Genomic DNA, 72,089 nt, shown 5'->3' on the forward strand with positions numbered 1-72,089 from the left:
TCCCACACTGCTATTTTTTTGAACACACCCCTTTCAACTAATTCAACTAATTGCCCAATTGCACAGCCTTAAGAGCGTGCATATCATGAATGCTGGGTCTCATTTGTTTTCTGACAATCTACTGAACCTACTGGTAACTTGTTTGCCACGTAGCAATAAAAAAATATACGAAAAACCTTGATTATTCTGGTTAGTCACATTGTACTGCTATTATTTTGAACAAGACTGTATATAAAATAAATTTAGTAAAAATAATAATATTCATAAATAAGATACACTGATCAGGTATAACATTATGATCACAGACAGGTGAGATGAATAACACGGTTTATCTTTTCATCGTGACACCCGTTAGTGGGTGGGATATATTAGGCAGCATGTGAACAAAGTTGTCCTTTAAGATGATGTGTAAAAAGAAGGAAAATTATTTGACAAGGGCCAAATTGTGATTTGTTCAGAGGGTTAAGGTATGACATAAATAAAGACATCTGAAACCTGTTGTTACCTTTTGTGAATTAATGATTTTCTTTAAGTCTCATTTGTAGTGATATTTAAAAGGTTATCACTTTAGGATTAGGCAAAGCCAAAACAACAAGCAAAAGTATCACTAACTATACCCTAGACAGACAACTGGGTCAGACTAGGGTCAGACTGCTAACTAGGGTGATTAAACACGGTTTAATCTGTCAAATGATGTGCCATAGACCTTGGATCAGGTTAAATTCATATCAGGTTCAAAGATGCAAGTTGTATTTGTAGTAAAACCAAACCACAATAATGGCAATTGTAACTGTAGTATGGATAGTAATAGCACAGTAAGCCAAACTTACAGTAAGTAATCTGATTGCTGAGTATTGCTGTTGTGTTGAAAATGAAATCAACAAGATATGTGAATCATTTGAAAGTGGCTGCTGTAATTGCAGCTGACCACTAGATGTCACTGGTGGGATTTGTCTTTGAGGCTTTGAAGCTTTGAATCTTTTTATTTGGTACAATCAAGGAAAAGCCTCAAAAGCTTCACAAGACTTCATCTGCTCACCCAAACACAACCATGGGAGCCTATTAACTTAAACAGCACAGTGGTTTCTGTTATTGGGTCGAATTGAGGTCAGATCATATTCACACCTTAAACAAACCGTACCACAGTTAGTTTGGAGCTGAACCGAGACCACCTCTTCATCTGGGTCTCGGTTCGGTTGTTATTGCATAACAAAGAACTTTAGTATTATGTTTCTATTTTTACCCAAAATGAGATGATGTGGAGCATGGAGCATGGAGCAGGGTAACCCTAAACCTAATTCTCATGTACTTTAATATCTGTTTCATAAGTGAGACACAGGAAATCTCTTATATGGATAAATGCATCAGATATCACTACAGCTTGATAACATTCAGATAGAGATGCTCTGACTGATGAAATGTGGAAGACAATAAACACTTAATTGCAATACAACACTAACTGACATTAAAGGGTTAGTTCACCCAAAAATGAAATTTTTTTACCTTCATCACCCTCATGTCGTTCCAAACCCGTGAGACCTCAGTTCATCTTCAGAACTCAGTTTAAGATATTTTAGATTTAGTCCGAGAGCTCTCAGTCCCTCCATTGAAGCTGTGTGTACGGTCTGCTGTCCATGTCCAGAAAGGTAAGAAAAACATCATCAAAGTAGTCCATGTGACATCAGAGGGTCCGTTAGAATTTTTTGAAGCATCGAAAATACATTTTGGTCCAAAAATAGCAAAAACTATGACTTTATTCAGCATTGTCTTCTCTTCTGTGTCTGTTGTGAGAGAGTTCAAAACAAAGCAGTCTGTGATATCGTGAACGAATCATTTGATGTAACCGGATCTTGAACCGGTTCACCAAATCGAACTGAATCGTTTTAAACGGTTCACATCTCTAATACGCATTAATCCACAAATGATTTAAGCCGTTAACTTTTTTAATGTGGCTGACACTCCCTCTGAGTTCAAACAAACAAATATCCCAGAGTAATTCATGCACTCAAACAGTACTGACTGAACTGCTGTGAATAGAGAACTGAAGATGAACACCGAGCCGAGCCAGATAACGAACAACAGACTGACAAAATCTAAAATATCTTAAACTGTGTTCTGAAGATGAATGGAGGTCTTACAGGTTGGAACGAAATGAGGTTGAGTTATTAATTACATCATTTCGATTTTTGGATGAACTAACCCTTTAAGCACTCTCAGAAAACATCCATTATAATCACTGAAGCTGTTAACACTGTGAAATGCATACCTTACCTACATCGTACGATGATGAGAGAATTAATTCACAAGAAATCTGAATTTAGTCAGCGATGCGCCCACTGAACGAAACAAAAAAAACGATGACTTATCTAATGCTTTTTTTTCCTGGCTCAGCGCCAGCCAGCTAACGCAAAATTGAGTTTAGCAGCTAGTGATGTGTGGCACATCATACCTGTGAAATATAAAAATATAAAAAATATTTTTGTCTTTTGTAAGCTGCATTCCAAATCTACTTGGCTCGAAAATCTGAGGGGGCCCGTGCCTCACTTGGTTTGAATGGGCATGGCGCCTCTGAGTACTGTGACAAAAGTATTTGTAATTAGTTAGTTTCCTCCTGTAGTGGAGTCTAGTGGTGTCACAAAAACAGGCCTCTCCCACAATAGTTTGATTGACAGTAGCGTTTCAGCACAGACTGGACTGGTGTCTTACTTTAGCACCGCCCTGAGTGAGCTGTCATCAGTCGCAATTGTTTTAATTCAGGAGCAAATGTAGACAATAATTTTGAAGTGACTGAGGTGTTCTGTTGTTGGATGTAATAGTGAACATAGCAGTCCTTATTTACTCCAGACATCTGAGCCGCAGAATACACAGTAGATTCTGTTTGTTTTTGAAGAGAATGTGTCCCCGATATACATTAATACATCTATGTTTGTGCGAATCATTCCATATCTGCTGATTGGCTTCATCACTCTGTCTCCTCTCCACCAGTAAGCTGGTGTGTGGTGGGCGTTCTGGCACAATATGGCTGCCATCGCATCATCCAAGTGGGTGCTGCACACTGGTGGTGGATGAGGAGATACCCCCTGACAATTTAAAGTGCTTTGAGTGCCTAGAAAAGCGCTATATTAATGTAAAGAATTATTCATGATCCAGCTTCACCAACAGAAAAAGTGAGTGTAAGGTTTTTTTTATGAATCTTTTCAAATTGCCTTTCCTAATAATGTGCTAATTAGCAAGTTTCACTGTGAATGCAGCTAAAGTAAACAGTCCCTTGGAGATTGGCTCCTAAGAGAGGGGCGGGGTCAGCAGAGCTCATTAACATTTAAAGGAAAATGCTACAAAACTGTAGTGCTCTGAAAAGAGCAGTTTGTGACAGGGTAGAAAACGTGTTTTTTACACTACTATTAAGACTTTTCAATCAAACTATTGTATGTTACAGGCTTTTCATTAAGATCCTACAGAATCATATCGGCTTGTGGAAAATTTGCATTCTATGACCCCTTTAATGTTATATACACTGTTCATTTTTCCTATTCATTTATATAAGGTTAGCAAATTCTGCAACTTAACTTAAAAAAAGTAAATGCAGTGTTCTAGAAGTCATGGCACCCCCTGAGGCAGACATGTTTGCTCGCTCCCTACTCTAATGCCATTTTATTTCTTCTTTTTGTTTGCTTCTTGTTTTCTCTGCAGTGCACTAATGTAATGCAGTGCTAACATAAAACAGACAGGCATTTCTGGACATCACCAATTCAGCCAACCATTTTGAGTTGACCTGTTTTATACCTCCGGAACTACAACTCATTACTCACTCTCGCAGCACCACCACCACCACCATCCCCAGGAAGGCCTTGAAGCACTGAGCTCGACTGAGGAATCTGACTCTAGGAAAGTGCTCCAGAGACGACGACTCAGGCGAGGCAAGAGGGGAGGGCTTCATGGTAGGCTAAAGGCCTGCACTAACTGGCCACCTCTACCTAGCATCTTGTTAGCTAACGTGCAGTCTCTGGAAAACAAACTGGACTAGTAAGAGAATGCTGCACTTTTACAGAGAACTGACTCTCAGAGAAAGTACCAGAATCCTCTAGTCAGCTACAGATTCACCCCTTACACAGAGGAGACAGGACCACAGCCTCCGGTAAGGCCAAAAGGGGTGGTGTGTGTGTGTGTTTGTCAACAACTTGTGGTGTGGAGATGTACAGACTGCTTATAAGCACTGCTCGCCAGATGTGGAGTTTTATTGCTGAAATACTGACCCACACTCAGAGCAGTATGCCGGACACTTTGGACCCCCTGAAGTATGCATACCAGACCAACAGGTCCACCTCAGATGCCATTGCTGCTGCCCTCCATATTTTCCTCTCTCACCTGAAAGATAAGGACACCTACCTGTTACTAAATTTAACTATATTATTGTTTTGCACAAGTCAAAATTGCACGTTACAATACTATTGTTTTGCACAAGTCAATATTGCACACTCGCACAAACAGATGTACATAGTCTATATTTCAATACACATAATCAACATAACCAATAACCAATGGGAAGTCGTGGCCTAATGGTTAGAGAGTCAGACTTGCAATTCAAAAGTTGCATATTCGAGTCTTGGGCCAGCAGGAATTGTAGGTGGGGGGGAATGAATGTACAGCACTCTCTCCACCCTCAATACCACGACTGAGGTGTCCTTGAGGCTTGCTCAAGGACAGCCCAACTGTTCCCCAGGTGCTGCAGCATAAATGGCTGCCCACTGCTCCGGGTGTGTGTTCACAGTGTGTGTGTGTGTGTTCACTGCTCTGTGTGTGTGCACTTTTGGATGGGTTAAATGCAGAGCACGAATTCTGAGTATGGGTCACCATGTTTGTTTGTATGTATATGTATGTCTGTTTTTTTTTTTTTGTTTGTTTTTTTTTGCATAGTTTGCACTTGTCTTTGCATTCAATGTGGACAGCAAAGAAAGAATTTCATTGTACAGGGAAACTTGTATTCAAGAATACTAATTTAGATTCTGTTGAACTATTGAACTGCTCAAATTACTACTACTAACAAGGCATGTTAAGTTGCTTTTACACGTCTAGCCAGAAACTCACAGTTTGTTCAGTGTGAAACCACACATAAACATTAAACATTAAGTGTTGCATTATGAGCTAAAAGCATCAAGCTCACTCTTCAGCAGATCACACTTCAGCTCAGAACACACACACACACACACACACACACACACACACACACACAATTAATTAATTAGCATTATTAAAATAAAAAGCAGCTTCAACAGAATAACAGTTTTAATATGTTTAGAGTAAGAAGTGTAGAAAGTAAGAAGTGCTGAGATATGAAGCATGGACATCAGGAGTAAGGAGAAACCAAATGTTTGTTTCAAATGCAGATGCAAAGATTCTCAGAAAACCTAAATAATCATCATTACATGCGACTATGATGTCATGCACCAACTATTGGCATTTACATCTGATCTCTTCTAATCCAGCTCTCATAAATTTGTATATAATATATAGGCTACTTTCCAATAAAGCTGTTCGCATTTACATATTTTTTGTCACACAACCGAATGAACATGATATATGTAAAGACTGACCTAATGTTAACCAGCAGTCTAAAAAGTAGTTTGATTTGTCACTGATTACTGATAAAAAAAATAAAAAAATCAATTAGTTTTAAATGTTTCCTTTTTTGAGAAAGGGACAGAAGAGATGAGACAGAAATGGTCTGGGAAGAATAATTTAGAATAGATCTTCCATCTTTCAATGAGTCAGAAATGGTTTCAGGTCTTTTTTTGCCTTTGTCCAGAGTGAAACTATATGGGCATTCACAAGTGTTGCAATATAGATAGATCGCACTTACTCACTAGCTGTTATATTTCAGAAAACACACACACACATTATTAGCTAGCTTCAACCTTTTCATCTGTTGATTTGAAGAGTCGTTGTCAACTGGCTGAGAACAAATTACTTTTCTGCACTTCACTTCACCTGAAAAATAACTGAAAGAAAACTCAGACTCTGAAAAAGACAACATTGTTTTCTGGTAAGTTTGGAGATAAATTAAGGTTATATTGCAAACTTATGCACATTTCTACTGATGTGATGAATGTTATGTAGAACCTAAAAAAAATCCTATTGGATTCATATATTTAGCATTTGTGAGACACTGTTGTGTTTCTTGTCTTTCAGCATCTGCTCTTCACTATAGATCTAAGATCATCTGAGGGATCTGACTGAATCAAGATGCTGCTGATCATTGAAGCTCTTCTTCTCATTTCAGCTGCTCTAGGAAAGGTAAGATTGTGTTCTAGTATGAATATTACAGACATGAATACTGATGATTGATCATTATGATCCCTGTTGCTGCAGGATCACAGAGCTGCTGTTAAAGGGAAGATATTTCCACTGGATATGGCGCTGGATTCAGTTGATGATCAATATGACGGATGCATCGGGAAATGAAACAACTGGTCGAAAATAAATATCTGAAGAAGGAACTTAATAACTCTAGAAATAATTTTAAAATAGCTTGGCAAGAGGGTGAAAAAAAACAGTAAGAAGCCAGAAAATAACTTGACCCAAAACCATTCAATTGCCATTTATGTGTATACTGGTGATAAAGTTTTTCGTGATTTCAACAATGAAACTCGTAACGGTAAACAAAACTACACAACCGAGCAATACAGTTGGTATTCACTTCACTTTCTGTTAACAGAAGCGGTACAGATTCTGAACCAAACACAAAATACATGCTATGATACTTATCGTCGTACCAAAGTTGAATTTGATAAGGATGTTCTGAACAAAGAGGTTCGTTTTGGCTCATTTACTTCTTCCTCTATTGATCGTGACAAAGGAGCAAAGACTTTTGGAACTGTCTCTTGTTTTGAGATCCAAACTTGTGAAGGTGCTGAGGTGACAAACTATTCAAAGCTTTCTCGTGAGAGAGAGGTGCTGATTCCTCCGTATGAGACATTTAATGTCACTTCTATTAGGAAAAAAGGAGATGAGAAAGATCTCTGGTGTGACACTGTGTACACTTTGAAAAACACTGGAAAAACAAGTAACCTGAACTATGCTTTATTCAGGAGACCAAACAAGACCAAAGATAAGTACCATGTTTTGCACTAGGCCTAACAATGTGCTTTGAATTCACATCAGTTCCACAAAAAGCAATATGATAAACATCAACATGTAAGCATGTTTTATTTCTTCAATGTAGTGCTGTGATTCTTTGTCAGAATATATCTATAATATATTTTCAGCATAATGAAATAAAGTTATTTTTAAGTGATTCAAGAGGCCTCAGATTAGTTTTTCATATTTCTTTTTTTTACACATCTTTTTCAATCACATTTAGTGAACAATTTAATCAGGATGTGCAATGTAGTCAATACTCTTAAGGCAGTGCAGCATAAATTGGCCAATATCAAATATTAAAAATAATTTACAATATTTAAAGTTAAAAGTATTTTTAATCTACTGTATTCTTTGACTTTTGTTAAATGAATAGTTTGTTAAAGAGGTGGTGATATTGTTGAATGGCTGTGTACTGTAGCATCTGGACCCATCAGAGACACATTTTCTTTTGTTATATTTAACAAATACTTGGTAACATCCCTCATTTTGTCACGATCATCAGCTGGAGTGCCCATGAACTCCTATAGAGGGCACTCCATTCAGGACTCTGGCATCTTGTATTTCCATTCCCAACTCCATTTCCCATAATCCTGTGCTTAGGTGTTCCCCATTACCACTCCCCTATATAAACTGTGTTTGGACTCTCAATCACTGCAAAGTCTTGTTTAGTTCTGTCTGGCATTTCTTAGCGGTTTCCTAGTGTTTGTTCTATCCTTCTGTGTTTGATTTTGGATTGTGTATAGTGACTTTGATTCTGTGCTGCCTGCCCCGATCTCTGTCTGGTATTGTTACTGATTCTGGATATCCCTTGACACATTTGATGCTGTTCCTGATTTCTGCCTGTCTGAGCATTCTCTAATAAACTACTGCATATGGATCCGCACGTCTCTGAGTCCTTGTTACTTGTCAAGGGCATCTAAGTCATGGTATTGAAGGTGGAGAGAGAACTGTAAATGCACTCCCCCAGCCTACAATTCCTGCCGGCCCAAGACTCGAACTCACAACTTTTCGATTGCGAGTCCAAGTCGCTAACCGTTAGGCCACGACTTCCCCATGACTTACAGAATGGCAAAACATAAGGAAATCACCTTCTGTTTCCAGGAGGCTCTAATAACTGCTGGACACCGAGAGCAGCTTGAAAAGGCCGCTGGACAGGGCTTTGGAAAAATAACTGTTTCACACAAAATCACTGTTACAAACAGCATATGTGGAACTTAATGAGAGGGACACTAGAGTTGAGGCCTTAGAAGGCCATCTGCATGCAGCCAGAGCTGAAGTCCAAACCCTAACTCAGCAATTCTGCAACGATAAAGAGGAGCTTGACACAGTCCAAAAAGAACTGAAACAGTTCTTCAGGCTGTACATGGACTCAAGTAAAAGTCACCCTGCTGCACGTCACACTGCCAGCAGTGTAAACCCCCTCACCTCTGTACTACACAGACACACGGGGTGAGAAAAAGCCTTCTGCTTGACACTTCACGTGGAAAGGGAAAAGGATAAATTCAGACAAATGCCACGTTCCTACCGGGAACAATAGTACCAGGAACTTTTGTCCCCAGGAACTATTTCCCTCCTTTCTGTGTTTCCATCGCGGCCTAAGTATTGGGAAGATTAGGCAAATAGTCTGGTGACGTAGGTCTGTGCACATGTCTCAATACAAAGTATGCTGATTTTGGCCTTGCATCCTCAGTAGTTACAACTTTGTGCATTTCTCTCGGGAGTGTGATGTCCGCGACAACGCAATTCTGCAAATAGCAACGTACTTGATAACATCAGTCAGCTTGCCTTGGCTACTGCAATTTTCCTCATTGTATATTTACAATAAAATGAAAAAGAATATAAAATACCACTGACTCCTTTCGTTTTCATTTAAACAAAATAATAGCAGCAGAAATGTACTTCACGAGTTCACCCTTACATCTAATCTGAAGGCAAATAGTAGGCATATTTTGGCGTGCTGTCCTGGGGGAGGGGTCCGGGCCCGGAGCATAGCCCGAACCCAAATAACTCCCCCTATCCCAATTTGGGATAAATAGATTAGAAGTGAGGAGTTGGGGTGGAGGAGGGTTGCCGAAAAACTGTCGTGGGACAGGAGGTAGGAAGACTGGATATATATACGCGTGCGTGCTATAAGATGATTAGCTAAACGAGATGCACCTGTACCAAATTGGATGATTATCTGATCGTGCTTCTCCCGAACTTTGTTAATAAAACCACATTTCACGAGTTCACCCTTACATCTAATCTGAAGGCAAATAGTAGGCATATTTTGGCGTGCTGTCCTGGGGGAGGGGTCCGGGCCCGGAGCATAGCCCGAACCCAAATAACTCCCCAAAAGAAGCTTAAAGCCATAGGACAGCAGCCAGAGAGATAAAATTTAGTTGCCCCCCAAAATATGCGTGTTGGGAAGAAAATGCAGAGCGACCTGGAGAGCCCGTGCAGTGTTCGACGAGAGCTGCGGCTCGCAACGTCTTACCAGCGAGCCCTCCATGCCGCTTATGGGAGGAGCACAATGCCAGATATCAAGAAATGAGGGACTCTTGCTGCCTCCGAAGGGAGCTGCGGCTCTGCTGCACCGGAAGGGAGAGTCCCTCTTGCGGCTGAGTACGAGGCGCGGTTTGTTGCATCTGATGGAGGGCTCTCACTGCGACTGAAGGGAGCCAGCGACTGTATCCCATCGGGAGGGAGATCCCTGGCCGCCATAGAGTATGCAACATAACTCGGACGGGGGGTTCACACTGCGACCGAAGGGAGCCGTGGGTCTGCTGCACCAGAAGGGAGAGCCCCGTCAGATGCTAAATAGGCAATGAGATTGGAGCCGCGGTTTGGCGCGTCGGATGAAGGGCTCCTAATGCAACCGAAGGGAGCCAGCGGCTGTACCCCATCGGGAGGGAGATCCCTAGCCATCGTGGAGCATGCAACATAACTCAGATGGGGGGTTCACACTGCGACCGAAGGGAGCTGTGGGTCTGCTGCACCGGAAGAGGAGCCCTAGTCCGATGCTGAGAAGGCAAAGAGACGCGACTGTTGGAGGGACTCCCGCTGCATCCGAAGGGAGCTGCGGCTCTGCTGCACCGGAAGGGGGAGTCCCCCATTGCGGGTTTATGGAGGCGCGGTTTTTTGCCTCTGAGGGTTCTCCCAGCCTCCGTAGGGGGTTCGCAACTCTGCAGCAGGAGTGCTGCCCCGGAGGGGAGAGCCCTGATTGACGCTAACTAGAATACGACTGTTGGAGGGACTTTTGCTGCGTCCGAAGGGAGCTGCGGCTCTGCTGCACCGGAAAGGCGAGTCCCCCTTGCGAAGCGAGGCATGGCTTGATGCGTCTGATGGAGGGCTCTCACTGCGACCGAAGGGAGCCAGCAGCTCTATTCCCCCGGGAGGGAGAACCCTATCCGCCCTTGAGCATGCAACATAACTCAGACGGGGGGTTCACCCTGCGACCGAAGGGAGCCGTGGGTCTGCTGCACCGGAAGGGAGAGCCCCATCAGATGCAGAATAGGCAAGAAGATTCGAGGAACGGTTTGATGCATCGGATGGAGGGCTCCTGCTGCGACCGAAGGGAGCCAGCGGCTGTGTTCCCCCGGGAGGGAGATCCCGGTCCGCCCTTGAGCATGCAACATAACTCAGACGGGGGGTTCACCCTGCGACCGAAGGGAGCCGTGGGTCTGCTGCACCGGTAGGGGAGCCCCGTCCGATACGGAGTAGGCAAGAAAACGCGACTGATGGAGGGACTCTCGCTGCGTCCGAAGGGAGCTGCGGCTCTGCTGCACCGGAAGGGAGAGTCCCCCTTGCGACTGTATAAGCGGCTTAATTTGATGCATCGGATGGAGGGCTGTCACAACGACCGAAGGGGGCCTGTGGCTCTGCTGCACCGGGAGGGATACCCCCATCTGCCGCTGAGCGCGCAGCGCAACTCAATGACAGATGAAAGGCTCACACTGCGACCGAAGGGAGCCACTGCCCAGCTGCACCGGAAGGGAGAGCCCTGTCCGATGCTGAAATAGGCAAGGAGATTGTAACGATGGCTGGAGGGCTCTTACTTTGGCCGAAGAAACGATAACTGAGAGGCTTCTATTATTCAAGTACACAACATGATTTAAGGAGGAATATATACAAATTTTTTTTTTTTTTTTTTTTTTTTTTTTTTTTTTTAAATGTCTGATGAACAACAACCGAGGGCATCTATCGGATTATGTGAGAGGCCCCTTTTGAGCTGCTTAAGATTAGGGCTGAAACGATTCCTCGAGTAACGCGATTACAAAAAATGATGTAGGCAAATTCCTCTGCTTCGAAGCCTCTTTTAATTTATTCTAAATCTCACGTCGGGTTCTTTCGCAATGAAATTTTTTTTTTTTTTTTTTTTTTTTTTTTCTTTTTGAATGAATTAATCAAAATAGGTAATTGCACTTACATCCGATTCACGAATTAATATCTCTAAATATTAAGACGGAACAGTGTTTAAATGTAAATCCTGCATGTTCTGTGTGTCTCTGTTAATGAATGGAGCAGGAGCGCGACTTCCTTTTTTACACACACACTGAAGCGCGCATTACTCTCACGGTAATTTCTGCGTCTGCTGTCTCACTAAATGAGGACTTGAACACATGAACAACATCTCCAGAACTGCTCTGACAGTCAGTTCATGAGCATTTGACTTTAAGTAAAACTAGCGTCACATCACATACACAGAACTGAAAAGGTACGTCAACCCGACTAAATAAAGGTCCGGGGTCCTGACATTTTATCCTACCCATCAGATTTACTGTGCATGCGCACATCAGTATAATTAAGCAACAACACATTTTGTTACTCGATTAATTTTTTTTTTTTTTTTTTTTTTTAATACCAGAGTCGTTGATGAAATGAGGGTCCATCGTGAATTTAGATTGGGCGTTCCGGAGTTAGACAAAAGCGAGCCTGATGAGGTTGAATTGGAGAATGGACATAAAATATATATTTTTATTTATTTATTTATTTATTTATTTATTTATTTATTTATTTATTTTTGAGGCTCTTGCGGCAGCGAGAATTGCGGCAGTAGGGAAGGATGGAAAGGGCTCCTGCGGGAGCAGACACTGCTATGGCAGTGGTGAAATATAGGTAGAGGCTCCTGCGGGAGCAGACACTGCTGCGGCAGTGGTGAAATATAGGTAGAGGCTCCTGCGGGAGCAGACACTGCTGCGGCAGTGGTGAAATATAGGTAGAGGCTCCTGCGGGAGCAGACACTGCTGCGGCAGTGGTGAAATATAGGTAGAGGCTCCTGCGGAAGCGGAGACTGCTGCGGCAGTGAGGAAAAAACAGAAAAGGCTCCTGCAGGAGCGGAGACTGCTGCGGCAGTGAGGAAAAAACAGAAAAGGCTCCTGCGGGAGCGGTCAATGCTGCGGCGGTGGGGAGATACAGAGAAAGCTCCTGCGGAAGGATGGCTGAAGTGAGGATTGACCATTACAGATAGATAGGGCATGTTAGGAGAGTTAGCTATGGTAGATTAGGAGTTTTAGTGAAAGGGGATGAGCTGGCGTTAGAGGGGTTGGCTGAAGAGGGTTCGAGATAGATATATAAATAAATAAAATAATCGGCCTGACCAATAATAGGTCTTGGTACCCTCTGCCTTCTGGCAAATCTGGAGCTGGAGGCCACTGAACAGAAAAATGGTTAGTAGCATGAGGGAGCGGAAGAGTTGAGGGCGCGTTTACGAATGGAGGCGGCCTCACGTTTGCTTCAGCTGCTGTAGCTGTGGGTCGTGGGAAGGGGCTGGGGTGTGTGATGTCTTGAAGAACCTGTGTAGCCTGCACTGCTAGCAGAAGTAACAGGATGGAAATACTGAGATGTGCAGGCCCGTGTTGCAAGTAAAAGTAGCTTCATGCTTGCTTTGGCTGCTGTAGTTGTTGGCTGATTTGACAATTGCTCAAACCTTGTCTGAATTAATACAGTCCTGTTGGAAAAGCATCTTTTCCTCTTGTTTTGGCCTTTGGGCCCTTTTAAACAGCCTCCGGAGCAGATAAATTTGGGATGCTGTTTTCCTGTTGTAGTATGGACTGTGAAAATAGAGGCTTTGAAACAATGTAGCATGTTTAGTTTTATAAACCATTGTACCAATAGACATGTCTATAGCAGTAACGTTAATTGCAGTAATTCAAATTCAAGCCGTTTCTAAAGACATTTACTTTGCATGCTTTTCATATAACAGTCCTAAAAAGACGATAGAAAATTTACTCACACTTGTTGTTCTGCAGCCAAACACGAGGCAGTAGCGTGAAAAATTCTGAATAATCATGCCAGTAAATGGTGAAATATGTCCTTAAATAATTGATCCTGCCGGAATAATTGCATGAAACTTATGTCTGTATCATCTCAGTGAGGTTTAAACATGCACAGTAAAGCAAATGTAATGTCTTTAGACATTTCGGTGTGGATGACAACTCTGCAAAAAGCCTGCTTCGTGGTTAAAAAGTGGCATCGTCGTCGGACAAAGTTAAGTCATAACGCCGTTTAACAAATTTTTGGCGTCTTCATAAGCGCATTCTATATATAACGTCTATTTAAATTGTTCAGATGAGCAAATCACGAGGTTTTCTTGCATGATTAGCATTTTAATTGTTTGGTCAGACGGTTCATATATTGATCTATATATTCACGTTCATAAATCGGGGATTAAACGTGGAATTTATCTTTTGTATGCTAAATATGTAAACAATATGTGCACAGTACCTATAACTGCGCTTTACATTTTGCAAGATTGACATGCTAAATGGCTAACTGACCCGGTTTACTCTCATCTTAACAAAATTGATAAGAGTTCCTTGCGTTTACGGACGACATGTATCTGTTTAATCAACTCGACATGTATACCGGTTTAGTCCTTTCGTTCACGAATGAGAGCTCTCGATCTCTGAGACTCATATGAAACTCGCTCATTGTGGATGACAACTCTGAAAAATTCTTCATGAATGAGTGTAAACCGAGAACGATTCGTTCGCCTAGAAGATTCATTCGAAAAAACGATTCTTTCACGAACGACATGCCACTACAACAACGCACGGTCTTCGCCGCTAGTGGAGGCAGCATCGAACTGCGACACGGCTGAAAAAGCGAGAGAGGTTTACTGCGCTGAGAACTGGAGCACGGCTGCGATCCAGCATTATAATAGAGCCCGGTCCTGGCGAGAAAATCGTGTTGCCGAGTGAGGCGAGCTCAAGGATTTGCACGAGCTTTTGGCCACAACGTGTGGCTTGGCGAGAAGAGCAGCTGACGCGATGACGCTTGTTGGTGTTCGGCGGATAGCTATCTTCGTCGGAAGGAAGATTGGGCCTGTGATAAGATGACGGACAGCGCGAACCGAATGCTGACAGAGCGAACCGAATGCTGACAGACGGTCTATGCCGAAAAACTGTCGTGGGACAGGAGGTAGGAAGACTGGATATATATACGCGTGCGTGCTATAAGATGATTAGCTAAACGAGATGCACCTGTACCAAATTGGATGATTATCTGATCGTGCTTCTCCCGAACTTTGTTAATAAAACCACATTTAGTTCAGGCATATGTGTATATATACAGTCATTACAATGAAATTAAATATTATATCAATTGCTTCTTTTTATTTTCATTTGAACATGTAGATAAATTGAATATAGACCAAAGATTACCTGTTAGATTTACCTAAAATGAATTATATTTTATGTTTAACCACTAAAGAGACATCAGAACCAGCGACACATCAAAAGGACTAGCCGAGGTGAGGCTTCTCTAATACACATTTTTAAATAGCCAGTCTTTATAAATAAACCACAGATTTGAGCTTTAAACAACTACATTCTCACCTGAAATACTTTTAAAATTAAATTTCATGACACAATAACAGTAATATTTTGAAAATTATCAGAATAAATGGTGGTTGAAATCACAATGCTGCTCGATCAATCAGCATGTTTAATACCCAAGTCCCACCCCCAAAAGTTCCAGAACTTTGAAAAAGTACTACCTTGCCAGCAGGGACTTTCTGAGGGTCATTTTTTTTTTTTTTTTAGAATTTTATCTAGACCCTGATTCCTGTGGTGGAAACACACTAAGTACCAGTCAAAAGTCCCTAGTTCCTGGGTAAAGTTCCAGCGGTGGAAGTGTACATAATGGGGAAGTCGTAGCTTAGTGGGTAGAGAGTTTGACTCCTAACCCTAAGGTTGTGGGTTTGAGTCTTGGGCTGACAATACTATGACTTAGGTGCCCAGCATAAATGGCTGGCCTGTGTGTGTGTCTAGTGTTTAGAGGATCAATATATATATAAAACAGCCTTAAAATTTGTAGTTGTGTAAAAAAAAAAAAAAAAAAATAGTGTCACCTAAAAACATGTTGATATGTGTGTTTATGTTTTTATGTTTTGTCTTTGAACTTGTATTATATCATGTGTTGATTAATTCATAAATTTACCATTACACATTTTGAGGATATCATTTATGATATCACTTTCATGTTAGACAAACAGGAACTCAAGGGTTTGTCCAAAGTGAAACCACACAAACATCAGATCTTCACAAGTGATTATGATCTAAACCATGTAGATGAGCTAAACACATCACAGTCACACTATTATTTCTTAAACCACATACACAGGAGGACAACTAATCATTAAATCACCATTTATGTGTATGTGTATATGGCAAATTCAATAAAGAAGTAAACAAAATTATGCTAACAAGAAATTCAAATGGTACTCACTTAACTTTCTGTTAACAGATGCTATAAAGAATTTATATAAAAACCAAATAGCATGCTATAATAAAATGTACTGAGGTCGAAATGTAACATTTTTTTTTTTTTTTTTTTACAGAGCATCCACTGATGCACCCACCTCCTGAGGACTGGAGTTCGGCAATGAAAAATCTAATTTTGGGGTCTCTCAAATTCTTTATTTTCATCCAATTCTTCAAATTTCACTTTGTTTTTAAATTGTAAGTTTGTGTGGTTTTGAGATCATGCTGGGAATTATACCTAAACCTAGAAGAATATATCTATTCTTTCATTTCCACCTATATGGGCTTTTTTATTCATTATTAAAATAATTTTTTCCCATTCTAGAAAATTCACAGGTATTTATGCATTATTTAAAAAAAGAATGTATCTAAAATACGCTTTACTGGATAAATCCCTAGTACTTTACAGAGCTTGTCCTTAACTTTTATATAAATGTACATTTTGTTTAGCCATTAAAGTTTTCTAGTATGGTAGTCATCATTTATCTCTTACACAAAATACCTTTCTGCTACTTTGGATGACACATAACCTTTCTCACCTTTACTCTGATGAAGCATCAGACCCGTTCTCACAAAAACCCCTTTGTAAGTGATTGTCACATTTCACTGAGAGGTTTAGTTATCACACTACCAAAACCACCTGGAGGTGTTGTGTCTTTTCTTTGTAGCATGTAACAATGAAGACTAAGGACTTAAATAAGCAAAACTATGTTTACTTAAAGTCAGGGCTGTCAAAACCTGTTCCTGGAGGGCCACTGTTCTGCAGAGGTCAGCTCCAACCCAAATGAAACACAGCTGAAGCTGATCAAGGTCTTCTAGGCATACTAGAGACAGGTGTGCTGTGGCAAGTTGAAGCTAAACGCTGCAGGACTGTGGCTCTCCAGGACCAAGTTTGGACACCCCTGAGTCCCTGACTCTTGGAGCAGTGTTTTACATGGATTCCATCATTTCTACAGCATTTGATCACTTCTCTTCCTCACGACACACTGTGCTACATCCACACAAAGCTGGAGCTTACCCCAATCAAATCTTTATTTCCCTTGTTCTAAAAAAAAATCCTGTCCAAACGATGTTGTATCAAGAAATATCTGCATCTACACAAAACCAGTGAAACCGACGATGTAGTATACATGCCAGATCACTATGTGGTGCTGTAATTTTGCCACAGAGATACACAAAAATGAAGAAGAAGACATGGAGCATGCATAAACCTTGCGCGCTGTATACAAACCATTGTTGTTGTTGCTCTTAAGTGATGTAGTGGTGTCTGACCAGGGTCGACACATGGGGTGATGACATTATAGTTTCCGAAAATATACGGATGGCCCCGTCCACATAAATACGCAAAGATGGCATTTTCAGATCTAACCACTCCGGTTTTAAAAAATAGTGGTTTCACCTCCTGAAAACACTGGATCCATGTGGACGAAATGCCTATCCAATAAAAAATGTGAAACGGGTCTCCGTGTGAATGGGGCCTAGTATCAAGAATGAACTGACTGAAGTATTTGTGTCTGCAGATTAATATTTCCTTGATGAGAATCTGCCCATCACAAAAACAAACCTGTTTTCTGGTAGTGATATGACAGGAACTGTCCTGTGTGAAACCACATACAAACCAGATGTTCACAGGTGTTGCATTATGAAGAGCTAAACAATTGAGCACTAATGCACCATGACCACACTTCAGCTATTGATTCCCACAATACACACAGACAGACATTTGTAATAGTATAAATAACCTTCCTCATCACTTGGCTTTTTGTCTGACTGTGAGCGACTGATCTGATCTTCTCCTCTCATCATTGCTCCTGAACTTCTGGAAAGTAAAGATAAAGAGACACACACTATTCTCAGGTAAATTTGGGGTCAGTATAGATCAAGGTCAATATATCAATGAACATCACAGGTTTAACTTCAAATTTGACTTAAAAAAAAAATCAACCTGACAGACAATACCTTAAGAATTTGGTGAACACTTGCTGTGATGGATTTAGTAATTGTGAAACTCTGTTTCTTGTCTTTCAGCATCTGCTCTTCACTAGATCTACAAGATCATCTCAGGGATCTGACTGAATCAAGATGCTGCTGATCATTGAAGCTCTTCTTCTCATTTCAGCTGCTCTAGGAAAGGTAAGATTGTGTTCTAGTTTTAATATTACAGACATGAATACTGATGATTGATCATTATGATCCCTGTTACTGCAGGATCACAGAGCTGCTGTTAAAGGGAAGATATTTCCACTGGATATGGCGCTGGATTCAGTTGATGATCAATATGAGGGCTGTAGAGAGAAAATGGCAGAACTGGTGGAGACAAAATATATGAAGCGAGAATTGTCTAACCCCGAATCTGATTTTGCACATGCTTGGAAAATTGCTGTAAAGAATCACAAGCCACCAGGAGAGAACTTGAAAAAGAAACATTCAATTGCTATTTATGTGTACACGACTTCAGGTTTTGAGGTATATAAAAAGTTTAATGAAGCTGATCGTAAAGACAAGAGAGAATACCAATACCAAACATACGATTGGTATTCACTTCACTTTCTGTTAACAGAAGCAATACAGATTCTGAACCAAACACAAAATAAATGCTATGATACTTATCGTCGTACTAAAGTTGAATTTGATAAGGATGTTCTGAACAAAGAGGTTCGTTTTGGCTCATTTACTTCTTCCTCTATTGATCGTGATAAAGGAGCAAAGATTTTTGGAACTGTCTCTTGTTTTGAGATCCACACTTGTGAAGGTGCTGAGGTGTCAGAATATGCCAAGCTTCCTCATGAGAAAGAGGTGCTGATTCCTCCGTATGAGACGTTTGAAGTTACTGCTGTCAGAACAAGAAGCGGTCAGAAAGATCTCTGGTGTGACACTGTGTACACTTTGAAAAGCTCTGGTAAGAGAAGTGACCTCAACTGTGCTCTATTCAAGAAACCAGCCAAGACCTTAACAAAATACTATGCTGAGTATAGAATAATGCTTTAAACCTCCACATGAATCAGTATAAAAATGTTTTCCTCTCTGTTTAGTTCAGGAAACACAATTTGTGCATAATAAAGCTCATTTTAAGTGACCCAATTTAGTTGACTCAAAGTGGGTTTTTTTTTTAAATGATACTTAAATCCTTTTGCATCACATTACTCAACAATAAAAAAAGAACCCATTCATTGCTATAAAAGTGAATTTAATGAACCTACACATAGAAGCCTGATAAAAACTTAGAGGCCTTTGCATCTGAACTCTTCATGTATGAAGAGCTTGGGAGCTAAATGACCATTAGCTGCTAGAATTGTGCAATGAGATGCATCTCTTCATTTGAGGAGTGTCTGTCCATTACATTAGTCACAAATTGTATTGCTAGCGATCTGTTACATGTAAATTGAAAATATTTCAGAAGTAATCAATTTTATTTAATAATGAAATTGAATCCAGTTTCTTCAGTCCAGTTTTAATGGACTTATTATAGTCCCATATATTAATTTAATTGTGTAGAAACAATTTTCACAATTTAATTAAGCTGCGGTAGGTAACTTTTGACGCTCTAGCGGTTAATAAACAGAACTGCTTGCGTCTTGCGGAAGAACATCGTAGCCGGAACTACTTCTCTCTGTTTATGTCTATGAAGAATCACAAAGGTACTGGGTTACTCCGCCGCGGTGCCCCCGAATCAATCGAAAATAGTCTGAATATAAAAACTTCTTATAGGTGCACCCTAGTGATTGAGGACAAGCTAAAACCATAGTTACCTACTTCAGCTTTAAGTTGATAAAACAATCTGTGTGTATGATTTTGAAATATATATAGGAAGTCAGGTCTACTATTACTCATCTCAGACAGACAGGAACTCAGAGTTTTTCCTAGTAGAAACCACAAAGACCTTCACAAGAGTTGCATCAGATGCGCTTGATGCACCAGGATTAATTCAGCTATAGTTTCTTATTTAATAAAATTTTTCTAAATACTAATAACTTCAAAGTACTTAATATTTTTCATCTTAGTCATTTTGGAGATTGGGAAGAGCTTCTGTCATGCTGGAGTTTTTCTGGTTTTCATTTTGCAGAAGAGTAAAGCTTGTGGTTTTGTTGTGGGCGGCCTCATTAACACCATGTCATTAAATTAGCAATAAAACCTGAACAATGATGAAACTCTTCTTAGGTGTTCTTCTTAGAAATAATTAAATAAATGTACTTCTAGGCCTACATGAAGCTCATATTACTTATCTTGAGGAACAGAGAGTTTGTCCCACATGAAGCCACAGATCTTCGAAGCCTGCTGCATTGTCAGATGGACTTAATGCAACAAAACTAATGCAGCTCTATACTGATCTCACTGTCAGATTTGTTTTTGAATGTTAATATTAGCTTTGTAATACCATGAATCTGAAAACTGCATAAAGCAGAGGCTTTCAGTGGATACTATAGTGCACACATGATTGGCAGATATAATCTACTTCTTGCTAAGACTAATACCTAATTTACAGAGTAGGTAAATATCAGATGTTGATAAAAATCTGTTAACAACTTCATTTCTTCTACTCATTCCGGTCTCAACCTCATGGCACTGACTGAGACTTGGATCAAACCTGAAGACACTGCCACCCCCGCAACCCTCTCCACTAATTTCACTTGTACCCACACTCCTCGTACCACTGGGAGGGGTGGAGGTACTGGTCTCCTTATATCAAATGAACGTTAATTAGATCTTTAGCCATCGCCTACAGGTAATGGTTCATTTGAATCACATGCAATTACTGTAACCCACCCTGTTAAAATCCACTTTGTTGTCATTTATCGTCCCCCAGGTCAATTGGGAAACTTCTTGGAGGAGTTGGATGTGCTGCTATCAAACTTTCCTGAAGATGGTACTCCTCTGGTACTGCTTGGTGACTTCAACATCCACCTAGATAAACCCCAGGCCATGGGCGTAGGTTTGGTCTCAGCTTTGGTGGGGACACCCCATAACACCCCCCCCCATCCCCCCACCCCCCGGAATTATTTTGTTGTAAGATACCAGTGATTTAATGGTGATTTAGTATAACTGTATAATCTCGAAAATGCACTCTCAAAAAATAAAAATCTGAGACTGTGTAATGCTGTGAGAGACAGCCCTTGTAACAAACCATCCGCTCGCTGCTAGTGCAAGCACAAAAGTAGTCTCGGCCCGCACGTGTAGTCTGTCAGATACCCCGCCGCCAATGAAATTACGGCGTTTCTTGTACTGTCATCGTCCTGGCCATTAGAGTCGATCCAAATAACAGTGCAAAGATCCAAATAGCAGTTCAAAGGAGCTCGCTAAATATTGGTGGGGACAAATTTGTCATCTCAAAATATTGATAGGGACTAGTACCTAGCGTCCCCCCCTAAACCTACGCCCATGCCCCAGGCTGCTGACTTCAAAACTCTGCTCACCTCATTTGATCTCAAGCTAGTGTCTACTACAGCGACTCACAAATCAGGCAACCAACTGGACCTCATCTACAAGCGCTGTTGCTCTGTGGACAACTCTTCAGTTGCTCCACTGCACACCTCAGACCACTTCCTCATTACTACTAACCTAGCACTTACTCCTGAAGCGGCACACCCTCCAACGCAGGTCACCAACACTCCAACAACCTCCTAGACAGCCACCAATCTGGCTTCAAAAGTGGCCACTCAACTGAGACTGCTCTGCTCTCAGTTACTGAAGCCCTGTGACTAGCAAACGCAGCTTCAAAATCCTCAGTACTCATCTTACTGGACCTGTCTGCTGCTTTTGACACCGTTAATCACAAGATTCTCCTGTCCAGCCTAAGAAAGATGGGCATCTATGGAACCGCACTCCTGTGGGTTAAGTCGTACCTCTCTGACAGATCCTTCAGTGTGACTTGGAGGGGTGATGTTTCTAAGTCACAACACCTTCCTACTGGGGTTCCTCAAGGCTCAGTACTTGGACCACTTCTCTTCTCAATCTACATGATGTCATTAGGATCTGTCATTCAGAAGCATGGCTTTTCTTATCACTGCTACGTTGATGACACCCAACTCTACTTCTCATTCCAACCAGATGAACCGACGGTAGCTGCTCGCATTTCAGCCTGTCTGAGTGACATCTCTAGCTGGATGAATGACCATCACCTTCAGCTTAACCTTATGAAGACAGAACTCTTGGTGATTCCAGCTAACCCATTGCTTCAACACAACTTCTCTCTACAGCTGGGTTTGTCAACCATTACTCCTTCGAGGACAGCCAGAAACCTAGTTTCAACCTAGAGTTGTGATGGATCATCAGTTAAGCTTCACAGACCACATTGCTACAACGACCCGGTCCTGCAGATTTGCCCTGTACAACATTAGGAAGATTAGACCCTTCCTATCAGAGCAAGCCACCCAACTTTTTGTCCAAGCTCTTGTTCTCTCCAGACTGGACTATTGTAATGCTCTCCTGGCGGGCCTTCCTGCATGTACTGTCAAGCCCCTGCAATTGATCCAGAATGCAGCAGTGAGGGTTGTATTCACTGAGCCAAAAAAAGATCACATTACTCCTCTCCTCATCAGGTTACACTGGCTACCAGTAGCTGCTTGCATCAAATTCAAGGTAATAATGCTTGCCTACAAGACGACCACTGGCACGGCACCAACATACCTAAAGACACTGGTTAAATCTTATGTGCCCTCCAGAAGTTTGCGCTCTGCAAGTGAACGACACCTTGTGGTGCCATCCCAAAGAACTTCAAAATCACTCTCACGATCCTTCTCCTGGACTGTGCCCAGCTGTTGGAGTGACCTCCCAATCTCAATTCATACAGCTGAGTCTTTACTCATTTTCAAGAAACATTTAAAGACTCATCTTTTTCGCCAGCACTTAACCAACTGATACTAGCACTAATACTGATCCATGTTGCTGCATGATCACAGAGCTGCTGTTAAAGGACAGATATTTCCATTAGATTTGGCACTGAAATCTACTGATGACAATTATAACGGCTTTACAAAGGAAATGGTGAATTTGCAGCTTTATTTTCTCAGATCTGCGAAAAGATGAGTCTCTTCTTGATTGTTAATTTCATTACACTAAAAATTTGGCTAGCTAGCAGATAATAATAATTTGATTAAAAAAAAGTTTATTTAGACCTCATAAATAAAATGGCTTTAACCAGTACCTGAAGGGTTCTTCAGCTTGTAACAATAGCAAAACCCTTTTTAGTGCTAAATAGAACCTGCTAAATAGAACTTTTTATAGGGTTCCATAAAGAACCAGGCTTTGAAAATGCTATATAGGACCTTAATGGTGTTATAAACAAAAAATTTTTTATCATAGTTTATTTTCATTATTATCAGTATATTAACATATTTATATCATTTTAATATTATCTGTATATATTATTTATTAATATGTTATTTTTTTACTCCTCTATCTGTCTGTTATTACAATAGTCTGCAGTGGCTATTAGACAACCTGTCAATTAGGTACTTTAATTTTTTTTTAAAGACGTGAATTTGTACCAAAAATGACTGTGCTCTAACAACAGTTATTAGCAGAATACATGAATAAATGACATTTGACACTGAACATAAATAAATACTTAAAGAGGTAAAACAAAATAGAAACTGGAAATACTGAATAGAAGACCAGGTTTCAGTGAAATACTGTATTTCAATAATCCTCTATGATGCCTGTAAGTCCATCATTATGTGTATTTTGGTGTGATTGAGTGGCCATTTCTCTTTGCAGATGATGAAGTTGTAGGATGTGACAGCATCCTTCCATTTGTTTCTATAAAAACAAAATAAAACAGGACTATAAATTAAATATTTTTGTTACATAGTGTTGAAGAGGAGATTAGTGTCCTTAACTGAACAGGGCTGGTCACTTACATGTTCTCTTAAACTGAAAAGATCGGGTTTTACATCAATCATCGTTACTGCTGTTTACATCCCCCCACAAGCAGACACCGGCTTAGTTTTGTCTAAGCTTCACAATACACTCCCTCCAAAATAAAAAAAGGTTCGTTCAAGAACCCCTGGTGTAGAGGGTGGTGACGCACTTGTCTGCCCACTCTGAAGCCATGCTACTGGTGGATCTTGATGATGTAGACTGGGACATGTTTCGGGCAAGTTCATCTGACGTCAGTGAGTTCACGGATGTAGCAATAAGCTTTGTAAACATGCTAACCAAGCAAGCAACTGAAACAATAACTATAAGGACCTTTTCAAATCCGAAACCGTGGGTAGACAGAATAATCCGTGCAGCAGTAAACAAATGCATACTTTTGTCGGGAAACATGAGCGAGTACAAAGCATCGTGCTATGCTCTCCAACACGCAGTAAGAGCCGCCAAACACAGATACAGGGAATGAATAGAGTCTCATTTCCAGCTCAATAACTCCCAACGCATGTGGCAGGGATTAAGGACCATCTGTGTCTTTGGAAATAAATCCTCTGCAGAGGTGAGAGCAGATCCATCACTGGCTGATGAGCTAAACTCTTTCTACGGCCACTTTGAAAACAATCTAAGCAGTGCGAGTCTGCCGATCAGCGCGTCAGGAAGCAGAAGTCAGATCAGCGATCATCATGCGATCACCGTGTCAGAGGACGAGGTTCGGAGGGCTCTAAAGCGAGTGAACGTCAGGAAAGCAGCAGGACCTGATGGGATTTCTTTCTGTGTTCTGCGGTCCTGCGCTGATCAGCTCGCTGGTTTGTTTACATCCATTTTTAATGAGTCTCTTGCTAACTCGGTGGCTCCCACCTCCTTTTAAAAATCTGTCATCATCCCTGTGCCTAAGAACAATGAACCCTCTTGTCTGAATGACTATAGTCCAGTTGTCCTCAAATCAATAGTCATGAAGGTCTTTGAGGGACTGATTAAAAACTACATCTGCTCCTCCATTCCAGATACTTTGGACCCTCTTCCATTTGCTTATCGCCCCAACCTTGTCCTGAATTCTTCACTCTGCAACTGGATTCAAGACTTCTTCTCCGGCAGACCTCAAGTAGTGAAATTTTGCCAGCTCACCTGTAACTCCATCAACCTGAACATAGGATCCCCACAGGGCTGTGTCCTGAGTCCCCTGCTCTACTCTCTCTACACACATGACTGCGTTTCTTTCCACAGCTCCACATCTTTTATCATATTTGCTGATGACACTGTGGTTCTGGGCCTGATTCACAACAATAATGAGACCGCATACTTGGATGAGAAACTGACATCATGGTGCCAAGACAATTGTCTCTCTCTAAATGTGAGCAAAACTAAAGAACTGATTGCAGTCTTCAGGAAGAGACAGCAGCGGCCCTACACTTCTCTTATGATCAGCAGGACCCCTGTGGAGAGGGTGAGCAGCTTGGTGTAAACATCTCAGAGGACCTGACATGGACTACCCATATTCAAACACAGGTAAATAAAGCCAGGCAAAGACTGTACCATCTGCGACAGCTGAGGAAATTCAGGGTCTCACCAGCCATCCTGAAAACTTTATATTCAGGGCTATAGAAAGTGTATTGACTCAGTGTATCTCAGTGTGGTATGGGAACAGCTCCAGTCAAGACTGCAAAGCCCTGCAGAGAGGGCGCTTAGCTTCCATCATCTGCTCTTCACTATAGATCTACAAGATCATCTGAGGGATTTGACTGAATCAAGATGCTGGTGATCATTGAAGCTCGTCTTTTCATTTCAGCTGCTCTAGGACACCGGGAGATAACTTGACAAAGAATAATTTAATCGCTATTTATGTGTACACTCAGAATATGATGTATATAAGAAGTTTAATGAAGCTGATCGCAAAGACAAAAATTAATAAGACAAGAATTAATAAAAAAAAAAGCATACAAATGGTATTCACTTCACTTTCTGATAAACAATCACTTTGACTGATCACTTTTTGATAAACAAACTTAAGTAAAATTAAAAAAATACATCAAATCACAATTATACCCAGTGGACAGCAGCAGAGGAGCACTTATTGGCTTATAAGTCATTAATTCTACCTTTTCTCTGTATTTTTAAATTATAAAATCACAATTATAAAATATCAAATCATCAAGAAATCAGATTTTGTCTGAACACTTTTTTTGTGTATGAAGTAAGAGAAGTCACAGTTTTTTCTTCAGTTTGCTACGAAAACACACAAAATCACTGAAGTTGGTCAGTTCCATATGCTAGAAAAGTGGAAGTGGAATATATACATTTTCTGTATAAAAAAAGTAGACTTAACACCTGTTACATTTGTTAATAGAAGTAAATTTTGTATGCATCTTAACTCAGGCTTAGTGCTTTACTGTCAAATCTTTTTTTTTTAATAAACAAAACAACAAGAAACGAACATGAAATATTATTAGTAACTGCACTTATTAATAAAAAACCATTAGTAATTTTATGATTAAATTATCTTTACTTTGAATACCCCCACACATCAGCCCCCAGTGCTACCAAATGTGCTCCTGGCGCCACCATCTGCAGAACTTAGTGGTGCTGGTGCCACTTCTCTCAAATGCTAGTCTGGTGCCCTGTAGATGATCTTCAGACAATAAAGGTCAAAAATATATTTTTGTGATACTGTCAACCATTGCCATGTAGCACAATGAATGAATGAATAGTGTGGACCTAATACAGGAAGTGAGGTCATATGTTTGCTGAGCTCTTTGATAAACTGACATGGTGATCTGAGAGTACTTGTGCTGATTGGTTACAGCACCACCTACTGGTACTTGCCTGACATTATGCCATCATATAGAGTTCAAGCCAAGGTAAGTGTTGTTTTAAAAATGCACACACAAATTAAACAAAATACAAATGTGCAAAGAAGTGAAACTAAGCAGCAACATATGTGAAAACAAAGTTATTGAAGTTCAGGTTTATTGCACAGAATCCATAATGATTTAATTTTCATAACTGACTGACGAGTGACACTGACAACTACAACTGACATTTCTTAGCTATCTGAAAGCTACCAGCCAAGCAGGTTTTCTTACCTTAGAGGCACACAACCGGGAGATTGTGGTCTACTGGTTGATGACGTAATCCTTCTCAGTCATTTCAGTGGTTTTGAAACAGAATTTCATTGGCCTGCTATAATAAGTCAAAACTGTAACATAATTGAATTTTCTTATTCTTATTTTATTATTATTATTAAATAGGTCACATTACATTTTTTATAGATTTCATTTAAAACATCCTTAGGCTGTTAATTGAAACCTGCTCAGAGACAGCAAGAAATATTTACACCTCATGTAAAAATATGTCATTTGTTACACACACACACACAAATATTTAAAATTAAAACAAGCCAACTTCCTGATAGTTTGTTTTGTCATCTGAAAAAAACAACAACAATATTCTCGGCTAATTTGAAGGTAGAGTAAAAGTTGTTGAACAGTTTGCTGTTACAGTCATAGACTTAGCAGTTTTTGAACTACTGTTGTGTTCATCACTAGATCATCTGAGGGATTTTACTGAAGATGCTGCTCATTAAAACTCTTCTTCTCATTTTACCCGCTCTAATACAGGTAAACTTCATGCATGAATTTAGTTCAAATATGAATATTGTTGACATTAAAATAGACATGGAGCATGAAAACATGATCATTGTGATTCCAGTTGCTACATGACCACAGAGATGCAATTGAAAATGAGATATTTCCATTGGATATGGCATTGAATTCTGTTGATGATCAATATGATGGCTGTACAAAGGAAATGAAAAATCTGGTCAAGACAGTATATCTGGAGAAGGAAATGTCTGAGTTTTGGCAAAAAGGTGAAAAGTATTATAAGGCACCAGAAGATAACTTGGCACAGATCCATTCGGTCGCCATTTATGTGTACACAAGCTCAAATGCCACAATGTATCGCAATTTCACTAATGCTGTTTATGCTGATAAAGAAAAATACAAAAATAATGCTTTTACATGGTATTTTCTTCACTTTTTGTTAACAGAAGCAATACAGATTCTGAACAAAAAACAACATAAATGCCATTTGACTTATCGTGGTACAAAGGTTAAATTTGATGGAAATGTTCTGAACACGGAGGTTCATCTTGGTTCGTTTGCATCCTCATCACTTAATCGTAAAGTAGCAGAAGAATTTGGAAATGCATCTTGTTTTTGAAATCTACACTTGTGAAGGTGCAGATATTGCAAAATATTCAATGTATCCTGATGAGAGAGAGGTATTGATTCCTCCATATGAGATGTTTAAAGTCACTGATGTCAGGACAAGGAGTGATCAGAAACATCTCTGGTGTGACACTGTGTTCACTTTGAAAAGCTCAGGAACAAGAAGTGACCTGAACTGTGCAGTGATATTTGTTGCAGACAAGTGGCAAGATGCACTTCTTTTTTCCATATTATTTTCCTTTTCAGTCTTACCATATTTAAATTGCTTTCTGTATAATGTGTCATGCTTTATTAAATGTACCATCTGGTTTATTTTATTTGCAAGTGTTTACCTGCTAACCAGTTAATTTTTACATTCTACATTGTAGTTAGAACACATCCAGCTTTTTTATTACCATACAAATTAAAAGCATATCATTTTCATATGATATTTCTTTTATTTGTCTACAAAATAAATTATGATCAATATTCAAATTTTCCATTTAGTAAAGAAGTAAATTTGTTCCAGTTGTACTCATGTCAGGTAGAGTTTAATCTCATGTTTAATAATCAAAAGTAGCATAAAAATTATATTTACAGTAAGTCATATGTTTTACATTTACATAAAGTTATGTGCAATATATTTTAAAAAATTTTAAAGTCGGTTTAATGTAATTAAATTTTAAATTAGTTGTAAAAGCAAGCAGATTATATTTAATAATTCAAGATGTAACTTTAATTTTTAAACTGAAAAGGTTGGATTTTTATGTTTATTTTTTTTAATTCCCTAAAAGATATCATTCTAAATAATTTTCAGCTCTTAATTTTATTCCTGTTCTTTACTATATACATCTGATAATTTGTCATTACATAGCAGGGCATGTAGGAGTAAAATAACCCTCAGTTCATCTGTAAATCCCAGAAAAGTTGAGATGAAAATGAATCTTTAAAAGTTTTAAATTTCATTCAAATTTCAAAATTTTGCAGAATAATAATAATAATAATAATAATAATAATAATAATAATAATAATAATAATAAAACCATTAAAAAACACTCTTATGCAGTTGCTAATTGTGGTGTCAGAATCATGGCCATCGTTTCATCCCAAATGTCTGACAAAATAGGATTGAACTGCAGAGTTTCATGACAAAAGTTTGTATTTAGAATATTTTGTCAGATCGGCACTTGAACAGCTGTTGATTTTAAAACCAATACATTTCCAAACTCTTCTGCTTTTGTCCAAGCCAGAGATGCAGACATTTTCTTATAGGCCTACAACTTTTGAACCACAATAATTTAATTTATTTTGTTTAGTTCAGGTTTTTGTTTAGATTGGTATCCCAGCTAACAGGGAAAGTTCTCAAAACTTTGGTTAGTGTTCCAGCAAAATTCTCTCAAAGTTAACCTAAGAGAAAAACTAATGTTTAAAAGTCAAGTGAAAACTAAGGCAGCTATGACTGGGCCAAGAGAGCTGTTAGGCCTAATGGTGTCTGTTACATGTTTTTGCAGGTATGTAAATGGCTCATCAATGTTGATTTATTTTTCTTTCTTTTCCATTTTTGTATTGTTCTTATTGACTGACAATATGGTTAATGCGCTTACTTGGTCACAAGATGTTCTAATGAGAGGCATGCCTGTGCTGAGAGAGCCGTTCTTTGGCCTGATCATCCTGTTATGTGTTTTGCAGACACTGGAAATAAATCACAGACACAGACTGTGTAATTTTTTCCATCACTTGGTCTCCTGATTCCTGTTCTTCTCCTTTATGCTGGAATATTATGCAACATTGTAGAAAACTGACTGGATAAATATGGTTATTACATTCAGAATTGAGTTGAGAATGACTAAATTTCCATCATTAAATATTTTTATGTAAATTTTGCCCACTCCTGCTCTGCATAAATTGGATATGTAGATGGATGGTAATATAAAAACAGTTGTAATCACAGGAAGAAGGAGGCGGGATCTGGTGGACATTTAAATAAAACTTCCTGCTTCCCATTTCTCCTCCATCAGTTTGTCGCCTCGCCTCGCCTCACCTCACCTCACCACACCACAGCCAAACCGTTCTAAAAAAATATCAACTGTTCAGGATACCCCCATGTAACCTGATAGCAAATGCATATCACAGAGATGTCTATTTGATGTCTGCATTTACATCTGCAAGATTTTTTTTTTTAAAGTGTTTGCTCATCTGCCATACGTCTAGATGTTATGTCTTTAAAATGTTAAAGATTTAGAATGTATGTAAAACTGTCATCTTACAGACACCTGTCAGATGTTTGTACACAGTAGACACTTTCCAGATCAAGTGATCTTGAACAGACATCTTGCAGATGTACATGTGCTATCTTGAGTTGGCACTTGACCACTTACACGATGCATTTCCTGTGTTTAAACCTGTGTTCACAGAGCTTTTTTTTTTAATTCTCAATACTTTGCATTTAAAATAAACTTCTAAATGTTTGTTCAGTAGTCTCTATGACAAATGACTACTACTTCTTGGATGCACATGCTCTCAAATGGGCAATACCTCAAATGTTTTTTGAAACACACTTACTGACATGAAGCCCTGAGTGCACTTGTGCAATGTGACACCTACTGGTTATTCTCTGTAAACATTTTTTAATGAAATTCAATAATCATGATTCATCCTCCCTATATTCCTAGAGAAATAAAATAACACAGATAAACACAGTTAATGTACAGTTAATGTACAGATTTATGTACACATTCCTATATATTTTTACATATAAACATTTTTAAAAAGTGATAGTGTCCGAGGCTTAATAATAACATTGCTGACATTACTACAGTCACAAACTGATGTAGAGTAAAACACTTAAGTCATGTCAAGCTTTTTTATACTGTTTTTAACCAGCAACTCATGGTTTGTCCAGTGTGAAACCACACAGACCTTGACAAGTGATGCATTATGATGAGCTAAACAGTTTAGTTGGGGTAAAAGCATCAAGATCACACTTCAGGCGCTATGTCTCACAGATATAAAAAGGCAACTATAACCTCATCTCTGTCTAAAGAGTCATCGTCATCTGGCTGTTAGCATCTGCTTTTTCTGATCTTCTAGTCTCATTGCTGTTCCTGAAAGCGACAAACCAAGGAAGAATCTGACAAAAAAAAAAAAAAAAAAAAGAAAAAAAAAAAAAGGACAATATTCTTAGGTAAGTTTGGGGCTGAAGTAGCCTACAAAGGTCATTGCGAAAATCTATGCACATATTATTAACACTGGAGTGAAAGATTTAGTGTATTTGTGAAAAGCTGTTGTCTTTCAGCATCTGCTCTTCACTATAGATCTAAGATCATCTGAGGGATCTGTCTGAATCAAGATGCTGCTGATCATTGAAGCTCTTCTTCTCATTTCAGCTGCTCTAGGAAAGGTAAGATTGTGTTCTAGTGTGAATATTACAGACATGAATACTGATTATTGATCATTATGATCCATGTTGCTGCAGGATCACAGAGCTGCTGTTAAAGGGAAGATATTTCCACTGGATATGGCACTGAATTCAGTTGATGATCAATATAAGGGCTGTAGAGAGAACATGGCAAACCTGGTGAAGACAGAATATCTAAAAAAGGAACTCAAAAACTCAGATGAATTTAATAGGGCTTGGAAAAAAAGTTCGGAATTTATAAAGCCAGAAGATAAGTTGACAGATAATCATTTAAAAGCCATTTATGTGTACTCTGATTGTCAAGTATTTAAAGACTTCAATAATGATGCTCGTTCTGGTAAACTAAATTATGAAAACAAGTCATACAAATGGTATTCACTTCACTTTTTGTTAACAGATGCGATACAGATTCTGAAGGAACAAAACAAATGCATTAAGACTTATCGTGGTACAAATGTTAAATTTGAGGAAAATGTTGAGAACCGGGAGGTTCGTTTTGGTTCATTTGCATCATCGTCTCGTAATCAAAAAACAGCAAAGTCTTTTGGAACTGAATCTTGTTTTGAAATCGAAACTTGTGAAGGTGCTGAGGTGACAAAATATTCCAAGCTTCGTCATGAGAGTGAAGTGCTGATTCCTCCGTATGAGAAGTTTAAAGTCACTGCTGTCAAGAAAAAAGGTCAGGAAGGTGCTTGGTGTAACACTGTGTTCATTTTGAAAAGCTCTGGTATAAAAAGTGAATTAAACTGTGCTCTATTTAGGAAACCAACAAAGTCCATAAAAAAATACTAGGTTGTGTACTGAGCTGAACCAAGTGTTTTGAATACAGGGCCTGAGACTTTTCCCCCTCAGTGTAGTTCAATGCTTCAAGATAATTTTAACAATTAAATAAAGTTATTTTTGACATAACTAAATAATTTAGAGTGAATCTATTTTTCTTCATTTACCGTCTTTTTGCATCACATAACTGAACAATACTGATTAAAGTGTTGGCCATGTAGTAAATAGTCTTTTAGGAAATACAGCATATATTGCAAATATTTAATATTCTTTAAAAAAAAAGTGCTGCTTGTTTTGTTTACACAATTTATAATGAGTAAAGTTTACTAGATTTTACAAACTTGAATTGTCTTGTAAAGTTTTTCTTAATGTTAAAGCACATTTTGGGAGATTGTACACTTATGAAACACTTTTTTTTGCTCATTTATATATGGCTGCCATGTACTTAGACAGACAGAATTGGTGCTTGTGTTTGTGAAACCACAAACAGACCAGACCCTCAGAGGTGTTGCATTATCTGGTGAGCTTAACTGGTGTACATGAGCTAGATTCATCAACATCACACTTCAGCTATAAAAATGGTTCTACAGTGGTTCTTAAGCGGTTCTTTGGGGGGGTTAAGGTACTATATAGCACCACTGATGTACATAAACAAGCCATTAAGCCAGACATTAAGTTTTTTAACTATGTTTGCACTTAGATGGGATTAATGCAGAACACTCCATTTGCCCATTAATTATTTCTAAAGAAACACAAAAATCGATAAAAGGCCTCATTAGCTTTTATCTTACGTTGTGGCCCCGTAGAAGCAGTTTTTGTAAAAATAGGCTAATGATTGCATCATAACCAGCGATGCTCTGTCGCACAGTACAGAAATTACGGTATGGACAGGCATAAAGTCAAGGGAGAAGCCTAGAGAGAGTCCATAAAAGTAATGGGAAAAAATTGTTCAACAACCTCTGCAAGATTGGGTGGGTGATTCAGACTTCTCTTGGCACAGCGATTAAAAGACTTATAATTGACAGACAGGTTGCTCACGTGACATCTACATCATCAAGCTCAGTTTGAGTCTGCACAGTACACTCGACCCCATCGACGTTCGGTTTCATCCATAGACAGTAAAAGAAATGGACACAGTGACCCCACTGGATTCAACAGAGACAAGTGAAGTCAATTAGAAGCACGCACTTCCTGGGGGTCGAGTGTACTGTGCAGACTCAAACTGAGCTTCATGACGTAGAGGTCATGTGAGCAACCTGTCTGACAATTGTAAGTCTTCTAAACACTGTGCCAAGAGAAGTCTGAATAACACACCGAATCTTGCAGATGTTGTCCCGTTGTTTTTATGTACTCTCCATGGGCTTCTCCCTTGACTTCATGCCTCCACGTCCCCCCGATAGCCTCATAGATAGTAAAAGATCGCCTGCGAGCTTCTCCTCCTGTCCATACGGTAATTTCTCTACTGTGCGACAGAGGGTTGCAAGTTATGATGCGATCATCAGCTTATTTTTACAAAAACTATTTCTATGGGGCCATAAGGTAAGATACAAGGTAATAGGGCCTTTTATATATTTTCGTGTTGCTTTAGAAATAATTAATGGGCAAATGGAGTCTTTAAATGCCTCAGATGTAAAGTTATTCACTGTTGAAGAGCTATTCTGCTCTTGCCTGCTCTGTTCAAGGAGGACCCGGGGTTGCTGTTTGAAGATCAGGTGAACCATGAACAGTTGACTACAGTGTGAAACAGAATCTAATCAAAGCACTACACTTATTGCGCCTTTTGTTATTCAGATGATTTCAATGCAAACATTAGTTTTTTGTTTGTTGGTCTTCACAAGCTATACTATCAAACTGAAGAGGAATTTTGTTTATTTTCAGTTCATCGCCAGAAGTATTTGAGCAGTTGTATGACAGTAATAATAAATTTTTTTTCTTTAACTCATAAGGTTTGACTTGCAGATAAATACTATTATCCCCTCTGCCCCAGGGCCATTCTCAGAGCAGCCCATCCCAACACCTAAGATGAAGCTTAAAGGCTGTAGGGATGTTTGGAACCCAGTATCCTAAAGCAGTGGTTCTCCATTCTAGTCCCCACATGTTTTGCACGTCTCCCTTATTTATTATTAATTTTCAGTAATTTCACTCACTATTAATGTTAAAAATACTAGATTTGCCAAATAAAGTTAACTAATGTAGGGCTAAGACTGTAGGCCTACAGTATATATGTGTATAATATATATATACATACAGTGTGTATGGAAGGTATTTAGACCCCCTTAAATTCTTCACTCTTTGTAATATTGCAGCCATTTGCTAAAATCATTGAAGTTCATTTCCCCTCATTAATGTGTACACACAGCACCCCATATTGACAGAAAAACAAAGAATTGTTGACCTTTTTGCACATTTATAAAAAAAATAAAAAATACTGAAATATCACATGGTCATAAGTATTCAGACCCTTTGCTCAGTATTTAGTAGAAGCACCCTTTTGATCTAATACACAGCCATGAGTTTTTTCGGGAAAGACGCAACAAGCTCTTCACACCTGGATTTGGGGATCCTTTGCTATTCCTCCTTGCAGATCCTCTCCAGTTCTGTCAGGTTGGATGGTAAACGTTAGTGGACAGACACATTTTCAGGTCTCTCCAGAGATGCTCAATGGGGTTTAAGTCAGGGCTCTGGATGGGCCATTCAAGAACAGTCATGGAGTTGTTGTTGTTATGATATCAGATGTTAATATATCCAAAGTTCATCGGCGGTGTAGAAACTTGATGGCGTGTCTGATTAAAACACAGTACAGATACCAATCCTTTGCTCTCCTTTATTTTTAAGTTCAAGATGATTATTCATAAACAATTCCCATGGCATGGAGATGGTCAGATGTTAATGGATGGACAGGATGGGCAACATTTACAAAAATGTACAAGATGGTCTTAAGTCGCTACAACCAGTACAATAAAAGAAATCAACTCAATTCATCAACAAACACTTCAACAACACATACATATACTCAATCCAAACAAATTGGCAAACAAACTTGCTTAACACATCCTAAGGAAAGGACTCAAAGGACATGGTTGGGTGTCAATTCAAACACCCACACCCTACCAAAGGAAGAGGAACAATGGACGGAAGTGAGGTCAACTTATAGACCTTGACCAGGAAGTGTATGGGTAATGTAGTGCACTTGCATGGGTATTGTAGTCTGCTTGGAATTGTGGGATATGTAGTACACATACACACACACATATATATATATATATACACACATATATACAGGTCCTTCTAAAAAAAATTAGCATATTGTGATAAAAGTTCATTATTTCCCATAATGTAATGATAAAAATTAAACTTTCATATATTTTAGATTCATTGCACACCAACTGAAATATTTCAGGTCTTTTATTGTTTTAATACTGATGATTTTGGCATACAGCTCATGAAAACCCAAAATTCCTATCTCAAAAAATTAGCATATCATGAAAAGGTTCTCTAAACAAGCTATTAACCTAATCATCTGAAATCAACTAATTAACTCTAAACCTGCAAAAGATTCCTGAAGCTTTTAAAAACTCCCAGCCTGGTTCATTACTCAAAACCGCAATCATGCGTAAGACTGCCGACCTGACTGCTGTCCAGAAGGCCATCATTGACACTCTCAAGTGAAAGGGTAAGACACAGAAAGACATTTCTGAATGAATAGGCTTTTCCCAGAGTGCTGTATCAAGGCACCTCAGTGGGAAGTCTGTGGGAAGGAAAAAATGTGGCAAAATATGCTGCACAACGAGAAGAGGTGACTGGACCCTGAGGAAGATTGTGGAGAAGGACCGATTCCAGACCTTGGGGGACCAGCGGAAGCAGTGGACTGAGTCTGGAGTAGAAACATCCAGAGCCACCGTGCACAGGTGTGTGCAGGAAATGAGCTACAGGTGCCGCATTCCCCAGGTCAAGCCACTTTTGAACCAGAAACAGCGGCAGAAGCGCCTGACCTGGCCTACAGAGAAGCAGCACTGGACTTTTTGGACAAATTTTGCATGTCATTCGGAAATCAAGATGCCAAAGTCTGGAGGAAGACTGGGGAGAAGGAAATGCCAAAATACCAGTGTCAAGTACCCACAGTCAGTGATGGTTTGGGGTGCCATGTCAGCTGCTGGTGTTGGTCCACTGTGTTTTATCAAGGGCAGGGTCAATGCAGCTAGCTATCAGGAGATTTTGGAGCACTTCATGCTTCCTTCTGCTGAAAAGCTTTATGGAGATGAAGATTTAGTTTTTCAGCACGACCTGGCACCTTCTCACAGTGCCAAAACCACTGGTAAATGGTTTACTGACCATGGTATTACTGTGCTCAATTGGCCTGCCAACTCTCCTGACCTGAACCCCATAGAGAATCTGTGGGATATTGTGAAGAGAAAGTTGAGAGACGCAAGACCCAACACTCAGGATGAGCTTAAAGCTGCTATCGAAGCATCCTGGGCCTCCATAACACCTCCCTCCATGCCACGCCGCATTGAAGCAGTCATTTCTGCAAAAGGATTCCCGACCAAGTATTGAGTGCATAACTGAACATTATTATTTGAAGGTTGAGTTTTTTTGTATTAAAAACACTTTTCTTTTATTGGTCGGATGAAATATGCAAATTTTTTGAGACAGGCATTTTGGGTTTTCATGAGCTGTATGCCAAAATCATAAGTATTAAAACAATAAAAGACCTGAAATATTTCAGTTGGTGTGCAATGAATCTAAAATATATGAAAGTTTAATTTTTATCATTACATTATGGAAAATAATGAACTTTATCACAATATGTTAATTTTTTGAGAAGGACCTGTAAACATACATATATATGGGAAAGAAAAAGGAAAATTAAAGATAAGGGTCAAATTCACAAAAGTTGTGAAGTCACTCCATTATTTTAGCTGTGTGCTTAGGGTCATTGTCTTGTTGGAAGGTGAACCTTCGGCCCAGTCTGAGGTCCTGAGCACTCTGGAGAAGGTTTTCGTCCAGGATATCCCTGTACTTGGCTGCATTCATCCTTCCTTCAATTGCAACCAGTTGTCCTGTCCCTGCAGCTGAAAAACACCCCCACAGCATGATGCTTCACAGTTGGGACTGTTTTGGACAGGTGATGAGCAGTGCCTGGTTTTCTCCACAAATACCTCTTAGAATTAAGGCCAAAAAGTTCTATCTTGGTCTCATCAGACCAGAGAATCCTTCAGGTATTTTTTTTTTTTAGCAAACTCCATGGGGGCTTTCATGTGTCTTGCACTGAGAAGAGGCTTCCGACAGGTCACTCTGCCATAAAGCCCCGACTGGTGGTAGGCTGCAGTGATGGTTGACTTCCTATAACTTTCTCCCAACTCCTGACTGCATCTCTGGAGCTCAGCCACAGTGATCTTTGGGTTTTTCTTTACCTCTCTCACCAAGGCTCTTCTCCCCCGATAGCTCAGTTTGGCCGGACGGCCAGCTCTAGGAAGGGTTCTGGTCGCCCCAAACGTCTTCCATTTAAGGATTATGGAGGCCACTGTGCTCTTAGGAACCTTAAGTGCAGCAGAAATTGTTTTGTAAGTTTGGCCAGATCTGTGCCTTGCCACAATTCTGTCTCTGAGCTCTTCAGACAGTTCCTTTGACCTCATGATTCTCATCTGCTCTGACATGCACCGTGAGCTGTAAGCTCTTATAGACAGGTGTGTGACTTTCCTAATCAAGTCCAATCAGTATAATCAAACACAGCTGGACTCAAATGAAGGTGTAGAACCATCTCAAAGATGATCAGAAGAAATGGACAGCACCTGAGTTAAATATATGAGTGTCACAGCAAAGGGTCTGAATACTTAGGACCATGTGATATTTCAGTTTTTCTTTTTTAATAAATCTGCAAAAATGTCAACAATTCTGTGTTTTTCGGTCAATATGGGGTGCTGTGTGTACATTAATGAGGGGAAAAAATGAACTTCAATGATTTTAGCAAATGGCTGTGAAAAATGTAAGGGGGTCTAAATACCTTCCGTGGTGGTATCTGCTGTTCAATCTTCTATGTCACATTATATAGGCTATATCATTTTATTATTATTTTATAATGATTTGACAAATGTGTTTAGTCCCATTTTAATGATGATTGAATTGACATATGTCCTATTTCAGGTCCATGCGTTTATGACCTCCAGGTTAGATTATTGTAATGCTTTATTGGGGGTTGTTCTGCACGCTTAATAAACAAACTACAGCTAGTCCAAAATACAGCAGCAAGAGTTCTTACTAGAACCAGGAAGTATGCACTGGTTACCTATTAATAATCTGAGCCTAACCTAGGAATCATTATTGATGAAACTCTTTTTAATAGAGAGAAATACTGAACTTCAGACAGTGGCCGGTAGGTGTTGCTGTTTGAACCTGGCTTCACCTGTCCACACCATCATTCATTCACTGGGTTAGAACAGCTGATTATATCACAAATCTGTAAGCAACTTTTGACTGTTATTGTCTGAAGCTGTTATTAACACTGTTGACTGTTGATAAATTTCATAACATTTTACAATATGGTTCTGTAAAGTCTGACCACACTGTAAAGTGAAAACTGCATTACAATAAAGGAGTGAAATCCCCAAATTATGATTTTGTATGTACACAAAACAGCTCACTGACCGAAGAAATATTACAACTTGTTGTACAATTTTAACTAAACCACCACCGACAGAGGCATCTTTTTTTTTTATAGCAGAGGGGTTTCCAGACTCTGCTGTGCTGGTGTCCTGCAGAGTTTAGCTCCAATCCTAATTAAACACACCTGTTCCAACTAATCAAGGTCTTACTAAGCATACTAGAAACTTCCTGGCAGGCATGTTTAGGAAAAGTTGGAGCTAAACTCAGGACACTGCATAGCTCACAAAACGATCTGATTTACGGACTTATAAAGTGGGCCCTTAAGGGTTACAATATTTTTTGTCGCATATATATGTGCATACATATACCTATACATATATGTACGTATATATATATATATATATGTACCTATATGTTCACCTATAATAGTAAAATTAAAATCCATAGCTGCTAGGCAACATAAATAAAAGTCCAAAATGTAGAAATGTACATTATTTATTTTCTCAAGATCAATCAAATAGTACAAAACAAAAAATATAGTACAAGAACAAAAATAAGACAAAAAACGTGCTAGGCAACATAAATAAAAGTCCAAAATATAGAAATGTACATTATGTATTTACAAGAACAATCAAATAGTACAAGAACAAAAATAAGACAAAAAACTGAACCAAAAAAAAAAAAAAAAAATCTTTATTATTCTTTGAAGGTCTGTCATGACGCGCCTCATCATCCTCCTCCTCCGCCACCGCCTCCTCCTCCGCCACCGCCTCCTCCTCCTCCTCCTCCTCTTCCTCTTCCTCTTCCTCTTCCTCTTCCTCTTCCTCTTCCTCTTCCTTCCTGCACCATGCAATGACATTTGATAGGGTGTCCAAGATTTTTATTTGTTCCTCTTTTTTGTCGGCGCACAAATAATGCGTTTTCGTCTACACGGATCTGGCGTTTTGGAAGAGTGAAACTGATGTTTTGAAACCGGGTCCCAGAGTGGATATATTTGAAAACGGCATCTTTGCGTTTCTTCTCGACAGCGAATCCGTAAATTTACTGAAAATATGGCGTCATCAGCCCACGTCTCGCCCCTAGTCAAACACCACTACACCACGTAACATCAACAAAAACATGAACAAACACTGAACGCTAACATTAACCGAATTAATAAATGTATTGTTCCATGTTCGTTTGTGTACCACACGGATCAAATCCATGTCTTCTTCTCTGTTTTAAGTGTATCTCTGTGGCGGAATTACAGCGCCACATGCTGGTCTGGCATGTATACTACATCAGTTCCGTGTGGATGCAGATATTTCTTGAGACGAGGGGAAAAAAGATCGGGGGTCCGTCTCCGTGTGGACGGGGCCGAAGAAGTAACGGGTACTTACGGTTATGGATAGAAATGTAGCAGAGTAAAGATTTACAATATTTGCCTCTCCAATGTAGTTGAGTAAAATCATGAGTACTCCCCAAAAATGATACTCGAGTAAAGTAGATCCCTCAAAATCGGCTCTCTGTATATCATGTTAATATATTGCCATAGTTAAATTCCATAACATGCCAATTACATGTGATATCAATTTCACATGTTCGCACATACATAAGTTCTTGCATAATTTTTTTCGTTAATTCTTAGTTTTTGCCTTGATAATAGAAAATATGAGCTAGGCATCATGTATGACAGTCAAAAATGGGATATGAGCTACAAAATGACCAGATCCTGCCATTAGCTATATACAGTAGAAGACATATCTTGTATGTATAGGGCTTATATGTGGATATGAAGAAGCAATACAGGAGACCTATATTTCCTGTATATGCACATATATGCACCTCAATTTTGCCTATATGTGGCATATATGCAGCATATATGTGCATATACACTACATATAGGTTTCATATATGCGCATATATCCACATTCTTTCCATGTGGGATATTTTCTAGCAAGATCTGAAGTGAGTAAAGACTCACCGACTGTTTCTTGTACCAGAGACATGTCTCTAACATGCGGCTCGAATGAGTAAGAGTTTAGAGTGAATCTTCTCATCTCCTCTGATAAAGTCTGGTCTGTGTGGTTTCAACTAGGAACACAACTGTCTGTCTAAGACTCATGTATAAATCCTTACATATGTTTCAAATGCAAATGTTTAGTGAACTTAATCAAACTGAGTTAAGCTTTTTATAAAAGTTCACATAAGACGACTTGAATAAATAAATGTTTTGTTGAACAAAACTAATGAATTAGAATTTATCAGTTATTTACTACTTAAATCCTGCGTCCTTAGCCATCTTCAAGAATCGGCTTAAAAACCCATCTCTTCCATCTTTATTTGACCCTCTGACTATTTAACACTCACTATTCTAATTCTATTCTTTAAAAAAAAATCGAACTACCTTTCTAATATTTTTGTATTCTATTTTCTTTTCATTAAGTTGGCTTGAGAAAGCCAACTTAATGAAAAGCTTCATACTCCAAGCTACATACTCCAAACTCGGGTCAGACCTTCATACTGTTCTCACTTGCTGTGCTATATCTTTTCAGACTGGTTTGAGTTATGGTTTTCTTAAAAAATAATATTAAAAATCATAAAAATGCCCATAGACTTCCATTGACAGGATGTTCAGATGACCCAAGCTCCAAATCCCATTAGACTCAATCAAGCTTTGATGCTAATCAATTTAAACTCATTCAAACTCATCTAATCTATCTATCTATCTATCTATCTATCTATCTATCTATCTATCTATCTATCTATCTATCTATCTATCTATCTATCTATCTATCTATCTATCATAGATCATAAATCATGGTAAACCATGATAAATCATGCTAGAATCAGTAAATCATACTTGAACATGGTAAATCGTGGTATACTATAGTAAATCATGGTAAACTATGGTAAATCATGCTAAAATCAATAAATGATACTTGAACATGGTAAATCGTGGTATACTATGCTAAATCATCCTAGAATCAGTAAATCATTCTTGAACATGGTAAATCATGGTATACTATAATAAATCATGGTAAACTATGGTAAATCGTGGTAAATAATTGTAAACTATGGTAAATCGTGGTAAACTATTGTAAATCATGCTAGAATCAATGGTAAATCATGGTAAACTATGCTAAATTGTGGTAAATCATGGTAAACTATGCTAAATCATCCTAGAATCAGTAAATCATACTTGAACATGGTAAATCATGGTATACTATAGTAAATCATGGAAAACTATGGTAAATCGTGGTAAATAATTGTAAACTATGGTAAATCGTGGTAAACTATTGTAAATCATGCTAGAATCAAAGTAAATCATACTTGAACATGGTAAATCATGGTATACTATAGTAAATAATGGTAAACTATGGTAAATCATGGTAAATCATGGTAAACTATGGTAAATCATGCTAAACTATGGTAAATCATGCTAGAATCAGTAAATTATACTTGAAGATGGCAAATCGTTGTATACTATAGTAAATCATGGTAAACTATGGTAAATCGTGGTAAATAATGGTAAACTATGGTAAATCGTGGTAAACTATTGTAAATCATGCTAGAATCATAGTAAATCATACTTGAACATGGTAAATCATGGTATACTATAGTAAATCATGGTAAACTATGGTAAATCGTGGTAAATCATGGTAAACTATGGTAAATCTATCTATCTATCTATCTATCTATCTATCTATCTATCTATCTATCTATCTATCTATCTATCTATCTATCTATCTATCTATCTGTCCTAATAATATGCTAATCATGCTAAAATCATGCAAGCAACATGCTAGTCGCATGGTAGTCATGCTAGCAAAATGCTAGCAACATGTTAATCATGCTAGAAACATGCTAGCAACATGCTAGTCACATGCTAGTCAAGCTAGAAACATGCTAGAAACATGCTAATCATGCTAGAAAAATGTTAACAACATGCTAATCATAATAAAATAATGCTAGCAACATGCTAGTCGCAGGCTAGTCATGCTAGAAACATGCTAACAACATGTTAATCATGCTAAAATCATGCTAGCAACATGCTAATCAAACTAGCAACTTGCTAGTGGCATGCTAGTCATGCTAGAAACAAGCTAGCAACATGCTAGCAAAATGCTAATAATGCTAGAATCATGTTAACAACATGCAAGTCGCATGCTAGTCATGCTAAAAACATGCTAGCAACATGCTAGTCATGCTAGAAACATGCTAGCAACATGCTTATCATGCTAGAAAAATGCTAATTATGCTAGAAACATGTTAGCGACATGGTAGCAACATGCTAGTCGCATGCTAATCATGCTAGAAACATGTCAATAATATGCTAGCATCATGCTAATCATGCTAGAAACATGCTAGCAACATGCTAGTCGCATGCTAGTCACAGTGTTGGGCAAGTTACTTTTAAAAAGTAATTAGTTACAGTTACTAGTTACTTCTTCCAAAAAGTAACTAAATTAGTTACTCAGTTACAAATTTTAAAAGTAACTAGTTACTTAAGAAAGTAACTATTGCGTTACTTTCAAGTAAAATTAAATTTTAAATGCTCAAATGTGACCCCACCTCTACCCCTCTTTAAAGGAACTTAAAATACATGTGCATGTTCAATTATTTATGATAAATCTGAATAGTATAATGACTGTAAGAGCCGGCTCTTTTAGTTGAACTTCGGGAACTGGCTCGCATATCTGAAGAGCCGACTCTTTTTTTTCAAATTTAGCCTATAGAAATTAAATAATTATGTAATAAAAATTGAAATATTATAGTCAAAGTCATTTAAAGAGCCGTTTGTGAGCCAAAGAGCCGGCTCTTTTCAGTGAGCTGAGTCAAAAGAGCTGAATTCCCATCACTACTATGCGTGCTTTCGAACACCCACCCATCTCTACCTCTGATTGGCTTACAATGAAATTTTACTCTACCTCAGCCAATCGTCAGCATTTATGCGCTTGTCTCGTGCTCTGCCCACTAACCAAGGAAGAACAGTAAAAAAAAGTATTTGCCTCTCGCTCAGAGATCTAGTTGGTCTGATGAAAAAAAGAACAGCTTCATCATCAGTTATAGTAACGCGCCACATTTTTTGGCAGTAACGGTAACGGCGTTATTAAGATGAGAAGAGTAATCAATTAGATTACTCGTTACTGGAAAAAGTAATGCCGTTAGTAACGCCGTTATTTATAACGCCGTTATTCCCATCACTGGCTAGTCATGCCAGAAACATGCTAGCAACATGCTAGTCGCATGCTAATAATGCTAAAAACATGTTAACAACATGCTAGCAGCATGTTAATCATGCTAGAAACATCATAGCAACATGCTAATCATGTTAGCAAAATTCTAGTCACATGCTAGTCATGCTAGAAACATGCTAATCATGCTAGAAACATGTTAGCAACATGCGAGTCGCATGCTAAACACGTTAACAAAATGCTAACAACATGCAAATCATGCTAGAAACATGCTAGTGACATGCTAGCCACAATGCTAATCATGCTAGAAACATGCTAGCAACATGTTAATCATGCTAGAGACATGCTAGCGACATGCTAATCATGCTATAATCATGCTATCAACATGCTAGTCGCATGCTAATCATGCTAGAAACATGCTAACAACATGCTAATCATGCTTGAAAAATGTTAGCAACATGCTAGTCAAATGCTAATCATGCTAGAAATATACTAGCAACATGTTAGTCATGATAACAAAATGCTATCAACATGCTATTAACATGTTAATCATGCTAGAAAAATGCTAGCAACATGTAAGTCGCACGCTAGGCATCCAAGAAACATGCTAGCAACATGCTAGTCATGGTAACCAAATGCTAGTAACTTGCTAATCATACTATAAACATGCTAGCAAAATGCTAGCAGCATGTTAATCATGCTATAAACATGATAGCGACATGCTAGTCATGCTAAAAACACGCTATTTGCATGCTTATCATGCTAGAAACATGCTAGCAACATGCTAGTCATGCTAAAAACATGGTAGCGACATGCTAGTCGTGCTAACAACATGCTAGTAACTTGCTAATCATGCTAGAAACATGTTAGTCGCATACATTCTTTCTGTCAAACTAATCTATCTATAATTCTTTCTTTTGAGCTAATCTATATCATTTTTTCTAACTAATCTATCTGTCATTCTTTCTAACTAAAATATCTTTCTTTCTTTCAACTAATCTATCAATCTAACTTTAAACTATAAACTTCTAACTTCTTTAAACTTCTTCAAACTTTCTGGTCAGGCTTTCTCAAGCCAACTTAAAGTTTGTCTCAACAAACTCTTTTTCTAGTTTATTATGCAATTGTATGTGTGTAAAGATCTCTAACACTAGCTTGCTCTATTCTTTTTTTATTCTATCTGTTTTCTTTTTATTTATTATATTATTTAAAATCCCATGCTACGTGTACTGTGTTAACCTAACTGAGACTTATTATAGCACTTATATATCATTGCTCTTTTTGTTGTTTTGATTGCTTCCACTGTCTTCATCTGTAAGCCTCTTTGGATAAAAGCGTCTGCTAAATGAATAAATGTAAATGTAATATAAATCAATCTCTTTAATTTAACTGCTAGCTGCTAGCTATAATATTAAACCAGTTTTTATTTTTAAATGTTTAGGTGGATTGAACTTATGTTTAAGCTTACTGAAACAAATTAAATTCATCAAGAAGCAAAAAAGTATTTTTGTATTGATAACATTTTTTATTTATTTAATTAAATGTTTTTATTTTTTTGCTGTAAGCTGTATTGGTGGCTATGATATTGCTAGCAAGCACTAAATTGTTCATCAAAAATGTGTAAATATGAGCAAATAAATCAAAATCACTTAAAGGCCACTGAATTGAGTCACATAAAAGTAACTTTATTTCATTATGCTGAAGTTGTGTAAACAAAATGTGTTTTTTTAACAAAAAAAGTATTTAACAAAACTGAGAAAAACACATTCTATATAGAAATGTTGTACATGATTTTATCATTTGAATTTAAGCCTTATGGTGTTGGTTGGTTTCTTAACTAGAGCACAGTTCAGGTCACTTTTTGTTCCAATGCTTTTCAACACATAGAAAGTTTCACACCAGAGTTTAGGCTCATCTGTTTTTCTTTTGATAGCAGTGACTTTAAACATCTCATACGGAGGAATCAGCACTTCTTCCTCCTCAGAAATCATAGAATATTTTGTAATATTAGCACATTGACAAATGTGGATTTCAAAACAAGATTTAGACCCATAATCGGATGTACTCTTACTATTCTTAGAGGATGAAGTAAATGAGCCAAAACTAACCTCTTTGTTCAGAACATTCTTATCAAATTTAACGTTGGTACGACGATAAGTATCATAGCATGTATTTTGTGTTTTCTTCAGAATCTGTACTGCTTCTGTTAACAGAAAGTGAAGTGAGTACCATTTGTATGTTTTGTTTTCATATTCTTTCTTGTCTTTACGATCAGCTGCATTAAACTTCTTATATACATCAGATGTTTTTGAGTTAGTGTACACATAAATGGCGATTAAATTATTCTTTTTCAAGTTCTCTCCTGGTGGCTTGTGATTCTTTTCAGCAAGTTTCCAAGCATTTCCAAAGCCAGTTTCGGGGTTAGACTTTTCTTGCTTCAGATATTTGTTCTCCACCAGGTTTGCCATTTGTTTTGTACATTTCTCATATTGATCATCAACTGAATTCAGTGCCATATCCAGTGGAAATATCTGTCCTTTAACAGATTGAATGTATTTCATTCTGGTAAATATGTATTATGCAAATTACATGGCCAAATCAGAGATATTATAAAATCAATACAAGATATCAAATTCTCCAAGATAAATCTAAGAGTAAAAGATGCATGACTTTCAGAAAATACACAGCATGGACTGTATGGACACACTCCACGCTTTGGGCTCATCTGAATACAGAAGCACCCGATGTACTCAAACTAAAACAAGCATCCCCGAAACAGAGACAGGGACTAACTATTGGAATCCCCCAAACCATCAAAAAATAAAGAAAGAAAGAAACTATTTTTCAAGGAGACCAGGAATAATGATAAACTGGATAAAATGTATATTTTATTTTATTTTCTACTAAGCAGAGCAGGGTTTTTTTCTCCATTTTTCCATTTAAAAATATTCTACCTGAAACGTGAAAAACAATAAAATGCATCCAGTTCCCAAATAATGCCTTGTCTTTGTTTTTTGCTTGAAAAGAGTTTGCACCCCATGCTTCCCATCTCTAAACTCTTAGCATCTGTATCACCTGTTAGTCTACTTCTCGTAAGATCAAAACCATTGTACCAGTCGCACTAAAGCAATTCAAATGCTACCAAACGTGAATAATGGATATCACCGAACATTATATTCTGCTTTTGACCATTCTGTGTGAGTTAAGTGAAGGGAGATTGGTGAGAGGAAGGAAGTGGATGAAAAGATAGATGAGAAGAGGCTTTTCTTGAATCATCTTTCAGTGAGATATCGAAACAGATGTCTGTATCTTAATACACTGTGTGTGTATTGTCCCTGTCTCAGAAGACCAACGTGTCTGAGGTTCAAGTCTTACAAAGGCTTTTACTCCATATCTGAAAGGCCATTCAGTATATAACAACTCATCTAAAAATTGTTTTAATTTGCACTAAACTAATAATCCATTTCTGCTTTATGATCAAGAGAGGAGATGCAACTGAGCCCAAATGAACCTCTTAGTTCAGATTCATATTTTCAGATTTGTGGTAACACAAACTAAATATTCACATTTAGAAATGTATTTCAAAACACAGTGAGATCAAATAGAGCTGAATTAATCCTGATGCATAAAGCTCATCTGATGCAACAATGTGTGGTCAAGGTCTGTTTGGTTCAAGCAGGTCAAACTCTGAGTTCCTGTCTGTCTATGATAAGTATTATGCTCATTTATAAAACCTATCAAATATTTCAAATGCATACAAATATAAAAATAAATAACTTAACCTAATTAAAATGATGAAAGCTCTTCTATTGCATTAAAGTTTGTTTGTCAAACCTCTCAGTATTCTCAGTGAAATGTGACAATCACTTTTGTGAGAACGGGTCTCAGGCACGTGCACAGGTAGGGCACAACCTGTGCAGAGCACATGCCCTTTTTGCCCTTACACTCCGAAGTGCCCTTTATTTTAATTTTTTTTTTTTTTTTTTTTAAATCAATGCTATTGGTAACCTTTTACGTCTGTCTTTCTGTTTTACAAATATTTCGCAAATGAAAGTTCTTAAAATCTTTTTCGATCCTCAAACTGTCAGTAAGCTGATAACTCCACCCCCTCATTCAACTGAGGTTCCACAGCAGCCGCACAGCAGACAACAGCTGAGCTAAACAAAGTTTTGCGAAGGGTAAATAAATATCTTCTTGTTTGAATAAGTACTACTAAACAATTGTCTATAAAGGCTCATATTTTATTTATTGGATGTCTGTCTGACTGACTGAGACATGTGGGACATCGCCTGAGAGAGAGGGCTAACATTTGCCATCTAGTCATAGCCAATACATAGCCAACACTTAAATAGACTGTGCATACAGTAGCATTTCATCTTTTATAAAATGCGATTTTGGCCAAATGCATTTTACCACAGGAAAAACCGAGCGCTCCGTCTATATAGCTACAAAAACTAGTTTGTAACATTAGATGAAAATGTGATGTGACAAAGGACGCGATATTGATGTGCGCGTGCGCAGTAAACCAGGGTAGGAAAATCTGACACGGTAGGATAAAATGTCAGGACACCGGCAGCGGCAGGTGCCGTCGCCGTTTTAATGACGAAAAAAAATTCACATTTGCACACATTTGCTGGTCAAAAACTAAATATATTGGTAAGTGATACAACAACATATAATTTGTTTTTACCATCGGAAAATCATGTGCGCCCCTGCGCTGTTTCGTACTGGAACTTACACAAAGCGACGAGTGATCCTCGTCACCTAGATAACATATTTCTAAGAAATTTCTTCTTTGATTTATGATTGCTGATACACTTAATTTATTAACATTTAGGCTAATCATGTTATGGTATACTCTCCGCTTGTCCTCACATGTATAAAATGTAGTAAAACATGGTTTTACTACAGTAATGTAGTAGTAACTAAAAAAAAAGACAGAAGATCACTGTGAAATCTTTATAGTTTATAATGCAGAATGTAATTCATGATTCATTCCAAGGCTTCATTTATTTGATCCAAAATACAGCAAAAACACTTATATTGTGTAATATTTATTTTATATGTAAAATTTTAAATAACTATTTTCTATTTGAATATATTTTAAAATGTAATTTATTTTTGTGATCAAAGCTGAATTTTCAGCATCATTACTCCAGTTCAGTACTCTTCAGTGTCACGTGATCCTTCAGAAATGCTTTTCACTGCAACTGTACTTTTCACACTGTTTTTATTTATTTTTTCATTGCTGGCTTATTTTAGGGAAAGTGTAGTGGATAAGAGACCTTCAAGAGACCAACATCCCTGGTCCACCACAGTATCAAATTTTTGCCAGTTAGGCGGATACATATTGGATATGTTATAATAACGATATGGCTATAGTTTCTTGTAATCTGGAATTGAGTTGGACATAATTACTTAAATTATATTTCAAAAAAGTTTGTCAAAAATACTTAATTCATTGCTCACCTTCCCCTCTTCTCAATGTCATTCATAATCATGTTAACCAAATAATACAAATTAGCTTATAAAACCAAACAGAATAGCTAAAAAAGAGAATATATAATTTTTTTTTCTTTGCAAAGTTCATAAAAAAAGTAGATAAAGTTCAATAAAAAAAGATTTTGGTTTTATAAGTTTTATAAGCTAATTTGTATTATTTGGTTAACATGTTTATGTATGAGTCAAGTATTTTTTTTCTATATAAATGCAATTTAAAAAAAGAGGGAGTCTATATTATCTATAGATAATATATATTATCTAATTATCTTATATTATTATTATGGTTGTTATTATCTTGAATAAATCTAAAGCTTTTGAGACTATTATTTTGTGTTATTGAATTTGTCATGAAGATGTGACCATTTCTTCCTTTTATGCTGGCTTACTAAATAATCTTGATATAATAAAAAGGGAGGGGGTGCCCTTTTTTGGTTTCAGCACATGCCCCTCAAAAGGTCTGTGCACGGCCCTGACGGGTCTGATGCTTCGTCAGAGTAAAAGTATCATCCAAAGTAGCAGAAAGGTTTTTTGCTTAAGTTATAAATGATGACTACCATACTAGAAAACTGTAATGCGTTTCTCACAGGAGGTGAATGCATCAGTGGGTGCTCTTTAAAAAAATAACAACAACAACAACAAAAATTAATACATTTTTTATTAAATGTAACGTTTCATTCTCGATATGCTGTATTATAGCATGCCGTTTGGTTTTTATTTCGATTTGTTAAAGCATCCATTAACAAAAAAATGAAGTGAACCATTTGAATTTCTTGTTGGTGTAATTTGTAAAATGTTTAACACTAAACATCTTCAATCACTGTTAGTATACACATAAATGGTGAATAAATTATTCATTGTCCTCTTGTGTATGTGGTTTAAGAAATAATAGCGTGACTGTGGTGTGTGTAGTTTAGATCATAATCATCGGACAAACTCTTGAGTTCCTGTCTGTCTAACATGAAGGCCAGATATTCTCTGCCTGATCTCCTCAAAATGTGTAATAATGGTACAAGATGGAAACTGTTGAAGATGTACAGAAATAGAGATATGTAAGCAGGGCGTCCAGGACATCGCTAATCCACTGCCAAAACATACAACACCCCCCACCTACAACTCCTGCCAGCACCGAGACTCTAACCTGTGACCTCCAGGTTACAAGTCAAACTCTTTAACCATTAGGACACAGCTGCCCCAATTGTGCATTTATGAATTAATCAACTCATGTTTTCATAGTTCAAGTTCACAGACAAAACAATTAGACTTATATCAACATGTTTTTGAGACACTACTCTATATCTGAAAGGCTGTATATTATATATTGACTCATCTAAATTAAGGATAATAAATAAATGAATAAATAAATAAATAAATCTTTTAAGGAGGTGATTCAGATGGCAGTGATGTGTTGACTAACTATTATCCTTTAAAACTAGTATCCATTTTTAACTGCCAATCATGTGTGCACTAACTAGTATTCATGTAGGCCCCGAAGTACATTTATTTAATTATTTCTCATCTGTTTACTCTTGAGAAGATTCTTTTCCATTCTTCTGCTAGATAGCAACATTTATTTTTGAATTAATTTAATGGGACGAACACCTAAGAAAGAAACTAATTGTGCAGGTTTTAGCAGCTATTGCTCATTTAAAGTGACATGGTGTCAATGTGTCCTCCCACATCAAAACCACAAGCTGATTAATAAAAGTTGATAAAAAATTAGCATTGCACTCAGGAAGTTAATATTAAGCAGTTAATATGCTATCAGTGTCAGTTAGATAAAAATAAATAAAATGTTCAGTGATGTGATATAAGTATCATGACAAAATAATATGTCATAAAATGAAAAAAAAAGTTTTTTTACAAAACATTTATTAGAGGCATATATACAATCCCTTTAAATTAATAATGTTAGATTCAACACACTTTGTTCAGTGCTTTCATTGCCAGTCTTCTGTTCTTATCTTGGTCGGTTCCTAGAATAGAGCACAGTTCAGGTTACCAGAGCTTTTCACACCAGAGATCTTTCTGATCTTTTCCTGAGAGCAATGACTTTAAATTTTTCTTATGGACGAATTAGCTCCTCTTTCTCCAGTAGAATATTTTGCCACATCAGTTCCCTAGATTTCAAAACAATACGTATATTCAAAATGTTCGTTTTATTGTAAATTGTACATGTACAGTGAGGAAAACTGTACATATACTTATATTCAATACTTATATTCAAAATGTTTTACTCTGTTACGACTGGTCGTGGCGGAGGTGTTGCAACAATATATAGTGATATTCTCAATGTTACCCAGAAAACAGGATACAGGTTTAATTCATTAGAAATACTTCTGCTTAATGTTACACTGTCAGACATGCAAGAGAAATCTAATGTATCTCTTGCTCTGGCTACTGTGTATAGACCACCAGGGCCGCAAGCGCTAAAATACAACTAGCCTCCATCTCATAGGCTTACCGTAGTAATAAAGGCTAAGGCGAAAATACGATGTGGAATATTTATGTTGTACTCTATCATTATTTAACATTTTGTCAAACTCTGCCAAAAAAAGTTGCATATGCTAGTAAATAAAAATAAAAAGTTAAATAATGTGTCAATTTAAGGTAATACAAAAGTTTCAGTCTTGTTTCATTTTTATACTTGTTCTGATGCTGATTTCGAAGAATAAAAAAAAATGTAGTCATACCATTTATGATCAAATATTTATTTGTAAAACAGAAGTTTCATTCCTATTTCAATCTTAAAACATTAGAATAGACCATACCTGTATTAAACATATAAAATAATAATTCAACAAACTATTACTGTTCAGGTTTTCATTTTCTAAACCAGTGAGTGTTTTACTATGATACTGTGCTTAAATAAACCGTAATACAAAAATAACAGCACAAACTATGTCTACGGATATTTATTTTCTTTTAAAAAATGAAATATTTCATATGAAAAGACAAAATTAATGTGTATAATTAAATAAAACTGAAAACATATGAAACTTTTTTTTTCATATGTCATATTTTTCAGTACCCAAATAATGCCTTGTCTTTGTTTTTGCTTGAAAAGATTTTGCACCCCATGCTCCCCATCTCTAAACTCTTAGCATCTGTATCACCTGTTAGTCTACTTCTCGTAAGATCGAAACCATTGTACCAGTCGCACTAAGGCAACTCATATGCTACCAAACATGACTAATGGGTATCACAGAACATTATATTCTGCTATTGACCATTCTGTGTGAGTTAAGGGAAGGGAGAGGAAGGATGTGGATGAAAAGATAGATGAGAAGAGGCTTTTCTTGAATCTTCTTTCTGTGAAATGTCTAAACAGATCACTGTGTGTGTATTGTCCCTGTCTCAGAAGACCAACGTGTCTGAGGTTCAAGTCTTACAAAGGCTTTTACTCCATATCTGAAAGGCCATTCAGTATATAACAACTCATCTACATTTTTTAAATCTTGTAAAGGAGGTGATTCAACTGGAAGTAATGTGTACTAAACTAATAATCCATTTCTGCTTTATGATCAAGAGAGGAGATGCAACTGAGCCCAAATGAACCTCTTAGTTCAGATTCATATTTTCAGATTTGTGGTAACACAAACTAAATATTCACATTTAGAAATGTATTTCAAAACACAGTGAGATCAAATAGAGCTGAATTAATCCTGATGCATCAAGCTCATCTGATGCAACAATGTGTGGTCAAGGTCTGTTTGGTTCAAGCAGGTCAAACTCTGAGTTCCTGTCTGTCTATGATAAGTATTATGCTCATTTATAAAACCTATCAAATATTTCAAATGCATACAAATATAAAAATAAATAACTTAACCTAATTAAAATGAAAGCTCTTCTATTGCATTAAAGTTTGTTTGTCAAACCTCTCAGTATTCTCAGTGAAATGTGACAATCACTTTTGTGAGAACGGGTCTGATGCTTCGTCAGAGTAAAAGTATCATCCAAAGTAGCAGAAAGGTTTTTTGCTTAAGTTATAAATGATGACTACCATAATAGAAACTGTAATGCGTTTCTCACAGGAGGTGAATGCATCAATGGGTGCTCTTTAAAAAAAACAACAACAACAACAACAACAAAAATTAATACATTTTTTATTAAATGTAACGTTTCATTCTCGATATGCTGTATTATAGCATGCCGTTTGGTTTTTATTTAGATTTGTTAAAGCATCCATTAACAAAAAATGAAGTGAGTACCATTTGAATTTCTTGTTGGTGTAATTTGTAAAATGTTTAACACTAAACATCTTCAATCACTGTTAGTATACACATAAATGGAGAATAAATGATTCATTGTCCTCTTGTGTATGTGGTTTAAGAAATAATAGCGTGACTGTGGTGTGTGTAGTTTAGATCATAATCATCGGACAAACTCTTGAGTTCCTGTTTGTCTAACATGAAGGCCAGATATTTTCTGCCTGATCTCCTCAAAATGTGTAATAATGGTACAAGATGGAAACTGTTGAAGACGTACAGAAATAGAGATATGTAAGCAGGGCGTCCAGGACATCGCTAATCCACTGCCAAAACATAACTTTCGGAAAAAAAATTTTTGAAAGAAAGTCATGACAATTGCCAAGTATGTTAACCCATACTCAGAATTGGTGCTCTGCATTTAACCCCTCCAAGTGCACACAGACACTGTGAACACACACTCCTGGAGCAGTGGGCATCTATAGATACAGCAACTGGGGTTCAGTGCCTTGCTCAAGGCTTGCTGTTCATCAACTATGGGAGCCTATTAACTCAAACGGTGCAGTACTTTTTATAATTGGGTCGAATCGAGGTCAGATCATATTCACACCTTAAAAAACCGTACCACAGTTCGTTTGAACCGAACCGAGACCACCTCTTCATCTGGGTCTCAGTTCGGTTGTTATTGCATAACAAAGAACTTTAGTATTATGTTTTTATTTTTACCCAAAATGAGATGATGTGAGCATGGAGCAGGGTAACCCTAATCCTAATTCTCATGTACTTTAATGTCTGTTTCACAAGTGAGACACAGGAAATCTCTTATATGGATAAATGCATCAGATATCACTACAGCTTGATAACATGCAGATAGCAGAGGTGTCAAGTAACGAAGTTCAAACACTTCGTTACATTTCTTAAGTAGAATCTTGGGGTATTTATACTTGAGTAATTATTTTTCAGCCGACTTTTCTGTAGTATCGAAGTATCTGTACTTTCTACTCCTTACATTTTAAAAATAGCTTGGTTACTGCTATTTCATTTCGGCTTGTTTTCATTCCGGCTTCTCATCATTCAAAAAAAAAAAAAAAAAAAAAAAACTATCCAGATAAATAGCGTCATCCGGATGGAGGGAATTTGATTGTGGTTGGATGAGAAGTATATACCATTCCGACACCCTATTGGTTTGTACACGATCCATTGCACCTGCACATGACATAAATTACATCACCGGTCTCCTCCCGTCTTTCAGTGCTCTCTTCAATCCGTAGACCGCGAGCGGAGCAGCGCAAGCGCACTTAAACACAAGCAGAGGACACAAGGCATGAGTTTATCGATAGATTGTTAGAATCCGTATCTGTGCAGTTCTTTGTCATAAATACGGTTTACAAAAGGTCACGAGGGAGCAGTCGGTTTCTCATCTACTGTAAAGTTTTTGCTTGTCACATCACAGCTGTTTCCTCCACCGACAATCTAGTCCTTAACACATATGAACGAACACATATTTTACCTACACTTATTTAAATATACTAAATTTAATCATACGTACTTTATACATACACTACTATGCAAAAGTCTTAGGCACGTTAGTATTTTCACTTAAAGGGGAGGTGAAATGCTATTTCATGCATACTGAGTTTTTACACTGTTAAAGAGTTGGATTCCCATGCTAAACATGGACAAAGTTTCAAAAATTAAGTTGTACGTTTGAAGGAGTATTTTTGTTCCCAAAATACTCCTTCCGGTTTGTCACAAGTTTCAGAAAGTTTTTTTCGAGTATGGCTCTGTGTGACGTTAGATGGAGCGGAATTTCCTTATATGGGTCCTACGGGCACTTCTGTCGGAAGAGCGCGCGCTCCCGTATAGCGAGTCTGAGCACAGATATTTCACTGATCAGAGCGATTAACTGATCAGAGCGAGAGCGTCGCGAAAAGTCACAAAAGAAATGTGTTTTTGGTTGCCAGGGCAAGACAACCCTGCACAGATTACCAAAAAAAAAAAAAAACAGCATTAAGGGACCAGTGGATGGAGTTTATTTTTACAGAGCATCAGCGGAGTTGTGCAAGTGTTTTTGTTTGTTCCCTGCATTTCGAAGATGCTTGTTTTCTCAAAACTCAGGCAATTTGATAATACCTAGAATATCAAAATCAACTGCGGGCGGCAGATCCTTTTCCTATTTGGCGCCTAAACTCTGGAATAACCTACCTAACATTGTTCGGGAGGCAGACACACTCTTGCAGTTTAAATCTAGATTAAAGACCCATCTCTTTAACCTGGCATACACATAACATACTGATATGCTTTTAATATCCAAATCCGTTAAAGGATTTTTAGGCTGCATTAATTAGGTGAACCGGAAACACTTCACATAACACCGTACTTTCTACATCATTAGAAGAATGGCATCTACGCTAATATTTGTCTGTTTCTCTCTTGTTCCGAGGTCACCGTGGCCACCAGATCCAGTCTGTATCCAGATCAGAGGGTCACTGCAGTCACCCGGATCCAGTACGTATCCAGACCAGATGGTGGATCAGCACCTAGAAAGGACCTCTACTGCCCTGAAAGACAGCGGAGACCAGGACAACTAGAGCCCCAGATACAGATCCCCTGTAAAGACCTTGTCTCAGAGGACCACCAGGACAAGACCACAGGAAACAGATGATTCTTCTGCACAATCTGACTTTGCTGCAGCCTGGAATTGAACTACTGGTTTCGTCTGGTCAGAGGAGAACTGGCCCCCCAACTGAGCCTGGTTTCTCCCAAGGTTTTTTTTCCTCCATTCTGTCACCGATGGAGTTTCGGTTCCTTGCCGCTGTCACCTCTGGCTTGCTTAGTTGGGGTCACTTCATCTACAGCGATATCATTGACTTGATTGCAAATAAATGCACAGACACTATTTAAACTGAACAGAGATGACATAGCTGAATTCAATGATGAACTGCCTTTAACTATAATTTTGCATTATTGAGACACTGTTTTCCAAATGAATGTTGTTCAGTGCTTTGACGCAATGTATTTTGTTTAAAGCACTATATAAATAAAGGTGATTGATTGATTGATTGTTTTACAAACAAGGCATAGTTTGACGACGGATTTGCGTATCGTTTATTTCTTAAGGATGATGCAATCCCAACGAAAAAGGGTCACGATCGTGTGTTGGAACCGCAGGCGTTGAGTAAAACTGCTTCAAATAACTCTGCCTCCTTGTTAGTGCGTCCGCCTCCCATGCCGGAGACCCCGGTTCGAGCCCCGCTCGGAGCGAGTCGTTGCTGCTGCTGCTTTCGTTCAGTTTCAGCCTCGGGATCTGATTCTGGATCATAAATAAACGGCTGAATCTAACTGTAAGCCATGGTTTGTTTTGGATGATGGTTTTTCCCTCACGATAATGTCACAGCTTCCAGACGCTCTCAACGCAAAAGCCTATTCGCGCTCGTGATTCTTTAGCTCCGCAAAAACGTCACGTCTCCAGATGGTCGTGTTTTTCCGGGAAAAATCGGTACAGACTATCTTTCTCTTATGAATATAATAAAATTAATGACTTTTTGGAGTTATGAAGGATGCAGTACTACACTATATGTACTCAAGATTAACAGGATATTGAGTGAAAATGAGCATTACACCCCCCCCCCCCCCCAAAAGAATGATGTTTGGCAAGTCATCTATATATTTTGCTGTAGTGTGTCAGTAGAAAATATCAGTTTACATTTCCAAACATTCATTTTGCCATTGTCAGACTGCTTGTTCAATCAAAATCGCTCTAGATTATTATTAAAATGAATGGCAAACTGATATTTCCTTCTGACACACTACAGCAAAAGATATAAATAACTGGCTTAAAACCCTTTTTTGGGGTGAAAATACTAATGTGCCTAAGACTTTTGCACAGTACTGTACTTTACAAATGACATTGTTGCTACTTTATAAAGAATGAGCATACAGTCATTCACAGAACTGATTTAAGACAGTGACCTGAAGCACTCATCTTAACTAAATATCAGAGTGAGTGACAGAGATACAGTAGAAACATTATGTGTGGTTTTGTATTAAATAATGACCCAGATTGTGAAATACATTTATTAGCCTTAGATTAAGGGAAGCACAACTTGAGAAATGAGAGCATCCAAGGTGAAAGCTATGGATTTATTTTAAATATTTGTAATGTTTTTTAATGTTATCCATAGTGTTTTTTTTTTTGTGGTTCTTTTTTTTTAAAGTATCGGTTCAGGCACCGTTTAGGCACCGGTACCGTTTTAAAAATGACATGCTCCTTGCTTCAGATCAAGGCTGCATCTCATTTCTAGTTTTACTTGATCTTAGTGCTGCGTTCGACACCATAGATCATGACATACTCATAGATGTACTGTTACTTCCTCTACTACAGTCAGAAATCTTGGTTTTATATTAGACAGCAATTTGTCTTTTGAAAATCATATTTCCAATGTTACAAAAACTGCATTCTTCCATCTTAGAAACATTGCCAAGCTACGAAACATGTTATCTGTTTCTGATGCAGAAAAGCTAGTTCATGCATTCATGACCTCTAGACTGGACTATTGTAATGCACTTCTAGGTGGTTGTCCTGCTTCTTCAATAAACAAGCTACAGGTAGTCCAAAATGCAGCAGCTAGAGTCTTTACGAGGTCAAGAAAATATGATCATATTACCCCAATTTTACAGTCTCTGCACTGGCTACCTATTAAGTTCCGTATCAGTTACAAATTATCATTACTTACCTATAAGGCCCTAAATGGTTTAGCTCCTGCGTACCTAACTAGTCTTCTACCACGCTACAATCCATCACGCACCCTAAGGTCACAAAACGCTGGACTTTTGGTAGTTCCTAGGATAGCAAAGTCCACTAAAGGAGGTAGAGCTTTATCACATTTGGCTCCCAAACTCTGGAATAGCCTTCCTGATAAAGTTTGGGGTTCAGACACACTCTCTCTGTTTAAATCTAGATTAAAAACGCATCTCTTTCGCCAAGCATTCGAATAATTTATCTTAAATTGTGAGTATAGTTGTATCTGATCAAATTTGCATTCTTATTCTTTAGCTTGGGTTAAACTAATTAATTTTACTTTGTTGGAGCAGCAGCTATGCTAATGATGTCTCTATTTGTTTCTCTGTTTCTGCTTGGATCTTCATCCCGTGGTAACTAGGATTTACACAAGCTCCAGTCTGGATCCAGAACACCTGAGAAGAGATGATGCTGACCCTCAGAGGACCCCAGATGATGCTAACCCTGAATCAACAAACAGAACTAACAATTATTGCTACATGTGTGACTGCATCATATAATAACTATTGATTAATAATATTGATAGTTTATCGTCTAGCTGACTACATCTTGTATTATTATTATTATTATTTATTTTTTCTAAAATCCTGTCAAACGTGCACAAACTGCTAGCTACTTCTAAATATTGTAGAAACATAATTTTCTGTAATGTTGCTTTGTAACTATTTGTATTGTAAAAAGCGCTATACAAATAAACTTGAATTGAAAAAGTATCGAAAAGCACTGGAACCTACTTAAAAGTTATTATTTCTCACTGGCTCATTTGCCAAATGGGTGTTTTCTCTTCTTCCTCCACAAATTAAGCTACTGTAGGTAGTTCGGTAGAGAGACATTTTAATAAATTATCGTTTGCGATTGACAACGCGATTGACAATGTTGTGATAAGTAGACTATACCAACTTTGTAACTCCTTACCCCCCCACAACACTGGACATAGCAGACGTATGTAGCGAATACAGGAAGCTATCAAGATTTATTTTTCATTTTTAGTTTTTAATTAAACACTTAGATTAAACATTCATTTTGACAGCACTATAATGTTTATTGTAAATAGACCACCATACAAGTGTAATTGTTACTAAGCCTGCACCAATGTTCTTGTCCATTGCCCTCGCAGATTCCTGCAGCTAAGCTTGGATGTACATTTACATTCCATTAAAGGTTATGCCACGGCGCGGTAGGGACAGCGCCGTGGAAAGAGCAAATTCTGGGTCCAAATGCAGGGAAGAGACACTTTATTATAAAAAGAACAAAAAGGCCAACAAGGCAAAACAAAACTGGCATAAACACGATCACCAGGAAACCACACACAACTCGAGGAACAAACACTAAAGAAACACAGATCAACATTTGCAAGTACAATTAATCCAGGCAGGCCGAGTGGTGGGAGAGAGGAGAATATATGTGGGTGAACAAATGGGAATCAGCTGTGTGTGTCTGAGTGAGTGAGCGGATGCAAAACAGGTGTACCGAGTGAACCAGGTGTGTAAATGAATGCGTGAGTGGGTGAAGGTGATGAGTCCGGGAGAATGGAAGTGGTGCCCTCTGTTGGTGAGAGGGAGGACCACCGAGTCTGGACTCATGACAGGTTATTGATGACATGCCTCTGAAGTTTGACTTTTTGCACCATTACAATACTTTTAGGCAATTAGTCATCATATCTCTAGTTCTTTAATGTATTTCCATTGTACTAAAATGAGTTCATTTTCAATGGGCATAAATGCGGCTGAAACATGTAGCCTAGTGCATTCCAAATTTTTCAACATGAACATTTTAATAACATTATGGCCTATGGCCTTTAGAAAAATGTTTATTTTTTGAGGAGGTGGGGTAGTGCACAATAGGCCCCTGTGGTGCGGCCCAAGCTTTTGTTCTTAATGGCATTTCTTTCCTTACATTACTTTTACTTTTATACTTTAAGTAGTTTTTAAACCAGTACTTTTACACTTTTACTTGAGTAAAAACCTTTAGTTGATACTTCAACTTCTACAAAAGTCTTTTTAAACCCTAGTATCTATACTTCTACTTGAGTAATGAATGCCAATACTTTTGAGACCACTGGCAGATAGAGATGCTTAGACTGATTAAATGTGGAAGACAATAAGCACTTAATTGCAATACAACACTAACTGACATCAAGCACTCTCAAAAACATCCATTATAATCACTGAAGCTGTTAATACTTTGAAATGCATACCTTACATACATTGTACTTATATCTGCACTTTGTTGTTTCTGATAAGATTATTAATTTGCAAGAAATCTGAATTTAGTCAGCGATGCGCCCACTGAACGAAACAAATAAGCAATGATTTATCTAATGCATTTTTCTCTGGCTCAGCGCCAACCAGCAAACGCAAATTTAAATTTAGCAGCTAGTGATGTGCTGCACATCACGCCTGTGAAATATAAAAATATAAAAAATATTTGTCTTTTGTAAGCTGCATTCCAAATCTACTTGGCTCGAAAATCTGAGGGGGCCCGTGCCTCACTCGGTTTGAATGGGCATGATGCCTCTGAGTACTATGACAAAAGTATTTGTAATTACTGTAGTTACTTTCCTCCTCTAGTGGAGTCTAGTGGCGTCACAAAAACAGCCCCCCCCCCCCCGCCCATGATAGTTTGAATGACAGCGTTTCAGCACAGACTGGACTGGTCTTAGTTTAGCACCGCCCTGATTGAGCTGTCATCAGTAGTGATGGGAAGTTTGATTTTTTTCCGCGAACCGGTCTTTTCGGACGGTTCGATTCAAACCGGTTGAAAAAAAAAAAAAACGGTTCACCAGTTCTTTTATGCTCGACACTATGACGTCATTGGCGATGATGTCATGGCGTCAAGTCTATCAAACATTCTAATATATATAGTCAGTAATCATAACTTTAGTCAGTTAAAAAACCTCCTAATCATGAAACGTTTACAATTAAGTTTTGTAACAATGCACCCAAATACAGTAACAGCAATAATATGCATAAGAGGATTTAAGTCTTGAAGATATAAAGTAAATAAATTAGGTGTCATCAGCGCAGAAACCATGATCCACTTACTTTACATAATCCAATTGCGATGTATTTGTTATTAAATGAACTTACGTTTCACCCGATTGCCCTTCATTCAAGGCCTCGGTTTACCCGCGCTCATAACACTAGCACAGAATCAGTTCAGAATCAATCAGCAAAAGAACCAGTTCGGTTCAGACGCTCTATGTGTCAGTCTGCTTAATGCTGAATCACGCATGCACAGTATCATCAGCTCCTCGGTTCATGAATCGGACGCGTCCAACAGAAACGGTTTTCGGTTAAGTGTACTGATGATACGAAAACCGATGCAACCGGTTCTTGACTCGAGAACCGCTCTAACTGGCAAGTGCTGCAGTTGAGTATCATCAGCTGCTAACTCGTGTTCATGTTCTGTTTACAAACTCAATTTGTGAATATGTCATCGTTAACTATAAATACAGAACAGATATTTCATAAATCATCCCTTTTTCCTATTAAACAAGAGTCTTTAGAGTCTTAATTATTGTCCAACTTCCCGGAAAATCCTTTGGCCTATACATAATCCACAATATACAGATTAGAAACATTAATAAAAAAATAAATAAAAATAAAATATAGTTATGTTAGCACACTTTCCGATGTTTAACAAAACACTTGAAAAATTACACGCATGCGCAGTATCATCAGTTCATCGGTTCTCAAATCGTACACGTCCGAAATAAATGGTTTTCGGTGCAATGTATTGGTGAAATATGTCTTATTCCAACAGTTTAATAGGGTGATAATATCTGAATAAACCTTAAATTTGTAATTTTGTATTGAATTTGTCTTGCTCTCATATAGCATCACAGTTCATAATATTAAAGTTCTGTTTTACTTCAGAAATCACTGGCACAATTTACCCCAATGTATTCTCCCAAAAGGCACAACTTACCCCACACCAGGGGCAAGTTGTGCCACGAGACCATTTTTTTTCCCCTAAAGCTATATTTCTGAAACAATTTATTTCAGATCCAAAGTTGTTGTTCTCAGGGATGCTCCACATCATGGAATATATGTACATTCTAAAGTGAAAGAGGTTACGGTCATGGCCTCACTTTAAAGTCACTTTGAGTAAAAACTGGCACAACTCATCCCACTTTCCCCTACATCTATGTTTGTGCAAATAATTCGTGATCCAGCTTCACCAACAGAAGAAGTGAGTGTATGTTTTTTTTTTTTTTTAATGAATCTTTTCAAATTGCCTTTCCTAATAATGTGCTAATTAGCAAGTTTGACTAGGAATGCGGCTAAAGTAAACAGTCCCTGGGAGAGTGGCTCCGAAGAGAGGGGCGGGGTTAGCAGGGCTCATTAACATTTAAAGTAAAAAGCTACAAAACTGCAGTGCTCTAAAAAGAGTAGTTTTTGACAGGGTAGAAAAGTTGTGTTTTACTCTACCATTGAGAAATTTTAATCAAACTATGTTACAGACTTTCATTTAGACCCTACAGAATCTTATCAGCTTGTGGAAAATTAGCATCCTATGACCCCTTTAAATGATATATACACGGTTCATTTTCATGTTCATTTAAGGTTTGCAAATTCTGCAACTTTAACTGCAACTTTAACTTTAAGTCTTTGTTATCAACGTTCCTCTTCTTACTGATGTGTACCTGAAGAGAAAGAAAGGAAAAAAAAAAAAAAACATTTGCACAATTTTTTTTGTTTGGTTACAGCACCACCCACTGGTCAAAGTGTACATGACTTCTGAAATGTAAAGGGATAGCTTGCCCAAAAATGAATATTCGGTCATCATTAAGTTGTATGAAACTTGAAAGAATTGCCATCTTCCACTGAACATGAGAAAAAAAAAAAGAAAAAAAATTATGATATTTAAAAGAATGCAGGCTTTCTTATAAGCACTGCTTGCCAGGTGTGAGGTTTTATTGTTGAAATACCGTCCCTATTATCTACCAAGGGAATTTACTGCTGTTTTTAAAGCCGCTGTATACATCCCTCTGCGAGCCAACTCCACAGCCGTGCTCTGCAGTGTCCACAACGTTTTCAGCGCACCTTAGACGGCTCACCCTGTTGCTGTTTTTATCACCACTGGTGACTTTAACCAGTACAATTCACGGACTGTACTCCCAAAATATTACCAACAGGGGTTCAAAGTTTCATGATAGGCCTACAACTTTTTCATTTCATTTATATTTTGTTTGTTTAATTTAGAATCCGTTTATTGAACCGCTAATTTAAGTTGTTAAACGCTGAAAATACTATCCCGATCCACTCCTTCAAGGCACGTGTTTCTCATTCAAAACCATAGACAGTAAAAGAAAATGGACACAGCGACCCCATTGGATTCAATGGAGAAAAATGAAGTCAATTAGAAGCACGCACTTCCTGGGGGTCAGGCATACTGCGCAGACTCAAGCGGAGCTTGATGACGTGGATGTCACGTGAGCAACCTGTAAGTCTCCTAATAGCTCTGCCAAGAGAAATGTGAATCACCCACCGAATCTTCCAGAGAAGGAGAGCGTGAATAGGAGCAAATTTTGGTAAGTATTCTGATTAATTATCTCCCTTGACTTTGTCAATTGAATGCTAACAGCAGGTGGGGGGTCTGCTAGCCAATGGCGGCGGCCAGGGGTGCTTCAAAAAAAATATGAAACCCTGCCCCCCTGTTCAAAACACGCATGACCGGAAACACGACATGTCCCAATCTCTGACGAAACCGACGAGAGCCAATGAGCGTTTGATATCGCTGCCATAAAACTTGTAAAACTTAACGGCATATTTTTAAATTGTTACTATATAGCTACAGAGAAAGGAGATACATATCGCCAATGAATGCGGTTTGGATTTGGATCTGTTCCTCACACCAAGCATTAAATGTATACAGGATTTAAATAAAAATAAAATACTTTCATGATCATTTTATTTAATGCTTGTGCATTACAGCATACTTATAAAAATGACGTGCCCCCATTCTCTATTATAGATCAGTGTGTGTCCCATAGTAAACCAAATAAATATTACATGATAACGGTTAAATACTCTCTCTTTCTTTTCATGTAAGGATTCTACGATTATTTGTACCAATAATAATAATTGGTATTTTTTTTTATAAAATTATAATTAAGTGCAGTTTAATGCACTTGACTTGCTTAATTTTTAAATGATATGTTTCATTCTGTTTTGACTTTGCCATTTCAAAGACTACATTTTAACAATACACTGTACATTAAAATGTGATCATTTAACCATCATCATGCAATATTGTATTTATCTTGTTTGTCATGGGTCACATAATATGCTGCCAGATCTAAGCCTGATTTGGGCCACATATCACTGGACTGATCTGGGCCACACTCCTCCCATCAAAAGTGAAAGTGACGTGACATTCAGCCAAGTATGGTGACCCATGACAAACAAGATAAATACAAGATTGCATGATGATGGTTAAATGATCACATACATTTTAATGTACAGTGTAGTATTGTTAAAATGTAGTCTTTGAAATGGCAAAGTCAAAACAGAATGAAACATATCATTTAAAATTAAGCAAGTCAAGTGCATTAAACCGCACTTAATTATAATTTTTTTATAAAATAAAAAAAAAAAGTATTATTGGTACAAATAATCTTAGAATCCTTACATGAAAAGAAAGAGAGAGAGTATTTAACCGTTATCATGTAATATTTATTTGGTTTACTATGGGACACACACTGATCTATCACATGTGGGCCAAGTCCGTTTGCTATGTGGGGAGTAAAGAGCCTAAAAGAGAAACCAAATGCTTGTTTCAAATCTGAATGACTAAAGGCCAGTAGCACTCACTCCTAATCATGGAGTGTTTTGAGAGAGTGGTGACACTACAGTGAGGGACTGCAATCGTCTGCAGAGAGTGGTGAAGACTGCGGAGAAGATCATTAGGACTCCACTGCCCTCTCTCCAGGCCATTTACCACCGCAGAGTCCACAGAAGATCAGGCTCCATCCTTCAGGACCCCTACCCACCCACAACACAGACTGTTCCCACTCCTATCCTCAGTAGTGCAAAATACAATCCCCTCAGCCATTAGACCTTTAAATGGGTAGCCAGTGGACTAATGTCACTTATCTCATAGAATAGGTGTACTGAACACATTTGTAAATGTTATTGCTGCGATTTCTTAATGTTGCACATTATTAATGTTACAGCTGCTATAGTTTGGTACAGGCTACTGGACTATTGTTTTGTTCATAAGTCATTATTGTACACTCACACATAGAGATATACTATATTTTACTGCTAGATATAAAAACATGTTACTGTTACTACAGGTTATATTATGGTTTTGCACAAGTCAAAATTGCACACTCACACGAACAGATGTACATAGTCTATATTTCTATTCACATAACCAACATAATCAATAATCATTGGGAAGTTGTGGCCTAATGGTTAGAGACACTCGAACTCCCAATCCAAAGGTTGCGTGTTTGAGTCTCAGGCCGGCAGAAATTGTAGGTGGAGGAGTGAATTTTCAGTAATCTCTCTACCCTCAATACCACGACTGGGGTGTCCTTGAGCAAGGCACCGAACCCCAAACTGTTCCCTGGGTGCAGCAGTATAAATCTTTTCCTCTCTCACCAAGGCTCTTCTCCCCCGATAGCTCAGTTTGGCCAGACGGCCAGCTCTAGGAAGGGTTCTGGTCGCCCCAAACGTCTTCCATTTAAGGATTATGGAAGCCACTGTGCTCTTAGGAACCTTAAGTGCAGCAGAAATGTTTTGTTACCTTGGCCAGATCTGTTCTGTCTCTTCGAGTTAAATATATGAGTGTCACAGCAAAGGGTTTGAATACTTAGGACCATGTGATATTTCCGTTTTTACCTTTCAATAAATCTGCAAAATTGTCAACAATTCTGTGTTTTTCTGTCAACATGGGGTGCTGTGTGTACATTAATGAGGGAAAAAGATGAACTTAAAGGATTTTAACAAATGGCTGCAATAACAAAGAGTGCAAAATTTAAGGGGTCTAAATACTTTCCGTACCCACTGTATATATATATATATATATATATATATATATATATATGTACAGGAAATGTTTGCTTTCCTACATTATGAAACTTTTAGTTTCATTCTGTGTAATTTGTATTATTATTTCTTTTGTAAATGTTTAGTGGTGGTATCTGCTGTTTAATATTAAGAGTCCTGTGTTAGTTCTATGTCACATTATATAGGCTATATCATTTTATTATTATTTAATAATGATTTGACATATGGGTTTAGTCCCATTTTAATGATGATTAAATCGACATATGTCCTATTTCAGGTCCATGCGTTTATGACCTCAAGGTTACATTATTGTAATGCTTTATTGGGGGTGGTTCTGCACACTTAATAAAAAAACTACAGCTAGTCCAAAATACAGCAGCAAGAGTTCTTACTAGAACCAGGAAGTATGCACTGGTTACCTATTCATAATCTGAGCCAGACCTTAAAGTGCTGCCTAGGAATCATTATTGACGAAACTCTTTTAAATAAAGAGAAATACTGAACTTCAGACAGTGGCCGGTAGGTTACAAACGCGTTACAATGACCTGGCTTCACCTGTCCACATCATCATTCATTGATTGGATTAGAACAGCTGATTATATCACAGATATGTTAGCAACTTTTGACTGCTGTTGTCTGAAGCTGTTATAAAGACTGTTGACTGTTGATAGTGATGGCAAAATGAGGCTTCCTGAACCACTGAGACCTCTCAGCCCATTGCTTCACCAAAAGGTTCATTACTCGAATCTTCATTCATTATTGCTCACTAGTGAGACCTAGCTACTGTGCAAAGAAATAGCAGACCAATAAAAACATACTGAATCAATGACCTGAGCAGACATTTGTCCATTGCCTGGGTATCAAATAAAATATGTTTCTCTGTCTGTCTGTCACACACAGTTCATTCATTATTCGTAAATTGTTTGGATAGTGACAGTAGGAACAACAAAAGTGAGACTGTGTTGAGTGTAGTTCTTATGGTGGAGGGAGTGTAATAATGCAAATTACAACAAAAAAAGTGTGGGGTTGGAAAGGTTAAGATTTGTTTCTGGTGTGTTTTGTGCATTAAACTGTTACTAGTTTTAGTGCAGTGTTGTGCTTATGGGACTATGATTTAGAGGAACAAACTGCAACACTGCCGTTTGGGGTGGGTGAAGGAAGGATCACACATTCTTTTTATTGAGGAACAGAATTTGTTCAAGTGTGTTGGGGCTTAGAAAATTCCTCCTTTTGGACAGAACCTCTTCAGCCTTGGAAAAGATCCTTTCGCATGGAACAGAGGACACGGGGGAACATAAAAATGTCAGTGGCAGCTGGTATAAATGAGGATACAGATGTTTATGTTGAGCCCAATATACTATGGATCCTCAGATCTTGTGAGATTCACTTTGGATAAATATAGATTTGATTGATAAAGATGGAGGAGGTGTTATTGTTGTATGTCAGCTCCTTTAGGCACAGCAAGCATTTCACCTAGAAACATAAATGAATAGACATGAAATATAATATAGCCTTATAGTGAGTATTATTATTAGATCAAGACAGTAAAACAATAATAATACACATACCTTATTGTGACCAACCATTTCAAAAAACTCCCAGACATGGGAGGATTTCCTTTTTCTTGCTGGCTCCATTACAAGGAAAAAGGAAGAGGTCACAAAAAGCAAACAAATCCAAAAGGGCAATCCAAATCAAAAAGCAGTCCAGTCCAAATCCAAAAAACCAAAGCAATCCAAAAAATATTATCTAATTAATATAACAATACTATAATATAACTACTTTAATTAATAATAACAATATACTATAACTAATATAACCTGATATAATCTAATAATATACAGCCCTAACACATATATGACACAATAGCGATGACGACACAACTATCTAACTCTATCTCTAGGCTTGTTCGACTTCATGCAGTTTTGCGCAAACCGATCGTCGGCTGACTTGAAGCAGTGCATGCCGGTTAGAAATTTTGTCCGACTTGATACAGCGCTGACGCCACGTGACTGTGACGTGTGCCGTCAAAGTACCACGAGAGCGATTCGAGAGTAGCCGGAGAACTCAGCCAGCGCAGCTTCTGAAGAGCGGCTGCACAGGTTCTGATGACGACACAACTGATCCACGTTTGGCTGGATTCACTGATGACACCGATGACGTGCGTTTCAAGTTTATTGCGAGTTGGCTTCAGTTTCAGAAATTCTCATATGGACTTTAAAAACAGTTCAATACGTTTTTATGTCGTCTTCATCTTATAAATCATATTTATTAAATATTGTTTTACTGTATTTACTTTATTGTTAATATAAAGTTTGTGTATGTTTATTTTGCATGACTTTCTTTTATATACAGACCTTTTACAGTATTCAGCAGCATAACCTATTCAAATGAGCATTTTTAAGAACTAAAATGTTAATCTAAAAAGCATACAATCTAATGTGGTCATAAATGCTCCTATACAAATGATACATAATACATTATGTTCCTCCATTTGTTTGGTTTCTTCATATTCTCTAGTTTATTTAGCTGTGTTTATACTTCACCTTCATGTGGTTAGCAAACTGCTAACAACTTGCTGTAACTTCAACTTAACAACTTGACAACACTGTTCACTTTCAAATAGTTGGTCTAAATCACAATATAAATCCAACAGAATTGTGCTTTTCTGTATATGAAAATCAGTGGTGTTATGTTTAAAATGTTAAAAAGCTCAGCAGGAGGGCACTGTAAATCTTGTTGCTGAAACCTTCTTGAAAAACACATACCCACCAGGGAATTTTTTTATAGGTTACTTTTATCATTTTGTATAAGCAGAAACACCCATGTCATACTGATAAAGTATATATCCAATATGGTATCTTGTTTTGGAAGGCACCCTTCCAAAACACCACTTTTTTTTTTTTTTTCAAAACACCACTTATACACATATTTAAACGCGATCAAGTAAGCAATCGCCACGTGATCTGCCATGACTGACGTAATTGCAGCAAACTACGGGAGCCACAACGTGTCCGGCTTCATATCTCCGCTTGCAGCTCCTCCCCACCTGCACGCGGCTACTCTCGCCGATCGGTTGCATCCAGCCGCAGCCGATGTCGAACACACCTTCTGACTCGCTCACTCTACTTCAACTGATTCATCTACTCCTGACAACACCCACAAGGTGGCGTGAGTTTCGAACCCCCTTTATCTGGAACCGACACTCCACACAAAGAGGCCTCTTTTGTCATCAGCAGTGTTGGGTAAGTTACTCAAAAAAAGTAATCCACTACAAATTACTAATTACTGCTCTAAAATTGTAATTTGATTACATTACTGATTACTGCATGTAAAAAGTAATCAGATTACTAATTACTTTACTTTCAAGTTACTTTGAAAACCTATTAAACATACAAGGAAAAAAACTACAAACAAAGTGAAACTCAGTTCTTTCCGTAATTTAATATTGACTGAAAAATATTAGAGAAATATGAAAACAGCAACTTGAATTAAAAATGCAATGCATTTCTATAACTTAACATTCTTAACATAAACTTGCCTAACAATGAAAACTGTAGTCTTTTTAAATGTATCTACAGTATGTCTTAACTACATGGGTGTCATTCCAAGGAAGCTTCTATTATTACAAGTCCAGATGTCTGCGGTTGTGGAGACATATTCCAAACGATCGAATGTTTTTTTAAGTACATACTCCATATCCGCATAGGGCTGTCACTTTTTGTTCGAAAATCGATTGCACAATCGATCGGACCAAACAAAAAAAGTTTCGAAAATGAAAATAGGGAATCGATTTTGAAATAATTATCGATTTATTTAAAAATAATTAAACAATTAAAAAAATATAGATGTAAAAAACTTGTGTTATGGCTTACTTTATATCATGTTACGCTGGCTCGGGCTTGCGCTCCAGTTTGTGAGGTAAATGAATGTGATGTGTTTCGATTAGCGCGAGAAAGATGTGAAATGGATGCTGAGTAGATGCAACGGAGGCTTGCCTCTGTCGAAAATACGTTTTGGTTGCACCAGCAACTAAAGCAAAGTTCTGAGGTGTGGAAAAGTTTTGACCATGTTTATAATGAGAATAATGAGTGAATAATGGCGCACCATCAGTGAGCGCATGGAACACATTGAAGACATCTACAGTGGATTCAATCATTTTCCTTCACAAAAACATGTAGACCTAGCCTAATCTCTGCGTGTTAAGGTTTTTCAAATGATAACTATATATCCATTAAGGCTTAAATGCATAATGTGGACTGAGTATTTACGCTAATGTTGGCATTATTCTATTATTAAATGTCAGCTGATATGTGGAGAAGCAAACCCGGCGGAGCCTTTATCTTAATTTCGTTATTGCCAAATACCCATCTTAATTAAAAATTTATCTCAATTTAATCTGTTAAAAAAGACTCGTTTTTATTGGTGCGTTTTTTTATTTATAGGCTAAATGAGTCTATGTCTATTTAGAGTGCTGAGATGTTACGATGTTACAGAGGACTTATTTTATTTCTTTATTCCAACTTCCAAGTGGCCTAGTTATGTTATGGCCTAGTTAGTTATGAATAAATTATGTTAAAACATGTATAAATGACTCATTGTTGACAAAAGGCAAAAGAGCTGTGTGTGTATGCGCATATCTGAATGTCGGGCTGCGCTGCACACGGGTTCGGGCTTTTAAAAAGCTGTCAATCAAAATGTAATACTTCTCGGGCTCGGGCCGAAACCTGTCGAGCTCGGTCCTGTCGGGCCTAACTTTTAAGGCCAGATTAAAGCTCTAATGCCAATAAATAAGAAATATTGCTGACTTGTGCGTTTCCAAGCGCTCTATGTGGCGTTGAAAAAAAAGGAAACGTATTTTTTTTAGACATGGAAAATCGATTTTACAATCAATTCAGTGAACACTTATGTCTTAAAAATCGAAAAAGCTTTTTACACAAAAGTGACAGCCCTCCATCCGCATAGCATTTATCTAGATACCTTGCAAATGTCTTTCGGTCCTGCAAGGGTACAGAGCTGTCCGTCACTATCATCGTATAAGCAAGTCTCTAAATGACTGCGATTCCACAGTCGACAAGGGCAGCATTTCCTCCACCACACACGCTGCTACAGCTCTCTTCACCTGTCCAGAAGTTACCTTCCTTCCCGATCTTGAACAAAAATCTCCGTCCATTTTAACAGCACGAGTTCTCCGGTAATTCATTAAAGCGCATGCTCAATAACTGACGCAGCCGCCCCAAAACGTGATTAAAAATGCATTTTAATTTATTTACTTTAATATTTTTTCTTACCAATACATTTGTAACGCAAGTAACGTAATTTTATTGACATCAGTAACTGTAATCAAATTACATTTATTTTAAATGTAATGAGTTACATTACTGCGTTATCACGAAAAGTAATTAGAATACAGTAACGCGTTACTATGTAACGCGTTACACCCAACTCTGGTCATCAGTCACGTGATTTTCATGTCAACAACACAAGCCTCGAATCGCGGCTTCATCTGGCACGCCCCTTTTTTCTCGACACAAGCTCCGATGCCTCGGTTCAAATGTCACATCACTAACTGTTGATAAATTTCATAACATTTTACAATGGTTCTGTAAAGTCTGACCACACTGTAA

At 37.9% G+C, this 72,089-nt stretch overlaps 3 protein-coding genes and 1 pseudogene across 7 annotated transcripts; 3 read left to right on the forward strand and 1 right to left on the reverse strand.

Annotated features, from left to right (window-relative positions):
• The first annotated feature begins 5,687 nt into the window (after positions 1 to 5,687).
• Positions 5,688 to 18,953, forward strand: LOC113067794 (NAD(P)(+)--arginine ADP-ribosyltransferase 2-like). Of its 4 annotated transcripts, none has more exons than XM_026240262.1 (3): positions 5,688 to 6,040; positions 17,910 to 18,014; positions 18,090 to 18,953. In XM_026240262.1, exons 2-3 carry the CDS (start codon positions 17,964 to 17,966, stop codon positions 18,867 to 18,869), a joined length of 831 nt encoding a protein of 276 aa, XP_026096047.1. In that variant the 5' UTR covers positions 5,688 to 6,040; positions 17,910 to 17,963; the 3' UTR covers positions 18,870 to 18,953. The 4 variants fall into 4 exon arrangements, 3 of the variants coding, with proteins under 3 accessions (XP_026096047.1, XP_026096045.1, XP_026096046.1); XM_026240260.1 differs by lacking the exon at positions 5,688 to 6,040 and adding an exon at positions 6,064 to 6,291; XM_026240261.1 differs by lacking the exon at positions 5,688 to 6,040 and adding an exon at positions 17,661 to 17,738.
• On the forward strand, positions 17,658 to 32,290 carry LOC113067798 (T-cell ecto-ADP-ribosyltransferase 1-like). 2 transcript variants are annotated; one of them, XM_026240269.1, is made up of 3 exons: positions 17,658 to 17,738; positions 31,251 to 31,355; positions 31,431 to 32,290. In XM_026240269.1, exons 2-3 carry the CDS (start codon positions 31,305 to 31,307, stop codon positions 32,163 to 32,165), a joined length of 786 nt encoding a protein of 261 aa, XP_026096054.1. In that variant the 5' UTR covers positions 17,658 to 17,738; positions 31,251 to 31,304; the 3' UTR covers positions 32,166 to 32,290. The 2 variants fall into 2 exon arrangements, with proteins under 2 accessions (XP_026096054.1, XP_026096055.1); XM_026240270.1 differs by lacking the exon at positions 17,658 to 17,738 and adding an exon at positions 31,011 to 31,139 and having other exon boundaries at positions 31,270 to 31,355.
• On the forward strand, positions 23,929 to 30,030 carry LOC113067555 (ecto-ADP-ribosyltransferase 5-like; annotated as a pseudogene).
• A 13,439-nt stretch (positions 32,291 to 45,729) lies between the features above and the next one.
• Positions 45,730 to 46,494, reverse strand: LOC113067556 (NAD(P)(+)--arginine ADP-ribosyltransferase 1-like). Its single transcript, XM_026239928.1, has one exon. The coding sequence runs from the start codon at positions 46,492 to 46,494 to the stop codon at positions 45,730 to 45,732; it is 765 nt and encodes a 254-aa protein (XP_026095713.1).
• Positions 46,495 to 72,089: the final 25,595 nt, after the last annotated feature.

The sequence above is a fragment of the Carassius auratus genome, linkage group LG28B (assembly GCF_003368295.1).
Source record: "Carassius auratus strain Wakin linkage group LG28B, ASM336829v1, whole genome shotgun sequence".
Lineage (NCBI taxonomy): Eukaryota > Metazoa > Chordata > Actinopteri > Cypriniformes > Cyprinidae > Carassius > Carassius auratus.

What these genes read in the sequence shown, in the direction of transcription:
- LOC113067798 (XM_026240269.1), top strand. Translation starts at nt 31,305, where the DNA reads ATGCTGCTGATCATTGAAGCTCTTCTTCTCATTTCAGCTGCTCTAGGA. An exon ending in TTTCAGCTGCTCTAGGAAAG is followed by an intron (nt 31,356 to 31,430) that starts GTAAGATTGTGT and finishes ATGTTGCTGCAG; the next exon opens with GATCACAGAGCTGCTGTTAA.
- LOC113067556 (XM_026239928.1), bottom strand. Translation starts at nt 46,494, where the DNA reads ATGAAATACATTCAATCTGTTAAAGGACAGATATTTCCACTGGATATG.
- LOC113067794 (XM_026240262.1), top strand. Translation starts at nt 17,964, where the DNA reads ATGCTGCTGATCATTGAAGCTCTTCTTCTCATTTCAGCTGCTCTAGGA. An exon ending in TTTCAGCTGCTCTAGGAAAG is followed by an intron (nt 18,015 to 18,089) that starts GTAAGATTGTGT and finishes CTGTTACTGCAG; the next exon opens with GATCACAGAGCTGCTGTTAA.